We start from the raw sequence: 72,089 nt of genomic DNA, 5'->3' as shown, positions 1-72,089 counted from the left end.
TTTTTTTCTGAACAACTTAAGAGAAAATGGCAGAAATCCTATGTCTTTTCCCTTAAGTACTTGTATTTCATAACCATATTAAATTAAAGAAAAGTAATATTGGCACAATATTATTCTATATTTATAAAAACTTATACAAGTTTTGCTCATTGATCTCATACTATCCTTTAAAGCAAATACAAAAGAGAAATGCTTTAGGATTACACATGGCATTTACATTCATGTTACTTTAATCTCCTAAATCAGTCTGTCTGTTTCTTTCTTTCTTTCCTTACAATTGATTTGGGGTTATGTCCTCATGTCAGGAATACTACTGAAATGACATTCCATTGTCTTTTAGATTACATGTTTTTTAATGAGAAATCTGCTGTGACTCTTTTGCCTAAGTTCATAATGTTGCTGTTTATGCTATACTAAATTTAATGAATTTAATTGCCAGTTCTTTAGTGTGGTTCTTATATTTCAGATATATATATATATATATATATATATATATATATATATATATATATATATCCTAAATCACTTGATATTTTTTCAGGTTACTACTAAGTCTTCATTCATGTTTTCAATCTTTTCTCCATGTTCAATTTTACACACTTCTATAGCTACAAATCTTTACTTCTGCATGTGTCTTCTGCTGTAGATCCTACCCAGTGAATTTTTTTTAATTTCAGATTTTTCATAGCTAGATGATACTTTTGATGATTTTTACACATCCCACTTCTCTTAATTCATAATAATGTTCATATTTTCTCTAAATCTTTGAGCATCTATTTAAAAGCCCTTTCCTGCTAATTTATCTCATTTCATGTCTGTTTCTACTAAATTATTTTTTCTCCTTATGAGATATGTTTTCTTGATTTTTTTAAAATGTGATGTTGAAACTTGGGATTTGTACACTTTTTAATCTCTGTTGCACACATTTTAATCTTTGTTAGGCCTTGCTCTGTAAAGAGTTAATATATTCATTTTAAGCTTACAGAGAGACTAGAATGGACTAGAATAGACTTTCCTCTTTCTCCTTACTTCTTAATGTGATCCCTTTAGGATTTGGATTGATTGTTCAGTAAATCAATGAAATTTCTAAATTCCAGATGGTTAGAGAATGAACATTTCCCCACCTCCTATGTACTCTAGCTAATACTTCCACTGAAGTTGTTCTCTGTTCAGTCTCATGTAATTTTATCATATACATGTAGAGCTTAATAATAAATAAAGGCTTAAGATTACCCATATGTAGATTTGTGTGTATGCATAATAGTAGTAGTTTCCTCCTTTCTGGATATGTACCCTAAAGAGTCTGCCTCAAAGACCTCTGATCTTATTTACCTCAATTAATTGAGATTGCTGTTCAGCTTGGGATTCTCTTCCCCACACTGTCATCTAGAATGTGCCTCCAGGTAGAAATTCAGGCTAATCTTGGGTCTCACTTGGTTTATTTCTCTACTCTCAAGGAACATACCAAAGAAAGACAGCCAACAATTTCAACAAACAGAACAAATTCTCATGTGCAAATAATTAACACAAAGGCTGTTTAGGATTCTCAAAGTAATAAATGGATGAATAATTCACATTAAAATTTATAAGACAGCCTCAGCAACTTTGTGAGGCCCTAAGCAACTTAGTGAGACTCTGTTTCAAAATAAAATATAAAAAACCAGCTGGGGATATGGCTTAGTGGTTAAGTGCCTCTGGGTTCAATCCTGGATGCAAAACATGCATAAATAAATAAAATAAAATTTATAAGAAACATGAGATAAAAATAAGAAAAATGTAGACAAAATTTAAAGAAAAACCTATTTGAAATTTTAGAGATAAAAATATACTTACCAAAATTTATACTAGACTCTGATGAAACCTACTAGCCAAAGACTATCAGTAGTAAATCAATATACACCTATAATCAAATAATCAGCAATTCACACAAACTAAATTAGGCTTATTTAATTTGCTACAACAAAGGAAAGTATACCCTGAGAGCTCCTGGGAAAAATCTCAGTAAAGGGAGTTGAGGACTAGGCTGGGCTATTCCAAATTAGAGATTAGGGAAGTGGGGGAAGACTTTAAAATGGTACACTGTTAAAAGGAGGAGAGGCTAGAATTCAGTGCTTGAGTATGTTAATATTAATCTTTTTGTGAGAAAAAGCAAAATAATAGTAGCTTAGAAGAAATGATTGTCACACATTTTTACAACTTAGTATGACTTTGGAGGAAGAGGTGTTTGCCATGTCATAATGGAACTACAGGCTGTGTACCAGCATTGCTCATTTTCACTGTCTCTCGAATTTAATGAGTCAGAATATACTTTAAAAGAATACTCTGATAATTTAGCTCTATATATATATATATATATATATATATATATATATATATATATATATATATATATAATGTTTATATGTATATGATGTTTCAAATGAAACATCTATACAACATTATGTATGTATGTATGTATGTGTATATGTATGTGTGTGTGTGTGTGCGCGCCCATGGGTGTATGTGTGACACAAGGCAGAGATAGAGAGTTTGACAAAGAATCTCCAAAGAAATGACTGGGAAGTCATATTTGAAGAGATCTGAGCCTTTTCTAGAGAATATTCCAGAGTTGAGTAAAATATTATTTCTTATATCAAAGTATTTAGTATAGTAGTAAAAATCAAAAACAAAATAAAACTGTAGACATTAAAAATAAGATAAAAATGTATGTTCCATGTAACATTAAAGAGTAAAATGTTCCTTGTCATGACTTAGTGTAGAATAGAATCATAAACAATAAGACTGAGTTAAGATGGTAGAAATATTCTCAAATATATTGATAATTATGATACATGTTGATTTATAGGTCAGAAGTCAGAGCATTCACATGGATGTTTAACAAATATGGCTCAAGAATTTTATTTTCTTTTAAACCAAACAAGTAAAAACCATGTAAATATTAAGTTACATCAAGAAAGTACTAGTTAAAACAAAACCATAATAATAGGAGAAAAAATTATAATTTGAGGAAAAATCAGTAATAATTATAGAGGAAAAAAGGCACCTAGAAGTCTTAATTATCACAAATTTAGATATACTAATCACTTTAAAATAAAAATATATACAGCAAAATTAACGTAATTACAAAGAAATTAGCCAACACAATTGACAGGGGAATCAACACTTCTCTCAGAAACTAGTATGTGAAGATGAGAAAAATAGATTAATATAACTGATATTTTAATAGAATTTTGTGATACACAAACACACAGAGAATATTTATGAAAATTATCCAGATGTAGAGTCTCACAAACTCCACAAAAAATTACAGATTGTACTCTCTAAACACTATTAAGTTCAATTAGCAATAAAACTAGTGCATTACTAAAAACAAGGAAATTAAAAAGTTTGAAAACTTTAAAATGTACTTCAAAGCCTACATAATTCAAGATAAACTACAAACTAAACTCAAATTGCTCCCTACTCATCCACTTCACTTCTAATAGTGTGTAATTAATAAACCTGACAATCCTGAGATCAGGAATGCTGCTGTTTTATATTATAACATTAGCTGCAGAAATCAAAGGGCCCTGATGAAACATTGAGAAATAGTGTATTTGTTAATTTTCAGAATCAAAGAATTTTTGAAAGAAATAATATTACTTTTGAGAAATATGGTAAGAATAAAAATGTCCTTTGTATATTAATAAAAATGCAATACAAAAGTTTTTTTAAACAGTTGCAACATTTTGGTGAATGAGGGCTTTAAATTATGTACTATGGTATCTTTTGATATTAAGTAAATACTTCAATAATAGCTTATGATTGTGAGGTTCATGGATTTTTGTTTTCATCTCCTTCTACTTAAACAACTACACTTACTCAGTTGTAGCTTCAGCCCTCAAAATACTATAATTTTACAAACTCTTGGTAAATTGAACATATAGGAATAATCAATCATGGTTTTTATTGATAACATCTATGATCATTGTCTTGGCTGTGTTGCTAAAAGTTCTATTTATGAAAATCACTTTCTTCATTTTCTACATAGGAATTTTAGGAGATTTTGTTGTTGCTGCTGTTCCCTGAATTTAGAAAAAAAGTTATTGTTAAGTGCATGAATCAGAGGCCAAAACATCTCCTTTGATATTAATAAAGTTATTGGAGAATGTGGCTTGAATGTGAATAAATGAGGCTTCGTGACATGGCATCCAGAATCACCCAGACTTTCCCAGTCAGTACCACGAGGAGCCACTCATCTGAAAAAGGACAAGGCACAGCTTGGGCATTAGGGCAAGCGGCTAGGGAGATTAGGGACTGGTAAAACACTTTCTTCATTCTTCTGAACTTACTGATCAGACAAGAGACTTCTCTAAGGGCAGCAGTGAGGAAAATATGAAGACTCAGAAATGGTGCCCAAGGAAGGTGAGAATCCACATTAAAAAACTGAACATGCATGAAGAGACATCACAGCTTTCCATTTCCTTTGTTAATCAGGAAGTATAAGTTTATGAGCGAGCCCTATTCCCAAAGTGTTTTGTTGTTTTTATCTCAAATACAAGGTAATAAAGTGTTCAAATTCCCTCCTAAGAACCAGGTGCTAGGGAACTGGGCTTGCCTGGAGTTTCAGGAAGCAAAGCTGGCCGTGATATGAGGAGAAGTTAGATGGAACCAACTACAAGCAAGATCCCAAGTAAGGGACTGAAGCAATTGAAAACCCAAAGGTCAGCAAGAGAGTCAGAGCAAAATATAAAGACAAAATTCTACGGCACACACGGTAGAGAGTCCCTGCAACCTGCTTACATAAAAAGATGAGCTCTTGGGGCAATCTCACATAAAACTGGGAATGTTTGAGGTGAAAAGTCAGTTGGAACAACCTGGAAGACAAAATTGGCTAACATGTTAAGAGTCTGGAATTGTGGTTATAGTCAGTTGAGAAGCTTTGGGAAGTTATTCTCTTCTCAAGATAATTTCTCAGAGAAATTATTTCCTCATTTTTCTCACTTATACACTAAGGAATTTATCTTTGATTGACTTCCAGTTGTGGAATTTCCATGAACTTGTCCATTTTACAGACCATACTGGAATACACAGAGAAGTCTGAATACCTTTGACCAGAAAGATTATTGAAGCATATTTGTAGAAAGGATTCTATTGAAAAAAGATTATTTTGAGTATGGTATATATGTATTCCTAGGACCAGCAATTTACATGGAAACATTAAGTATTTGTTTTTTGGGGGTGGTCTGGAAAAGTTTTTTAGGAAGATATAAATGTGCTAATACAGATTGCTGAATTTTAACCAGAAGGAACAGGTCTTCTTGAAAAGAACTCCAGAATTTCCAAGAGGCCTTTATAATTTGAAAACTCACTTTCAATATTATAATTTTCATATTGTAACTTAATTTTGAATTTTGAAAATAGAAATAAACTCTAAAGTTTTCGTAATATAAAATATTATATTAGTTGAGCCCAATCAAAATCTTGACTAGTAGAATAGATTGAACAAACATTTGCTCTTAAATAGGAGGGCTTATCTATGGGGTAGGAGCACAAGAGATTTGGAAAGCAGCAGACTGAGGTTTAAAATAAAGAGAAAAGATTAAAAAAAAGTATATGAGCTTATGTTAGATTTTTCTGAAGGTAGAACCTGAGGGAATGAGTAGTAATTAATGTAATAATAAACCAAATATGCAAAACAGAGGGAGTGGGAAGAGTGATAAAAGAAAAAGTGGGAAGCCAATATTAGGATGCTTTTTGCAATTGGGATTCAATTCTTTTGGGACCTCTTGATTAGCTTATGAAATCCCTTCTGAAATATGGGAGGCTGGAACAGTTATCCATGCAGCCTTGCCCTCATTGGTCAAGGATTGTTCCCTGTGCAATAATTCTGCTTACTTTTGCTATGGGTTCTTGTGATTTTGCAAAAGGCCCTCAGAGATTAAACAGAAAGGCACATGATGTCCTTAAGGTAGGTTACTGTGAGCATGAGGTAAAGTTGAGCTCATGTGGAACTGACCATCTCCATTGCAGCACCAGGACCTTTTACTATAATTGGTATTCCTGATCAATATTTAGAACTTTTTCATGTTAAGTAAAATGATTTATTGGAAAGTCTTGTTAGTTAGGTAAATATCTTGATTCCATCCAGGGACAAAGATTCAGTATGATTTTTTTTTTTCACCACAACTAAGCTTTAGTTTACTTTCCCAATTGACTTACCCTAATCCAAGCCTATGTCTATACTATTATCAAAAATCCAAAAATACTTATTTTCATATTTCTAAGATATTGTTTACACATTTTATATATAAATCATCCCATGAAATTTACTTTTCTCCCGTTATATGCTAGGAGATATAAGGTTTTATTCCAGGCACAGTGCTAAGAATTACATATATATATATATATATATATATATATATATATATATAGAGAGAGAGAGAGAGAGAGAGAGAGAGAGAGAGAGAGAGAGAGAGAGAAACCTATATGTTTGAAGAATTTGTGTTGGTGGAATTTATTTTCTTATGTCTTACCATGTTTTCACATCTCTCTCTATAGAGAGAGAGATGAAAGGGTATTTAATAAATAAATCAGCTCATGTGGTTATGGAAGCAAAAGATTCAGAAGATTCCTACAATAGGCCTGGAATGTTGGTAGAATGATTCAGACCAAGTGCAGAAATCTCAGAACCAGGGAAGTTGATAGTATAATTCTCAGTATGAAACCAAAGGCCTAAGAACCCAAGGGTCCACTGGTGTTAAGTATCAGATTCCCAAGGCCAAGACCCCAGAATTCTGGTGTCAGGGGAGGAGAAGAAAGATGCCCCCATTCCAGGGAGAAAGAATGAATTTGACTTTTCTCCACCTCTTTATTCTATCTAGGCCCTCATCCCACTAGATGGTGCTGCCCACATGGACTGCAGATCTCCATTCAGTCCACTGACTCACATGCCAATCTCCCTTGGAAACACCCTCACAGACATAGGCAGAAGCAATGCTTTACCAGTTCTCTAGGTAATCCTTTATCCAATCAAGTTAGCACTGCCTCTGATGGGGGCCCATATTTTGGAATTAGTAGATAAGGACTTCAAAGGAGCTAATTCCAAAATGTATCAAAAGAGAAAAAAAATTCTGTTTAAAGAATTAAAAGAAAGTACAAGTACAATAAGTCAATAAATAGTGTATAATGAGAAATTGATACAAGTATTTAACATAGAAATTTAGAGGATGGAAAATAAAACAATAGAAACTTAACATTCACTGGAGGAAATAAATAGTCAATTTGAGATGAAAGAAGAGTCAGTGAATTTGAAGATATATGAATAGAAATTATTGAATCTGAAGATCATACAGAAAAATCAAATGAAAAAAAAAAAAAACGAAGAGGCTCAGATACCTGTGAAAAAACATCAAGCATATATGTACGATGGAAACCTTAAGAAAAAACAGGAAAAAAAGAAAAATAGTCTGAATGAAAAATGAAAAATCTTCCAAAACTTGATCAAAAACTTAACTGATACAGATGATCAAAATTTCCCAAATTGGCTAACTCTAAAACTTTACATCTGAATACACCATAGAAAAGTTGTTGAAAACTATAGAAAAGGAAAATCTTAATGGTATATATAATTCTTTCAGTCTGTCAACAAAGTACTCTTAGTTCTTTATTTGAACTCTTTAGATTATGATTGGCCCTGAAATAAATCTATTAAGAAGGTAGAAAAAGGCAGAACAAGACAGATGAGAAGACTTGCTTCTCTGTAACTTCCAGGACTAGAATAGTTTGACCTTAGACCTACAGACTCTAGCACCACTTGCCCACAAGGTATCCCAGCTGCCTTCATGGTAGGTTGGTAATATGATTTGGTACATCCTAGAGCCAGTATTGAGGGTTTTCTTGGACTCTTCAAGTCTGAGCAGACTTTGAGGTTGGCAATAGTGGTGCCACTTGGACTGAGGCTAGAATAACCCATTGTTTCCATTCTCTGAGTAGAAAAAAAAACCCATCATATACAGGAGACAAAAATACAATTATGTGAATTATGAATTTTCATCAGATGTGATGGATTTGAGAAGGCAGTAAAATAACATATTCAAATTACTGAAGAAAAAATAACCAAGAATTCTGTTGAGCAACATTTAACAATCAACAAAGATTGGTCATGAAAGTTAATTATATGTGTCAATTTGACTGGTTTAAAAGATGCCTGGTAACTGGTAAAATGTTATTTTGGCTTTGTCTGTGAGGGTGTTTCTAGAAGAGATTAGCACTTTAGTCAATAGACTTAGGAAAGAAGTTTCACTCTCACTAATGTGTTGGGCATCTTTCAAACCAATGAAGGCTGAAATAGAACAAAATGCAGAGGGAGGGCAAATTTTTTCTCTCTATGGGAGCTGGAACATCCATCTTCTTCTGCCCTCAGGCATTGAAGCTTCTGATTCTTGGATTTTTAGGCTCTGGGTCTTATACCGCAAGGTCTCAGTCCTTTGACTTTGGACTGGGAGTTACACCAGCAGTCACTCTGGTTTTCAGGCCTTACACATGGGACTGAATTATGCCATTGATTTTCCCAGTTCTTTACCTTAAAGACAATGTATTGTATGACATCTCAACTTTCATAACTGTGTGTGCCAATTCCCATAATGAATATTCTCACATATGTCCCCAATCATTTTTTTTTTCAATTTGGAGAATCCTAATTAATACATTGTTGGAAAATATCAACAAAATTGACAAATGTTGAGATAGACTGACCAAGAAGGCATATATAAAGAAAATGAAATGGGAGACATCACTACTAACCCTACAGATATTAATATGATTAAAAAAGAAGACTATGAACAAATAATACCAATAAATTAAACTTAGCCAAAATGGAAAAATTCCTAAAAAGATACAAATAAGCACACTGAATTAATAATAGAAAATCTGAATTAGCATGTCATAATAAATAAATAAAAAGAAACTGAAATTGTAATTAAAAATCTTCCCACAAAGGGAAACTCAGGACCAGATGGCTTCACTGATGACTTCCGGCAAGTGTTTCTGGAGGAAATAATATCAATCATTTACAAATTCTGAAAATGAAGGTACAATTTTCGGTTCATTCTATGAGGCCATTATTGCTTTAAGATCAGTGCCTGACAAATTCCACAAAAAGAAAAGTAAAGACTAATAATCCTCTTTAAAAGAGGTGTAAAATCCTTTTTAATTTAACAAATTGAATCTAAAAATCTATTAAAAATATTACCTGCCATGCCTAGCGGAGATGTGTCTTTGTACTAAAGATTGGTTTAACTTTCAAAAACCAATTAATAATAATAGAATTAAAAAAGGAAATTATCTCAATAGATGCACAAAAACATCTGACAAAATTCACCTACTATTCATGATAAAGATTCTCAATAAACTAGTAATAGAAATGTCCTCAACTTGATAAAGGGGCTAGGAGTGGCAACAGGAAGTGATAGCACACAGACAAGGGAAAACATATTTGGGTGAAGAAATGTTCTAAAACTATATTATGGTTATGGCTGCACAATTATAAATTTACAGAAAACTCCTGGAATTTTATACTTAAAAACCATGCATTATTGTTATGTAAATTGCACCTCAATGAGGCAGTAAAAATCTAATAACCAGTAAGGGATAGGTAATGGGGAGGTGTTGATAGAACAAAGTTTAGTGACACACTGATACTTGTTAAAGCTGGATATGAATAACTGTATGCATGGAAAAATAACAGAAAGCAAACTATCAGGGGAAAATAATGAAACAACCAAGGACTTGGAGAGGGATCGACTGTAATGGGAGAATGGCCCTTGAGTTATTTTAACATTCCTTCTTTCTCTCCTTTGAGAAGCATCTCCTTAAATTTCTAGAATTTTTGCATAGTTTTTCCTTTGGTTAGACATTTGATCCCAATGTTTGGAGAGAGGAAGATTGACGTTATCTCTGTTATACAGAGTAAGAAAGCACAATCCAAGGTGACAACAGTAGGAAGAGATAAAGCTAAGGACAAATTCTGAGTTTCCAGTGCTCTGTAACTACACATGCTAAATTGAGCAGCAGGTGAAAGCCGTCTGTACTACCCTGGCAATCCCCCAGCCCCAAGGGAAATCTTTATCTCCTCATTTGGCCTCACTGATGTTTTAGCCTAGCCTTTCACCACTCCCCTCCAAACACACACACACACACACACATTTTCCTTCAATACTCCCTGAAAGACTTTTTCCACCACTTAGCACTCTATGGTCCACTTCTTTCATCACACTTTCCCTACTCCACCTGCAACTTCTCTCTCAAATGTTGGTAGAAAATACACTATTTCTCCAAAGGATTACTAGATTAATGCTCTCCTTACCAGAAGTATTTGCATTTTAATAAAAGCAATAAAACCCCAAAGAACTACAGAGCCTATTGTAAAACAACAATGTTCTCTAAAATGTTAACAGAAAAATTTGGAGTGAGGGAGAAACTTCTTGAACCTTTTAGATCACCTTCCACCCAATACATTAGGCTAACCCTGACCCAAGACATCATCAGTAAATATTGAGGATAAGTATCAGTACAATAAACCAAACTTATGTTTATTCACTGGGAAAAGTTATCTTTCATTGTTTAAAGAAGATAAAAACATTGTGGAGATTGAGCCATAAATGGAGTTGGTGTGAACTTAAAGGGGGTAAGAACAGTGCCTGGTGTTTGAGAATGTGTCTAGTCTAGTGCATCCGCCTCTCTTTCACACGGAAGCGTAAGATCACTCTCACATTCAAATGTGTCTCTGTAAGTCAGATTATTGGATATTTGTTTTAAAGTTGTTGTTTTTCTCAGAAATCCCTCCACAATTCTTTCCGGTAAAGATTCTGTTGCTTTACCCACACTCCTGAATGCTATTCACTAACATCATCATGTGGCATTTAATATATGTGCATTCCTTTATTCTTTCATCCTATATTTTTGAGTACTTCCGATGAAATTTCCTTCATTTAGGTACTGTCTGGATACACGAGAGATTAGCATTAAACACAGAGACACTGCCTTGGGGAAGAAGGCAAAGATGAAGTAAATTGAAAGAGTTCCGAATATGTATGTGTATGGCAGGTTTTTTTTTTTTTTTCCATAAACTGGTGTTTGCTTTTTTGCTCTTTTCTCAGTCAGTGGTATCTTTTGATAAGCAGAAGTTTTAAATTTTAATACTAGAAAAAGTAAATTATACAGGATGCTAGGAAAGATATGTACTGCAAATGGCCTAAGATTGATGCACACGTGGGATATTTGAGGACCAGTAAAGAGGCCAGTTGGCTGGAGATGAGGGAATGGAATAGGGCAATAGGAGACATGGTCCACAAGTCAGACCTTGGGGACCTGGTGGGCTTCTGCAAGGACCTATGTCCTCCCTGAGTACTATGAGGAGCCACTGTAAATTTTGAGCAAAAGATTGGCATGAACTTGCTTACATTTTAAAGCAATTACTCTGGGTGCTATGTTAAGAATAGGAGATAGTCATGTATGTAAGAAATAAATAAATAAATAAACAGAAATTAATTATAATATGATTCAAAGTAGTTGTAATTGATATGGAGAGAAGTCGTATTACTCTGGGTATAGTGAATTCCTATACCCAGAGAACTTCCTTCACCAGGGAAGAAGTCTAACTGCTTCACAAAACCAGGAGTTTAGCAATGTATCCAATGAATGTGTGATTAACAAGTTAAGGAATGAAAGAATGAACAAAGGAAAGAAGGAAGGATGGGCTGTTGTAAACAGCCTGGAATGGAAAGCTACTTCATGGATATGGATACAATAAACATGATCTGCTGGCCACAAGATTTTAACTGTTGTAAAGAATAACTGTAATCATCTCTGGGTACAGAGGCTACTCATAATTTTCATTTGAAACTAGCTGAAATAGATGTTTCTATAATAGGATCAGAGGATTTTCTGCCTGAAAGTTGTCCTCAATAAATACATGAAATGAACTTTTCTGCATCCAGAAGCTGTTATTAAGAAAATGTGTGCAAACAATATACAGTTGGGAACTAACTTCCTAAAGTACGAGGAGTGGTTGGCAGGCCAAAATAGCCTTCTAACTCTTCTACTTCCTGTCTCCTTGCTTACATTGACCTGCTGTGCCCCTCTCAGGGCATCTTCCCTAAATCATGTATCTACTTAAAATCTTTCAGCACTTTTTTCATTGTCTTCTATGTTAAGAATCTTCTCAGTCTTGATATTCAAGGTATTTCAAATTTTCTAGCTTTATATTTCCAACCATTACCTAATCTCCAGATGAGTATAGTTACTACTGAAAGAAGCTTATTAAGGGGACAGGTAAAATGATAAGCTGAAGATAAACTGATTGGGTTCAAATGCCAGCTGAGCACAAGAATTAACCTGTCTACTCTTGGTGTCAACCTTAGAAGACTGGGATAGTAACAGTTCCCATCTGATGCCTGGTGAGGGTTATTAGAGAAAATAAATGTAAATTCTGCAAAACTATAAAATCCATGAGGGCAGGGACCAAATTCAAGTTATTCGACCTGGAACTCTCTAGAGTCATGTATTTAGTAGATGCTGAAATAGATAACGTGTGTGTGTGTGTGTGTGTGTGTGTGTGAGAGAGAGAGAGAGAGAGAGAGATTATATGAAATTATATGTTGAGTGTCTACTAATTGAGGATTTCACAGTCTTTCTTCTGATGAAGTTCTCACCTTTTAGTCCAGGAGGATAAATGACAAGAAAAACACGAATAAATACATATTTGAATTTTACATATGGATAAATGTTAATTTTAAACATTAAAACAATATATGAGAGTGTATGATTTTTTTGTGGTCATGGAAGAACTCTGAAGAAGTCACAAATTAATTCAAGTCTAAATACTAGAAATCAAGAGCCATGCAAAACCAGGGGGGAAGTAGGAATGTCACAGGAAAAGAAACCTAAGGTGAGTGAGCCCTGAGGCAGGTGTGTTCAATGAACAGAGAGCCGACAAAGCTAGGTTGCCATGGGAATAATCCAAGCTGAGGTCAGATCAGTAACCATGGACCTTTGTTTAAGATAAGACGAAATTTTATTTTTAGCATAACAGGAAATCATTGTTGTTTTTTTTTTTTTTTCAACAGAGAAGTAATCACAGTTCACAAGGAAATGGTGAAACAAATGGATTACAAGGTCAAGAGTGAAGATAGGGAAACTAAGAGCTCATATTGTGCAGTGGCTTGTCTTTGTCTGATGCAATGGGAATAGAAAGGAATAGATTTGGAATACAGCTTAAAGGCAGAAACAAAGGCAGGAGAGGAGTCAAGATGGTTCCACTTGGGCCTCATAACGACTTTGGTTCCCCTGTGTACTTTTGCCTTCATGGCTCCTTCCACCCTGAAAACAATGTTAAAAGCTGTATTTTATGACTTAATTCCTACAAAAACCCTAGATTATGTTATTTTTCCTTTTGTTTTTAAAATAAATTAAAACATGTTTATGGGCCCCAAAAAGATTTATGGGCCCTAAACACTGTACCCAATGGATTAGTTGAAACTGTTTCCATTTTTAACATAAAAAATGGAACTTTTAGTAGAATCAATTTGAAAATGTTAAGAGCTCAATGCATACCATCTATTGCATTATTATTATTATTATTATTATTATTATTACTGCTCCTACTGCTGCTGCTGCTGCTACTGCAACATCCTAGAAAAGTTCTCTGCCTTTTATTCTCTGTGAATTTGCTCATGTTTCTTTTTAAACTGCACCTTACTTGTCAAAACCCATCCATGCTTCAATGCCCAGACTAAAGTCGAGCTCTTGCCCTTAAATCTTTCGTGATTCCTCAACTAGACTTGATCTTTCTTCTCTCTGTCCTCACAAGTTCATACTGATACCTGTCTCACAACTCTAATTAGATTTGATTTTTGCTAATGTATATACTTCTGTCCTTTGCAATCGTTTGCATTCCTTCTAATGCTTAGATCTATCTCTTAACTGTGCCCGGACAAGTGTCTTACAAAGAGTGAAACCTCAACAAATATTTATCAACTTGAATATCCAAGAAAATAGTCAGGGAGCCAATTATTCTCACCAAAGCCTGTTGAGGCAAGATTGGTCCTCAGTATCACTGCCCAGACTGTGGCACATGATTACTTTGAGACCATCTATTGAGCAAGAAAATGCTAAGAATGCCAACTGCAACTCCCCACTTCACAAAGGATGCTGCCAACCCTCCAAATAAAAACCGCATGGACCATCCATCCAAAACACCATCTGGAGTGCAGACAGAGACTTGTACCTTGTTGACTCCCAGAACCATAAATCTACAGCCTTGGCTAATCTCCATGTTAGTTCATTATGACTGTGATCTATAGCTGTTGAAAGATAAGGATTATGATTTTACATGAAAGAAAATTAGATCCTGGGTAAATTGAAGCATTTTTCATTTAAATCACATTTGTACTAATACCTATATTGTAGAAGACACTATGCTTGACGCTATAGAGAATACAAATAATTGTAAGATCCAGTCCTTGCTCTTAATGGGACATTTCTATAGTAGGGGGTAGAACTGAAGGAAAAAAAAAGAGTGATAAAATGACAGAAAGGAAGATGACTGTACCTTCAGTTAGAAGAAGGTATTATTTAGCTCCAGCAAGGATACTGTTCTGTAATGTTGGATGAATCAACCCTGAACTTCAGTTTCTCACTGGAGGAAAAAAAAAAAACTATTTGTCTATCTACCATGGATGGTTTCACTTCTTAGGAAGCACAATATTTTCTAGGCTTTTTAATAATCCCTTATTGCTCGGGTTTCAGCTAAATGATTAATTGCAGTTTAGTTTGCCAGCTACTATTTTGGAGAGAAAAACTAATATCTCAATAAATTAATAAATAACCATAATTGAAATCATTAACTTCTGTATATACCAAAATTATTTATTGAACATCAAGAGCAATTAATTTTAATTAGTGCAAACTGGTAGTTCTCAACTGGTGGCTATTCTGTCCTTAGGGAACATTTATCAGTGTGTGCAGATATTCTTGTTTATCTATCATATGTCCTGGGATTTCTGGCAAACAGGCACTTTCTTATGCAATTCCCTTCTCATAGAAGTTCTCTCCTAGCATCTTTCTAAGCTTTTCATTTTCCTATTCAAATAATCAGTTCTCAAGTAATTTTCAACTGGAGGAGCTGAAGAAAGGAACCATGAGAAGTTAGATCAGATGATTCTTTGTTATGAAGGGTGTCCTGTGCACAGAAGGAATTTGAAACATCCCAGACCCTACCAATACCAGCAGCACCGCCCTAGGTGTGAATATCAAGATTTCTCAAAAATCCCCTGGATGAGGGCCGAGGGGTAAGCTTGGCAATGGAGGCAGAAAGAAGCATGGGTAGTGGGACCACTGTTATAGGGAACTAGAAGGAGGATATACATAAGAGATGCTTATAGCTTTGTAGATACAAACCCTTGTATATCCTAACATGCAGAGTGAAGCCATTTTGCTTTTTTCATCATTGAGCCTTAAAAAAATGTGCATAACCTGTGAGCTTATTCCACTTTTAGCCAATCTATCATAAGGAAATAATTCTAAAAGGATATTTTAAAAGTCTCTCAATGTATAACATTTCCCTAAGGAAAAGTAAATTTTAGAATAACTGTATTATGAAATGTTATACAAACATTAAAAGATACATGTAAGAAGAGATTTTTCTAATGTTAAATAAAAGGAAAAAAACAACTTGGTAAGACACAACTATATAAATAATAATAAAATAGCAATGACAGCTAGAAATAATATACCAAAATTTTAATAGTATTATTTTAGATGCAGGACAAAGTAAATATTAAATTTTTTCCTATTTTAATTTCCATAAAGTATAGATAGAGTTGACATTTTTCTCCTGTTTTAAAAATTCAAATCAAAATGCTAAAGGGGCACCTTTGGAATATTTCTCTGTAAAGATAGATTGAACTTTATGATGCAGTTTTCCAAGCCTCTTAGGACATTATTTTGAAAAAAGGATATTGGTTCTATTGTTGGCATTCTGTTTATTGGTAGAAAAGAGCGAATGATCAGTAGTCGGTTCTCCTTTTGCACCAAAATTTGGCATCCAAGTCAAACTACTGATGAAATGCATTTGCATTTGAATTATATCCACCCCAGAGCCAATCCCAGGTCTCTTCCAAAAGCTTTTTATGTGTGATGTGAGTTCTTGTTCAGCTTGTTCCAATAGTGGGCCTCGCTTCAGATAAATGACTTCCAGTTTAACTGAGTGAGGGTAAGGCCTGCCAAGAGAAAGCCATCATTTTATGAATATGAAACTTTCATAAAAGAGAAAGCCTCAGTAAGTCATTCCTCAAAGGAGATGTCAATAGTGTGAGAGTCCAGAAATTAGAGTGCAAAGGTGTATCTTCTAATGACTATGGGAAAATTGTTTTATAAAACATGTTGACTATATTTATTTGTTGTCATCAGATATTCTGGTTTCTAGATGCTCATTTATAAAGAACTTGGAATCAAGCAGAATGATTTTAAAAATATTAATGTGTAGGAGTTGTTTCTATAATCCATTGAACTTTTCTCAATATTAGATTAAGTGGTAGGAAAAACACTTGTAAAACAAACACACACATGTGCATGCACACTCACATGCACTAGATGTAACCTGTTCCAACAAGTTTTACTGGAAAACACAATTTATTACTTTTTTCAGATTCATACCACATTTAGTCAGTGCAGTAGTACTTTGAAAACTGATCTTTTCCTTGGCTATGCTAAATTTTCATATAACTGGAAACATCAAAATATCTGTTTTGCTTACATGTCAAGGGAGAATGACAACATCCTCTCTTTGTGGTTTTGGGTACTGTCTACAATATCTTTCCCAAACACTACCAGACAATGTTGTTGTTTTTCTTCGGTAGGAAGCAATGATATGCTTCCCATACGGTATGCTCCACTGAGAACACTGCACCCAAAAATCAGAAAGCTCACTGTGAAAGTGGAATAAGTCATTTTCAATATAAAATTGCAGACAGTGCCTGAATTGATCACCCCTATCAACACAGTGTGCAAGCTAGCCATTTTCAGGGAAAACCCATTCATGATGATTCGACCTTTTTCATGCATTGTGGGGTTCTGTTACCTGTGCAACTAGCTGAACAGTAAGAAGGAACGATAAGAAGTTGCATAAATATCCAACTTTTGCACATAAATGATTTTAATGCAAAGTTCAATCCTACTTTCCATCTCACATTCCAAATTGATGACTGCCTCTTCTTTTTTACATGTACTTCAAATCCTGCTCTTCTATGCAAAGACATTTGAAAGGAGGTGTGTGGCAGGGAACTTGGTGGAGGAATGAAAGTCATAGACTATTCTAGACTGGTCACTGTGAGCATTATAAACCCACCTTTCAAGAAGTTCTTGCAGTTAGAATGATAATTGTACTGTTAGTCTAATGTTTTATCCTATTTAATCCTTAAAACAATCTTATAAAATTGATTTTATTATCCTCATTTTACCAGTTTAGAAACTGAGGCACAGAAAGATGCAAGCTCTCATAGCTGGGATGAGTGGAACTTAAGTAGAGTTTGTCTGGAAAACTATTCAGCCTTGTGTAGCTTCTTGTACCCTCCCCAAGAACCATTCTCCTAGGTCCACTGAGCAAGTCTGCGACTGCTCCTAGTTTGATAACCAAAGTCCGTTAGGGTTTCTGGAAGACTAACAATAAGCCTCCTCAGGAGTGATACATATACTATAAGCTATGCATATTTCAGAAGCAGAGGGGCCAGAGCTATGGCTGGGGTTACACTAAAAATAGACCCACGTTAACAGATGAAAATATGCAAGTTTGAAACAATAGCTGAAATCTCAGGCATTTTAGATTACCATGAGGGTGTCTTTGACTCTGAGGTGTGGTTCCTAACTTTTACTCATAGAATAAGTTCTGGCAAAATATAAAGAAGTAGGACTGGGGTTGTGGCTCAGTGGTAGAGCACTTGCCTAGCATGTGTGAGGCCCTGGGTTCGATTCTCAGGACCGCATAGAAATAAATAAAATAAAAGTCTATTGACAACTAAAAAAAAATTAAAATTAAACAAAAATACATTCCGTTATCATTTATTTTTTAAAAATCAATTAAAAATTTTGAAAATAAATAAATAAAATGCTAGTTCAAAGCAAAAATAAAATAAAATTCGTATTAAAATTTTTAAAAAGTATAATTGTATCCACCTGCTTTTATCTCCTCTATCCCTCACTAATACTTTTTTTCCTTCCAAATTATTTTCACCAAGCCATGAGAGATTTCAGTGGTGTATCACTTATAGAATATTTGCATTTAAAATGAGCCATGTGATAAGGCAATTTGGATAAAGGAACAGATCTCTAGCAGGAAGACTTCAGACATCATGCTAACATGTTGGAAACAAGGACCCTACTCACCCAGGGTCCTACAAATTACTCCATACTTAAACAATGTAGTAGGATAGCGATAACTAGATTTTCTATTTTCTTTTCCTCCACAACCTCTCCTAGAAAGTAATCAGTCACCATACCTTCATCTCCCGCCTTCACACTTCCCTGAGCTGTCCACATATATGTTCATTGTCCCACTACACATCTTCACCTCAATACTAAATAAACACCTCAAATCCACGCACAAAGCTGAATGGATTGTCTGTCCCCTTCTGGTTCCTTCCCCTCTCAGCATGCTACACAAGCCTTCAACAATTCTCATGCCCTTGGAAAATTTGAGCTATGTTTATCATCTCTACTCCTGAAAAATATCTGACATTCAATCCTCATTGCCAAGGCTCTGGTTTAAGTCTTCTTCATCCCTTGCTTGGCTTTCTAAAAAAAATCACATACATGATGTGTTGTCAAAATCACTCTTTCTCAATGCATGCTCCATATTGTACACAAGAATATTTATAAAACAGAGCAAATCACATTACTCTTCTCCTTGAAATTTTTTTTCAAAGTTCAAACTCCTTTCTGTGATCCAAAGCTTTAAAATTTGACCTTACCTACTTTTTCTATCTCTAATAGGTATATTCCTTATTGTTGCAATAGCCCAGAAAAAGTCAGGTGAACAGAATTCTAAGTTTTCTCTTTTGCTTTTCCCAAATAAAACTTATCTTTGAGCCACAGGTTTCATTTTGGTACTAACTCTTGAAATCTCAAAGTAAACACAGTCACTTATGGATTTGTTCCCGGTTGAGATCCATAGTTTGAGTTCTGTTTTAAGTTCACTCATTTCTAAGTCACTCTCAATTTAAAACAATATGATTTGGCATTCTCTCCTTTGTTAAAATATTCCCTCTTTCCCCCTCAATTTAGTTCAGATTCTAAACTTCTGAATGGTTCAAAATTTGCTTTATGTTTTTGTCCAGTAAATGGCACATTTTTTGACCTTGGTGGCCCTGCTGGCATCTCTAGCTAAAGTCCATATCCTGTCTGATTCTCCATTTGATTAAAGGATGCTCAGTGCTTGTTTGGCAGATGGAAAGTGGTCTATTATCATTCCTCCATGACTCTTAGATATATTTCTAGCATTGAAAGCCCAAACAAGATACACTTACATCATTTCCTACTTTGTGCCAGTGATCCATACTTCTACTCTGCACTGTGGTCTTCTGATTGACATCTTGGCTTTCAAACTCTAGAATTGACTCATTGCCTCAGAATACATAAATATCTTCTTAAATTCACTTAGAGGCCCATTATAAATTGTGAGGGAGATCACCTACATAGAAACCCATGCCACCATGTCTTCTATTCATCACACATCGGGCTCATCAGGAGAGCTTCTCTACTCTTAAACTTCCAGACAGGAAGTGTCTTCCAAATGTGCCCAAATCTTGAATCTCAATCTTATTGGCAAGTTTATTCCACAGAAGAAGCTAGAGCAATAAGGCTTCTCCTTGGTTTTATCATCTCTCCAAACTCTCTCCTCTTCAGATTGAAATGCTTTCAATAGTTGGACAAGAACACAAGTAGAAAAAAAAATGTCTACTTTTATCTTCTTACCAATCTATCAGTTGTGCACCACAATGAGAAGGTTAAAGTAAAAAAAAAACAAACTAACATATTGTAAGAACTCTACATTAAAAATTAAAAAAAATATATATTATCGAGAGAAATAAAAGAAGACGTAATAGAAGGATATACCATATACTTGTATTGGAAGATATCTATTAGTATAAATTCTTTTAACTATGTTCTTCAAAACTGTTTTTCTATTATTGGCTGTTTAACCTGTATACAATTACAATTACTGATTAACCCCCTCTCCCCCCCAAAAGAATCCTGCTGCTAGTGTGACTGGAATTTTCATGGTATGTCTATTCCTCAACTCTCCAGAAACCAGCAGGATGTTCTGCAATGAAAGTCAATGCTGACACTGTCTACTTGCAGTTATCATCAGATTCATGGCTCAGTCCCAGAAGACTGTCCTCGCTATAGATGTTAGGCACAAGTACCAGTTTATTACCCATACTTCTAACTGACCAGATATCAATTAAGAGATTCCCTCAGGTCCCTCCTAAAGTTTTATAATTTTCTAGAACAACTCGGAGAACTCGGGTAAATGCTTTACCTAGCATTATCAGTTTCATATAAAAAATAAAACTCAGGAATCGTCAAATAAAAGAAATGCATAATGCAGGAATGCGGGAAGAATGCTAAGTTTCCATGTTCTCTCCAAGTGTGTGCAACTGTCCAATGTCCTCCAATCACCAAACCAGAGTTCCCCCAATTCCATCATTTAGGGGTTTGTGGGGGTTTCCTTAGGTAGGCATGAGTAATTTATTGGTCATTAATGATTAACTCAATCTATAGCATCTCTCTCTTTCCTGGAGTTGGAGGGTGGGAATAAAATTTCCAACTCTCTAATCATGTCTTGGTCTTTCTGATGACCAGTAATCACCTGAAATTATCTATAAATCTCCAACCACTAGTTATCTCATTAGCATGCAAAAGATACTCATATCATTCTGGAACTTGCAAGGTTTATAAGAGTCATGTGCCAGGAACTAAGGGCAAATATTTAATATTTATTTATTTTTATTATATCATGAAATTACATTAATGAATACAACAATTTAGGGGAAAATGGTCCATGCAGAATATTGAGTCTTCCATAACGTTGAATAAAAGAAGACAGAAACGAGAGTACATAAAATAGGATAAATTTACATAAAGTTTTCTGCACAAAAACATACTCGTTTATTCACTATTTTCTGAAACTTATCAAGCACTTTCATGATGCAAACCTTATGCCTACTGTCTAACTCCTCCTCACAGCAATCTATTCATTTTTCAACAACCACTAAAAATGTCACTCCCTTTGTAAAGCAAAGAACTACATAACTATAAAAATGTCAGTTTCTCATCCCTTCCTAGATCCTCATACTTTTCCATGTAATCTTGCAGTGTACTTGCATTCTGCTTCTGGGTCTGGCCATGAGATCTTCTTTAGCCCATGAGATATTCTCAGGATCAGACACAAAGAGCAACTCAAAAACAATTGTATAATTGTACTTCTTCCCCCTTTAACCTCTACCATTTCCACAAGTCAAGATCAGGCTAATCTGCTAAAAATTGAAGGATTTGTGGATCAGAACCAGGTATCTCATTTTCCCAGATGAAGCCTTCTTAGATTTCCATGTACCAGCCGACTTCCAGACATTTAGCGGGCTCAGCCAAGATGAGCAGAGACACTAGAAAACGTGCAGGTGACTACAGATGCATGAGCCAAGCCAATTATCAACTTGCTCTAAATCAGCAATCCGTTTATCAGTTTATTATTATGTCCTAGTGACATTTGATGGCAGTAGATCCATTCATATAACCCAAAACTCTTTCTGTCTGTGCAATTGTGAAATTCCATAATTAAAATTTAGTTTCTTGGATGCTCATGCATTGTCCCTTTAAAGTACAGATGGCACCATTGGCTGTATTATATAGGGATGTATCATATGGGAAAAAAAGTCACAAAAATAGGTTAATTCCATGAGGCTGTAGGAAAGAGATTATTTATAAAGGGCTATACAGATTACAAAAATATACAAAAGAGATAATGCACTATTCTAAGAAGACTACTACACCGAGGCCCACAGGATTTAGGAGAGCTGTTATCAAAACATAGAAGGCAAAATATATATGAAAAGTGCCACTTTGGGAGGAGTTGTGACTTAAATTGAAAGGAAGAAGCAATCTGGGCAAGATGGCACATGTCTGTCATCCCAGCTCTTCAGAAGGCTGAGGCAAGAGCATCACAAATAGGAGGCAAGAGTGGATAACTTAGTGAGATCCTGTCTCAAAATAAATTAAAAGGGCTTGAGGATGCAGCGCAGTGGTAGAGCATTTGATTAGCATGTACAAGGCCCTAGGTTCAACCTCCAGCACCATAAAAGAAAAGAAGGAAGAAAAAAAAAAGAAAATAGAAAAAAAGGGAAAGGGAAGGAAGGAAGAGGAAGGGAGGGAGGGGCCTTGGGTACACTTCAGGGAGAAAGCAGGGGGAATAAATACCTTGGCTTCATTCTTCTTCCTGTCTCTGATCTCCTGCCAGGGGTCTTCCTTAGCCAAGCCAAACCAAGAGCCTTCCAGCAAGAGACATCTTTCCTATAATTCACATAGGACATTGTTTGGGGCAGAGTAAATTATAAAGATATAAGAGAGCATCTGAAGGAACAAGCAGAATATATCCAGCAACCATTGTCTTGGGTTTACATGGGTACAAGCTTGTCAGATCCCTTCCTGGAAGCATATTTCCATATAAGAAGAATACAGCCATTATTAGACATCTCAAGTTAGGGGAAATAGAGTGTGCAGAAAGCAGAGGGATATGGGAATATAATTGAACACCTATCTTACCATTTGAGAATGGTCCTGCCAAGGATATGCTAACACCCAGAGCAGCCAATCAGTAATTGCTTATTAGCTTATCTGAGCTAACAAGAAATCTAATATAAGATTGTATTATTGGGCTCCTGGTGCCAATTTTATATGGAATCCTCACAGAGAGGTCTATTTAATTTTATCAGTGAAATGATGCAATGTTATTAGCCTCTTATTGTGACCTGCCTATTTACTCACCAATAAAGGAAAGGGAGCTAGGAATGAAGCTCAGTGAGTGGTAACACACTTGCCTCACACGTGTGAGGCCCTGGGTTTGATCCCTAGTACCACAAAAAGGGGAAGGGGTAGAATTAGAAGGATATTCATATGCATTTCTTGATGCATGGTTGTGCTTATTAAAGATGCTGCTTGAGTGGCAGGGCTGTGATCTGTAAGAAGCAATAAGCAAGTAAGGAGAATAAGCCTTCATTAGCAGACCTTCTGGAAGGCAATCACTGCACTGAGATTGAGCTCAGAAAGATTAATAGATGAACACTGAATCTTTTTCTGAACTATATCCAGTTTTGCTTTCAGTCCTCAACTAAATTTGAAAGGACCATTGAGAAAGTTAATTTGGTAAAAGATTATACAAGTAGAGATGGTTCTGATCTTAGGAAAAGACCTGGGTTCAAATCCTGAATATATTGTGTTACTTGAGGCTAGTGCCAATAAAATCCTATAATACTGCTCTGTTGTGAGGTTCAGGTGAGTCTCATTCAAGTAGAGGCTTTTTATATTCCTCTACCATCTAACCAAAATAGGCTGCAGGAACAAGTTCCATAGAAGAAACAAAAAGAATATACTTGAGCCAGGTAAATACCATCAGATTGAACACATTCTATGAATTGGCTGCCTTGGCCTGACTTGGATGCTGGCCAGGACTAAATCAAGCACCACTTGGTATCTTTTATTCACATTTGGCCAAGGGTTAGAGCTATGGCTTTGGGCACCCCTGAGATAAGCAGAGCATTTGCAACAGACCAGTTGAGATTAATTCAATATCTGCACAGTTCATTTCTCCAAGTCTCAGTGCCAAACTTCCTTAATTATAAGTCTCTCGTCATCAGTCTTCTTTCTGCATCCTTCTTGATGTTTACGTACAAAAATGGAAACTTGTAATGATTGAATAAATGCCATTTGAATGTTGTTGAGTAGCAAGTTTAATGAGAAATTTAGTGGTGTTTTGGTTTGTTTCTACCTACGATCTGCTTTGGGTCCATTATTGGTTTGCTGTCCCTTCTTTCAGAGTTGTCATTTATTTGACAGTGATAGGACAGATAATGAAAGATTGGTGGCATTTAAAATCTTGCCCATAAATTTGTATCCACATTTGAGATGAGTATGAATCATTGTGAGAAACGTAATAGGTGGCAGCCAGCCTGTTGCCTCCTACATGCAAAGGTCTACAATTCTGTTGCTGAACTCCAAAGTGAAATTTTAGGCACACAGAGCCATTTGGGGAAGAAGTCTGGCATAACTAAAAAGTTCTTCCTTTGAAATGACTCTGTCAGATCAATTAAAGTTTTTAACAATGGTGTGTGTGTGTATGTGTGTGTATATGTGTGTTTTTCATCTCTGTATGTGTTAAATATTTGTGTGTGTGTGTGTGTTTTGACCCTTCTCCAAAAAAAAAAAATACTATCAGCTTCATCTTTCTCACATATATCTATAGATCCATTTGAATATGAGAAATGATTCCAGAAATTAATTTAAAACAAATGTTTCATCCAAGAAAAGATAGATATACAAATCTATGGCACTTCTTAGCCATTCTACCATTAAGAGACAATGCAGTGGTTAAGAAGGTTGCCCACTTAAATGTTTCTCTGTAAGTTATCAGGGCTTTTTATATAATGCCAGATCTATATTAATTATAATTAATCATCAATTGGAAAGTACATAATTGGTAAAATTAAGAGGTATTTTGGAGAAGGCAGATGACCCCATCTATTTTTGTTAATGAGAATTTTAACGTATTTAGGAAATACAGAAATGAGGAGAAATATGGGTTCCAAATTTATGGTGATATATTATTCTTCAGCAGTAGAATGCATAGTTCCCGAGAACAAACTTGTGAGGACCTTGCTGTCCTGGGCATTTTATAATAAATACTCATCTCAAATATTCCAGAAGATGAGTCAGTGGTGATAAATAATGGTTTATGCTCTTTATAAAGTATAAGAAGAGACTGAGGATTCAGTAACTGTTTCTCATTCCTGAGAATGCCCAAATACAAAAATCATGAGTCAATGTCATCGAATGTTTTTTTCTATTAGGTAATGAAGAAGCTCAGCCCTGGTAGCTTTTGTGGAATTACAGCTTGGCAGAAATCAAGAAGCCTCAATAAGGCTTGGAGCAACTACTTCACTTTTGGAAAGGGTGCCTCATGGAATGCACATATTTTATCCTGAATGTGATAAATACTAGAAGCACTCGTGCAATTGCCTAAGAAAACAACAATGGCTGTTTCCAAGCTATTTCCTTGAACCCTACTTTGCATGCTCTGGATACCTGAAATGTTAAACAGTGAGTTTTTCTACAAATTTTTGATGTCAATGTCAGAGCATAACTACAGTGTCACATCTGAAGACATAGGAATCAGACTTTTCATAAGTCATGGAGAACTTCAGTCATTGGACATTCTTAACTAAAACTGCTTAAATCTCTGTTAACCACTAATGGATAACAATGCTCTGGTTATCTGTAACAGTATCCACAGTGGTAATCAGGCATTGTTGACTTGGATAAAATCAAATTCTGGTAAAATTTTCTACCCATCAGGGATAATAAGGAATTTGAAGGGGTGAGTGTGGAGTGCAGGTCCTAACCATGGTGCATGTATTAACAAGTCTGGTGGCTGCCATAACAAAGCACCATGACTGGGTGGTTTAGACAATAGATACTATTTAGTTCTGGAGGCTGTGAGTTAGAGATCAGGGTGAAACACTGTTGGGTCCTGGTGAGAACATTCTCCCTGGCATGTAGATGGCTGCCTTCTCCTTGTGTCCTCACATGTTAGAGAAAGAACTCTGGTCTCTTCCTCTTTGTATAAGGAGGTGAATCCCATCATAAGGACTTTACCTTACTGACCTCATTTAACCTAATTACCTACTAAAGGCTCTCCTCCAAATACCATCACATTAATGAATAGGACTTCAGTATGCAGATTCTGGGGAAGTACAAATACCTAGTCCATAAGAGCATCCTATCTAAGGTAAACCCTAAATGAACTTTAAAGGATGGGCAAGTAAAGTACAGAGGAAAAAAAGAATGTTCTAGGCAAGAGAATCAAGTGAGAAATAGTATGATTTGAGCAAGTACATTTGTGGCTGAATAAAGATAAGAGAAGGGATATGTATCAAAAGTTACCATGGTGGATATTCAATCACAGACTCCACCTGTCCCTCTGGTTTGACTCTTTAGTCAGGAGAATAGATGAAATATGTATGTTTGAAATAGCTCTCTAAGGGACATTTTTTGTGTTTTTCCTCTCAAACATTTAGTCTCTCTACTTGTGCTAACAGCATCCTGACTTTCCTTTGAGAAATCATTATTATTGCACTCTATATTTAAGTCACTAGATCTGTCCCCACCCCCCCCCCCCCACCTTTATGGTATACCTGTGAACCAGGCCTGTCCTATCAGACACTGCATTTCCTGGCATATGACCAATGAAAAAATCAACGTCAAGAGTTTAGGGTAAACTCTGGAAAGCAGTATGGAGATTTCTCAGAAAACTTAGAATGGAACCACCACTTAGTTTATACCCAGAGGACTTAAAATTAGTATACTATAGTGATGCAGCCACATCAATGTATATAGCAACTCAATTCATAATAGCTAAACTATGGAACCAATCTAGGTACCCTTCAACAGATGAAAGATAAAGAATATGTGTTACATATACACAATGGTATATTAGCCATAAAGAAATGAAATTATGGCATTTGCTGGCAAATGGATGAACTGGAGGCTATAATGCTAAGTGAAATAATCTAATCCCAAAAAACCAAAGGCCAAATGCTCTCTCCATATTCGGGTGTTAACACACAATAAGGGGCAGAGAATAGAAATTCAATGGATTAGACAAAGAGGAATGAAGGGAAGTGAAGAGGATGGGAATAGGAAAGAAAGTAGAATGGATTGGACATCACTTTCCTGTGTTCATATGTGAATACACTAAGAGTAATTTCACATCATGTACAACCTCAAGAATGGGAAGTTATACTCCATGTGTGTATAATATGTCAAAATACATTCTACTGTCATGTATAACTAAAAGAACAAATTAAAAATTTTTATAAAAAAGAATTCAATAAAAAGGATTTTTGAGTTGAAGCTATTGGCTCTTTGCTTTCGCTGATATTGCTTATCTACATTACATGGCTGAGAACTGCAACGGTGCATCTTCATATAATCTGAGAACTTGCCTAAGGATTGAACAAACACAGAAGAAAAGAATGCCCAGAGATTTGAGATAAATATATTCCAGGCAAGATATTGAAGAATTTAGATTTATCTATCCCAACCAATACTCCCAGAATCTTTAGTTATATGAACAAATGAATCTCTCCTATCCTTTAAAGGAAGTTGAGCAATGTTTTCTATTATTTGAGACACAGAGATTGCTGTTTTCTATAATTCCCTGGGGATTTGGATACTTTTCCACTTAAAAATTTTCTCCTAAGGTTGTGTTGGGAGGCATTCTTAGTGACCAAGAAACCTGAACTCTGCTACTCCCCATGTGCAAAATAGTTGGCAACTTAACTTCTAGATACATCAATATTCTCATCTAAAAATGAGGCTAATAAAATATTAGTGTCTATCTTCAAATGTTATAAATTGATACATGAGCAGGATCTCATATGAGAAAACATGTAAAAGATTGTAAGCTTGTAACAAGGAAAAGTCATTGTCATTGCTGTTATAGAAAACACTGAGGTGCATGAAGATCCTCCAAGTGGTCAAGGGACGTTGATGATCAGAACATGACAATCTGTATTTTTTTTTCCTGGACTGGATTAATGATTTACTTGTGATAACCTTCCTTGGGGTCATAGAACCCCCAAAAGTTCTACGCTTCCCATGAATTCTGGCCAAGTTTGATTTTGTTTAACCCAATTTTTAGGATCAAAGAACAGAAGAGAGTTAGCAAAACGTCCACCACCCCTGCTTCATGCTTCTCTCCCTTATCAACTGTCACTCCCACTCTGGTTCCCGTCTGTCTGTTCATATCATTGATCTCTGTACTCAAACATCTCTGGGTGCTCAGTCATGCTAATTCCCTGGGGCACAAGATTGATTTCCTTATTTAGAAGCTACTTGAGGAAGTGATAGATGAAATAAGCTTTTCTGTATATTTCTCTGGATATTTTATGGATTTGTTATGAAGATGTTCCCATATTTCAGCAGTGTCTGTCATCTCTGGTATCTTAGGCTATCATTATATGGCCTTAACATATAGAGGGAAAGGGAGAAGGAATTCTCTCAAAGGAGAAAAATCCTTCCCTGGACAAGAAAATACAGAAAACATTAAATAATACAACAGCCAAATTGTCCTAAGCCTACAACTGTTCAAAGTTTTCATGAAGGCTGTGGAAGCTCTTCTCTGAGACTCTTCCCTCTTTTATGTACATAATATTGAGTTTTGAGAGGCTCAAGTTTCTTGTATTAAGTCAGGAGTGGGTCAAATTTAGCTCCCAGAATACTAGAATAAACTTTTTTCTTCTACTAAATTCCATAGATCTTCTCCTCCCAAATAGTTTGAAAGAAGTGACTTTTCACCTATATTCCACATATCCCAAAGAGTAATTATTTTCCTTCTTTCTTTATTAGCTGACACCCACTGCTGTATGAGAACCAAGAATCTTGGGAAAACCGTTAGGAACTCCAATGATTGTGATGAAGGCAGTGAAAATGTGACCAGGCCTGGAACCATGCAGGCAGCAGGTCACCACTGCTTATAAGATGGGAACACAAAATCCCCAGGGAACATTTGGTGAATACAAAAATCAGTCCCCAGGTTTCTTGGTGCCATTGCAGCATTCTCTTCAAATTCTTCCTATTTTAGGCTGAACCTCATCCCAGTGACCTGAAAAGATCTACTTATGTCTTATCCAAAGAAGGAGGAGTAGATTTTACTATTCAAAGTCTGTGCAGAAGTCTTATTCTAGGTTCAGGAAGATGCCATCCACAGTGGAAATCAGTATGGAGGTTCTTCCAAAGACGAGGAATGGATCCACCACATGAACCAGCTTTACCACTCCTTGGTATTTATCCTAAAGAATCAAAGTCATTGTAGTCTAGCTATATATGCACACCCGTGTTTATATCAGCAAAATTCACAATAGCCAAACTATAGAACCAATCAATGGATGAATGGATAAAGAAAATGTGGTATATAAATATACATACACAAAGGAGTTTTACTGAGCCATAAAAAATATATCATTTGCAGGAAAATGTATAGAGTTTGAGAACATTATGTTAAGCAAAATGAACCAGAACTCAGAAGGCCAAGGGTCATGTGTTTTCTCTCATATGTGGAAGCTAGAGAGAAAACGGGGAGGGGAAGGTGGAGGGAATCTCATTAACATCAAAGGGAGATCAGTAGAGTTAAAGAAGGGGATCAGGGAAGAAAGGAGGAGAGGGAAAGGAGAAATAATACAGAATGATATTGCCCAATTTATATTGCCATATTGTGTGCATGTACAAATATGTAATGACAAATCCCATCATTATGTACAACTATAATGCAGTAATAAAAAAAAAATGAAACAAAAGACGATGCCATCCTCTTAGTGTGTTAGTCTGAACGTCCCAGGTACACACACCATAAGAGTGATGCTACACAGTCCCTGAGCCACTTATCTTGGAAATTAAATTTGCACTTGTGAAAACAGGGGGAACCAGCAATGAGTGCTTTCCCCACGTCACAGCTCCTTTTCCTCCTGATTCATTAATACTTGGAACCCTTGTGAACTGTGGACAGGTGTCTCCATCACAGTCCTGCCTCAGCACCTACCAACGTGACAGGCTCATTTGATCTCTCTGGAATTTCAGCAGTGTCTGAAACATTGGAGGGTTTTTGTTTTGTTTTGCTTTTTTTTTTTTTTTTTTAATCTTAATCTCCCCCACAACTCTAGTAGAACAAAACAACTTAGGAAATGAGTCCCCTTGGGATCCATCCTTGACTTAATGTCCCTTCCTAAATCAGGATAATAAAATGTGAAGTTCCAGACAAACAAAAACTTAAGGGAAAGGTCAAGTTTGCTCCGTGGCTTATTGACAGAATAATTCTAAACCAGCTGACCTGCTGAAAAAGTAAGCATCAATGTTAATCAGACTGAAGAGTTTATCCCAGGAGGACAAACTCCAGCAGGTCATTTGGAAAATGAAATGACCATTTACCCACCTGAGAAATAAGGTTTGAGGTGTTGAAATTACATACACTGTCTGCGATACCATATAGCGGCCAAAATAAAAAGTAGCAACCATCTGATAAACCCACTTTTTGTGTGAATTTAGAAACATTTTATGCTACTTTTTATTTTGCTTTAATAGCTTTTAAGAATTTGTTCTCTAAAAATGTTGATCACTCTTCCTGGTAAAAGCTCATAAACCTAAATTAGCAAGGAAAATTAAAAAAAAAAAATGGGAAAAAGTGAAAAAAAAAAAAAAAAAAAACAGTCCTAAAGTTTTCTAAGAAGAAAAGAGTCCCAGACTCTAGCACGTGAAAAGCTCTGGGGAGCATTGGACTGACTGTGGTCCTGTTCCCTCTGCAGGTGGTAGGAGGCCTTTAGCTTTCACTTTGCCTGTGGCTTGGGACATAGAATTATTCTCAAGATAGGAGGTGGGCACTGTCCTTCCAGGAGGCCCTGGAGGGGACTGAACCTTCCATAGAAAACTGCTCAGGCAGCTGCGGCACTGGAAGAGGCTGGGACCCCACAGGGGGATTTGGTCACACAATCCAAATGACTAACCAGAAGAACTGTGTGAAGACTCCCACATTCTTGGTCTGGAGCACAGGCTGAGAAACCTAGTGAACTCCACCCAGGCTCTCAAGGCTCAAATGTGTGAATGTATACACCGGACAGAATTTGGGATCTAGGACATCCCCTAGGAAGCCTGTCCTGCTATTTCTTTAGCCATCCCCCAGCTTTGCAACAGAGGGAGAATAAAAGGTGTCTGGCTATTGGGAGAGTCTTTGACAATAGTTAATGAATCTATTCACATTTAGGTTTCCTCTCTCATTCAAGTGAAGATAGAATTATATGGGAATTGAGGACAGTATCTGCAGAGCACGGTAGAGATTGTATATTTATATTTGTGTTTGTGTGTGTGTGTGTTTAAATTATGGCCAACAGGAGAAAGCTGCATGGTTCTGTGAGAGAACAGTGCCCTTGTCACAGAATGGACAGGCAGCAGCTGCTAGGATCAGAGCTTATGTAAGGCGCTGCTCTCAGCCCTGGGGCCCCAGTGCCCAGTTTCCAGCCAGAATCCAAGGGGTCAGCGTGCCAGGTGAATGAAATCCTGCTTTTGTTTGACTGCCCCAGAGTCTCTCTTGCTCCGGGACGTTCCGTGCAACAGAAACCCAGACACACTTATTATACAGAAACTCAGGAGGGGAAGAGGAAGGAGGCTTTATAGGTGCCAAAGGCAGTGGCAAAAACTGAATAGGGGAGAACTTGAGCCTGGCCAAGTCAGCAGAGTGTCCCAAAGTCTCAGAGATTCCACAGTCTATGGGGATGGGAGAAAGTGTCCTATAAAAGCAATCCAACGACTACAATACAGCACCCACATCAAAAATAGTGCTGCTTTGAAACACAAAGTTATGTAGAGAGGAATTTTGAGAAGGGTTTCAAAAACACATTTTAATGGAGGTTTTTAATTGTATGTGTGGGAAAACTGTTGGGTCCCTACTTGACAGACACAGACTGTGTCACAATAATGACATCATTGGCCCATCAAATTAATAAAAAAACATAATTAAACTATTAGGTGATGTAATATAAGTCACATAATCATTTTATTATAAAAGAACTAGAAAACAGAAAATAAAGGAAAATATTACTTCAAATGTCACTAATCTAGTCCAATCACCATTATATACCAAATAATTTTAAAAGTTTTGATAGAAGTTAAGCTTCTCCTAGTTGAATTGTTTGTTTTCAGTCTTGGCTCCCAAGAAGATGACAAAGAATAAAAGATTCTTTATTGTATATTTGCAAATACTCAACAAATATGAGAAAGGGCACAGTGAAATTTTAAACCTAGCAAACACGACTGCGTCCTGTATTTGTGGAAACCTAACTGTGTATCTGACACAGTATTACTATTTCACTTTGAATAATCTGTGATTCCTACCCTCAAGTAAGCAATGTGATAAATTCATATTTATAAGATTTCCCCATTCTATTTGTTTCTTTAGTGGAATGCCTGAGGTTGTACATCTTTACATCAAGGTTATAGTATCCCAGGATGCTGGTTGAGCTTTAATGTGAAATGTGAAAGAACAGTGAGCCTCAAAAGCCAGGCAGGCAGTCAATATTATCTATCAAATACCAGCCCCATGCACAGGAGGGGGCCCGTGAGCAAGCTGGTTAACAAGCAGTTGCTGACCATCTACTCAGTGTGCAATAGACCAAGTGCTGTGAGAAATAAAAGAGAAGAACCTTGCAAAGTCCATCTCAAAGAGCTTTCTTCTAAACACAAAATCCACACGTTGAAGTTGACTTGGGGGCACTTGAAAAGAAACATGGGAAATTAGCAAACTTCAAACTGACTTTAGAAAAGATACAAAGAATTCATAGCAAGGGGAGCCTGCATGGTTGAATGGGCTTTGTCACAAACCTTTTCCCAGAGAGAAAGGAGAGGTTTGGGGGCTTGCTCACTTCATTTGGAATTCACGTGCTTCATTTTTCACTTTATTTCTGCATTTCAACGGCTTATTATTTTTTTTAATCTACAAGGTTAAAAATCTAACCTCTGAGAACACTGCTCTCTGACACACTGTTGGAGGCTAGGCTGTGCATAAACACCTGGAGAAATATTTTAGGCGAGTTAGTGCTACTGTCAAGGGAACGCAACTACTCCTACACAGTCCCAGAGTGACTGCTTAGGGGCCTATCTAACCATGAGTGATGGTACCGAAAAGGAATGATGGGATTTGAAAGTGTTAACCGCACCCACCCCCCATAGCTGCAATTTTAAAGTAAATTATAAATTTGCCAGTGGTTTAGATCTTAATTTTATCCTACAGATAGACAATAGATACATACATACATGCATACATACATACATACATAAGTACATATATATATATATATACACATACATACATAACATACCGTGGTCTCAGGAGGAGATGGTCTATTGGTCTGTGATCCATTCCAGCTCTGTGAGGTTAAAAAAAAAAAAAAAAAAAAATCTCTGATTGGCAATACTGAGCAGAGCAGGGAATCCATGCTACCTAGAATCTTCCAGAAGCAGTGTGCAGAGGAGATCTCCTTTTCCTTACAAAGCAAGAGATAGAGCTATTCCCAGAATATGAAGGGAGGTACCAGACAGGGTCAGGTACCAGACAGATTCAGGCTGTGGGGAATTTCTGGAGGTCAAGGGAAAGAAGACTGACTCTAGCAAGCACCAGGGAGGAGTCTTGGGGACACTCTGGCTTATGAAGACCTTGTAGCCTGCCTAGTGGTAAGGCAATAATACTAGTGATGTGACTCTAGCTCTGGAGTTTATAACCAAATTTTAGACTCTTTAGATGTTTTGAACAGATTTTTATTGGGTTTATTTCTTAAAAAGACACACACTAAAATAAAATACTTCCATAAGTATTTTCATAGTAGGCATATTCCAGCTACAACCCCACTTTTTTCTCTCTCATTCCTAAAAGCAATTCCAGAAAATAAGTGAGGATGATTTTATTATATGAATATCCTTGATCCTGCACTAATTTTAAAAGTTCATTTAGTTAACATTTTAATTGAAATTAGTTTCCAGAGACATAAAACAAACTGCATTATTACACATGAAACTTTGTAATAATCATGCTTATAGCATATAAAATAAGATACAGTTCCTAAAATATATTGCATTTTAGAGTAGGTATCCAATTATATAGAAAAGGCTAAAAAAATCTTACTTTCATATACTAAAATTTAGTTTTATCAAAAATAAACTTGACAAAAACATTTTAAGCATTTAGTAATATTTATTAAAGTATAAAGAATATTATCTCTATCACATAAGTATATTTTTAAACACCAAGAGCCTGTAATTACTGAAAACAAAGAACATTTGAAATACTATATAGTTTTCATCTTTCCAAACCTCTGAAACATCACATGCACTATTGTTTCCATCTCAGTTTGCGTAATTTCAGAATTCTGATTTCCTTCCCTACTTTGAAATAATTGCAATGCGGATTATATGAGTGGACTTCAAGTTCTGTCTCTTCTCTCTGATAAGAAATACAATTCTCTTTTTTTGTACCTAATTCCACATTCTCTTTTAGACATCTCTCATTTATTTTTTAAAAAGTGGCTTATTTACAATCTTTCTTTCTTTATCCATTAGTAATTACAGTTTGCTAATACCTCATAAATAACAGCAGTACACTGAGAACCACTGTTTAGAGGACTGGGCTCCTCAGTCCTGTCCCAAAGGGCAGAAAGCCAAAGAAAAGGGGAAGCCATGAGAAGCAACGCTAAAGAGAGCTTGGGTCAGCTTGCTCTAGGAACTCAGGAATATAGATGAGCCCAATGCCGGGAGAAACTGATAGGCACATCATGAATTTTCCCATTAGAAAAACCATCCTTTTAGCAAAGAAATATAATGTCTGGATGTGTTTGCGCACTGAGAAGAATGTGGGGGAACAGAGAAATAATCATGATTAAAAAAGAAAGCTGTATATGAAGCTGAACATAAATTAGTCTTATCTAGGTACTCTTATATGATTGAAGATAATTCCAACAGAAGAAGACCAAAACTACAGGAAGAACACAGTATAAAGGTAGCCAGATGGACATAAGATCTGTTCCTGGAGAGTTCAACAGTTTACTGGTGAAAAGGAATTGGTGATTAATTAAAACCACATTCCTGTTGCTCTGATTACAATTAATGACATAGGAGATTTTTATCAAATACATATTTTTTGAATCCAGCATAACAGAGGTTTTAACTCATCTAAATTATTTATTTCCAATGTCCTAATATTCAAAGGATTATAGAAATGGACCCTCTTGAACTTAGGTGAATCCAGCTAACCAAAGGTCATGATTTGGGTGTTCAGATAAACCTATCTTGATTGTTTCCATTATAGGCGTAAACACTTATTTATTCACTCATTCCATAAGTATTTGGGAGTCAATTACCACATCCAAGGCACTATCTCTAGAGTCCAGGGATATGGCAATAAACATGACAGGTAAATTGTGCTCTTACCTGAGACCAAATAGAAACATGCCTCTACATGGTTATGCCAAGCTGGTTGCCCATGCTTCTTCACTTGCAACACCCTGAAGTCTCCTTGAGTTACCACTTAACCAAAGACCCTTCCTCACAAGTTAAACCGATGCAGGCCTCAAGCCAGGGTAAAGTGACTTTTCATCTTAAGTTAGGGTTGAGCAGAGAATTTCACTGGAGGATGAACAAAAACTTTCAACCCTTTGTGAACAGCATTACCCAACACCCAAGAAATAATTAGGCTGATTAGTTCCTTCTGCTCAGGCTAATTTTATTGTGACCTCAGAATTAAAACCAAGAAGCCAGAAGAAGAAAATGAAGAATGCTTCTAAGACATTCCCAAGCCAATCTTCTGAATGTTCTTGTTTAATGGTGTTTTGTTTTTATTATTTTAAAATAAAATCAGCAAAGGCAAACACGCAACCAAGAAATGTCAAGGAGACAAATTTTGGCGGAGAAAAAGACACCAGATTTTTATAATAAAATAGTTTTCTGCTTATTAACACTTTCATCTACAATTTCCTTATGTAAAATATTCCCATCATCGCATGATAGTCCAAATTCTGCTTTAAATTGTGGACAAGTGTCATATTATAGGATAAGGCTGAGTTACACATAATTTGGGCAACATTTGACTCAACACACAATTAGAAAGGAAACTGTCTTCCGGTTTCCGTTTTCTCTGGCAACTGGATTTCTCTATCTTTATAAGCCTCAAAATTAGGACAACATATAAGGTAACTGTTTTCACAGTTTTTTTGTGTATAACATACATGATTTGAGTATGACTCAATGAAGGCAAATCTCCAGAAATGAAAGTTCTGGGTACCAAAATGTATCTTTTAGAATTGTTGCTGAGGAGTCAAAAGTAATGTCCCATAGACATTGTATAAGAAATTTCATGACACATGTAACCTAAAAATAAATAAGTAAATGGAAAATGGAATGCTTCTTTGTAGTACCATCAACAATTTGAATTTTTCTCATCTTTGTACTATTTATCAGCAATGTATATTAAAGTGTCCTTAGACTAAAATCCAACCCTCTGAAAGCAGAAGCAGATTCCTCTACTTCTTAACAAACTAGGGGCCAGAAAATTCATGGTTGGCTTGTCCCCACTTTCTCACACCACACCCCTTTCAGAAAGAAATAATTCTGTGATTGATTAGAGCCCTGTAAGAGACAAGGCTTTGAAAGCACTCTGGACACAACCCTTCAGGCAGTCATGACCCTCCCTCCCTTGGAGAGGCCTTGGAGACAAATCCTTTGGTTATCAAACAACAAACCTGAGATGATGAGCTTAATGAATGAGGTTAGCAAATATTTCTGCCAGGAACATCCAGCTAACTCTAAAGTTCAAATAGTTATTTACCAAACAAACACTTAGAATATTTTTTACCACTTTTCTAGGAAAGCAGAAAGTTTTTAAGGAATGTATGTCACCACTGTAAGCAAGAATATTTCAGCCTAAATGAGGCGGGTACATGAACACACCAAAGTTAAAAATGGGGTTATCCATTGCCAAGCTATGGAGAGGCACTGAAGAAATTTAAAACAGACCCAAATCAGTGAGTTCTGGTATGAGGAGTAAAATTTTCATGTGGATGAAATTTGAAATGGAACTGGAGCTGAGTAAGTTTTAACTAGAAAAAAGGAAGTCAGAAGAGCCTTCCAAGCAAAGGGGAAAAAATTCTAGTAAAAAGCAAGGACGTGGGTGTAGGTATGGAATAGTCATCAGAAAACAACACATCTAGGACCATTAGGAAGAAAGAAACATGGCAATAAAACTCAAACAGTAAGTGGGAAATAAAGTAGAAGGCCTAAAAACTCAGGGCCAGAAACCCAGACAGGGATAGTTAGAGCTGACACAGGAAGCAAGGAGCCCCTGGTACATTTCAAAGTCGATTCAGTAAGTTTTTATGTAAACTGGAATCCTGGCTCTCTATTCATTAGCTGAAACATTAACCTCTGTACCTCGAGATTTTTTTTTTTTATCTGTAAAACAAGCATCGTCTCAGTGCCACAGCAAGAGATGAGGAATAAGTGCAAGCTTCTTACAGAAATGCTGGACATAGTGGAAGCACTACGAACAGAAAGCGCAGCCTTATTTACAGGAACAAGAATAGAATGGAGATGCCCTGGTGGAACCTCTCCTAGGTGCCATCATTTTTTATCAGATTTTTTTTTTTTTTTAATTCCAGGAAACTGTCCTCTGGCTGAAAGTGAATGGTGACTGGGTGTGAGGACATCTGTCTGGTGGCCTCAAGTAGTTGGGAGGACTGAAGAATGGAGCACATCCTTCTGCTTGCTTCAGAGAACACTTCATTTATGTTCCTAAAGGTGAAGAGGGAGTATAAGCAAGTAGCCAAAATAGGTTTGTATTTTACCCAATGTGGAAATGAACTTTCACATATGCTTGCTCCCTCTCACTCTTTACAAGAAACCACCACGCCAGCCACAGAGGCTCAGAGAGGTCAGAAACTCCTTGTTTTTAGAAAGTTTACAGTTCAGGAAGCTTACAGTAGAGAAAGCAGGCTTGCATAAATTGGCTTCCAGGATAATCCTTGCACCCCAGAAAGGTGAAGTGAATGGAAAGGATTCTCTTATCTCATTTTAGAGATGGAAGAACTGAAACTCAAGGGACAGGTAAGGGGTCAGTTCTGCCAGTTCCTATTCCCAGATTCCTATTCTTAGGCTTTCCAGCCTTAAACTTTGTGCTTCCCAAAGTCTTCAGTATATGTTTGTCATGGTTTGGATGTGAGGTGTCCTGAAAAAGTTCACGTGTAGGACAATGCAAGAAGGTTCAAAGGAGAAATGATTGGGTTATAAGAATCTTAACCCAGTGAGTGAATTAATCCCCTGATAGGGATTAACTGGGTAGTTACTGAAGAGGTAGGGTGTAGCTGGAGGAGGTGGGCATTGAGGGCATGGCTTTGGGGTATATATTTGTATCTGGAGAGTGGAGATCTCTTTCTCTCTCTCTCTCTCTCTCTCTCTCTCTCTCTCTCTCTCTCTCTCTCTGCTTTGTAATTACCATGTGAGCTGCTTTCCTCTTCCACATTCTTCCACCATGATATTCAGCCTCACCTCAAGCCCTGTGGAATGGAGTTGGCCTTCTATGGACTAAGACCTCTGAAACCATGAGCCCCTCTAATAAACTGAATCTTCCCTAAAAAATGTTCTGATCAGTTCTTTTAGTCACAGCAGTGAAAAAGCTGACTAAAACAGCTCTCCTGAGAAAAAGTTCTTAGGAACATCACTGGAACACCCTACTTTTTAGTCTTCAACCTGATGGAGAAGCTTGCAATTGACAGTTCTACCTTCAGAACATCTAAATGAAATGGAGTGGTCATATCAAGTGGGTGAGCTTTCTGACTGGCTGTCATAAACTCATCTGGGTCAGAGGAGGACCCACCTGGGGAAGCTGAAGATGAAGATATATAGTGGCAAAAACATGAACCTTGGCTTCAGATGGATGTGCCTTTGCATTCAGTCTGCAACCTTAATATTCAGTTCTTTATTGCTGTATGAACTTTATTGCTGTCACTTTACCTCTCTGAGATTTCGTCTCCAGCAACACCCACCTTAGGTGGTTATAGGAAGGAATACACAGGACAAATAGAGATATATAGCTACAGGCACATGATGTGCACTAAATAAATGACTACAGTTATTTTTACAACTTTAAAGCTCATTATTTGTTCGAGTGCAAAGAAAGGTGGGAGGTTCTTATCATTAGGAGATCCCTGAGTAAATCCTTTCCAACCTCCCTTCTTATGGCTCCGTCACTGGATATGTGAGGTCAGAGTGACATCATGGTCAAAATTCAAGTTCCCTCTGTCCTATATTGTACTAGAAAGTATTACAGGATAAGATATTCTGAGTCTGACCCTCCTTTATCTAATTTTGGGATACCACCCTTGTATTCTTCCAAAGCTTTAAAATAAAGACAGAAAGTGAACGAGTGGAAAAGGGGTATAGGGATGGTGGAGAGTGTATATCACAAAGGCCCAACCTTCCTCAGAGTTTCTTGGATGAAGTGGGATCCTAGGTATGAAACTGCAAAGTGAACTTCAAGGGGCTATATAAGTGCCGGGGACCGTCACATGCAGTTTTGAACACGTCTACCATACTTTCTTTGTTGTAGGCACTATTTACAAGGTTGTTTTCTGCTCCTTGAAAGGGTTAGCAAAGATTTGATCAAAGAAGCTCTCAGACACATCTTCCAGGGACTTCCCTTTTAGCACATGCTCAATTTCCAGCCCACCAGTGCTTACCTGCCATCTGTGAAAGTGGCAGAGTGACCCGCCTAAGGACCCAATGCCCTTTGCTCAGCCAATCAACTGATCTAAAGAAAATTCTTCTCCTCCTTTCAGTCTTACTGACCATGAAAGGAAAACTGCAAGCAACATCAAAGAAAAATCCAATCTCTATATTCACCTCCAGCTGTAGAAGTCTGGGGCAAAGCAACCAGCGGGAAACAGAGAACTCCGTGTCCACTGGAACCCTGGCAACTGGCTTAACCACAGAGGAGCTGATACAGGGGAAACAGACTCTCTCTGTGCAGATCTGATGAGATCAGTTCAACTCAGAGAGGCAAATTAAAGTCTTACCAAAAAGAAATAGTTCTTTTTAGTGGTGAAACCACTTTGAGAATACCAAATTTGACATTTATTGAACATTTCATATGCATAAAGCACTATGAATTCTGCAAAGATGACATTTCTATTTTTAAGTAGGTTACAACCAAATATGGTTACGAGGAACACACATCATTGAATAGAATGGAGTTTTTTTTCCTGGAATGTAGGACTTCTTTTTAAAAAAATAATAGGGAATAAGTTTATAAGGTCATACCATAGAAATCTCAGGATATAGATCATTTTTGTTTCTGAGTACCTGTTACTTATTATCTAGTGTCTCATTTAGTCCTCCTGAAAGTTCTATCAAATAGCTATTAACAGCTCTATAACATAACTAAAGAAAATTTCAGAGATATGAAACAATTTCTCACATTACGTAGTTAGAAATAAGTTGAGCTAGGATTTGAACCCAGGACTCTCTGATGCCAATGCTCAAGGAGTTCCAATATATTTCATTCCCTTTTTGAATGCCTACAGAAGAAATTTCTATTAAAGTCTAGGCAATTAGGAGCCACTGAAAATTATTGAGCAGGGAGTAAAAGAAAACATTTGGATTTTGAAAGATCAATTAATTAGTAAAATGGATTAGAAGAGGAAAGATAGTAAGAAAGACAGCTAAAGAGCTATTTTAGTAGTCTGACCAAAGGACAAAAGGATCTGATGCAAAGGATGGGGCAGAGACCAGAGACATTATAAAGTTGGCCCAGGTGTGGTAAGTTGTCTAGCTGTGGAGGAAACCAAATTCAGCTGAAGTTCGGCTTTCAAAACTCTTAGTAATACTTCCAAGTATTTTTTTAAATACTTAACTTTCATTTTTAGAAACAGAACAAAGTGGGAAAGGAGTCAAGAAGAGGGGCTAAGTTTCAAAAGATGCCATTTTCTATAACAATGTGCAATTGGAAAGCTTTCTATGTGGCAAGTCATTTTAGGTAGCATTTATCTCTTTTTACATTAATGAAGCTTGCTAGCTCCAAGAATCTCTCTGGCCACCTAGGATTTATTCCACATGTTGTTAGCAAGTGGCAATGTATAAAAGACGAGATCTAATATTCAAAATGCTTGTAATAGCAAAGTCCTTCCTGCCAATTTTAATAGCATAAAAATGATTACGCACGTCTAATAAATCTGCTGGCTTTCAACAACTGGAGTCAGACCAGATTCACCTTCTGTCTGCTGCATGAAGCCAGAACTATGAAGACCAGGGGGAAAAAAATAGTACTGGTATTAACTCTGACTTCCTGATCTCCTATTACCCGCAATAGACTCAACTCATGAAACCCGACTTCCCTATCATTTGGAAAAGGGCAGCTGTACAGCGGAACACATGGGAACAGTACCCAGAGTCTTCATCACAGAGATGAAATTGCCAAGAGATGTAAATGAGGCAGATGACCCTATTCTTTCTTATGTACATGGAAAATAAATCCGGCTTCTTCAAAAATAGGGAAAAGTTTCCAGAGTGCTGAGATGGAAACATCAATGACCTAGAATGTATTAGAGTTCAGTGGACACAGAAGAGAAAGGGATAGAATGGTGGTAGGCATCCAAAGGAGAAGAAGAGAACTAGATCAAAAAGAAAGACAGTCACAAGTAAGGGCTGGGTCATATCACAGTGGCCTCCTAGTTACCCTTCCATGCTAAGGATGAGGAAATCAGGAAGTGCAAAGATCTCATTTGAAATACAGCAAACTGCCTGGTAGGTGTCTGGGTTCTCATTTTGATGAGTCTAGTAATGAACTAGATTTATCATTTAAATTCTCCAGTCCTCAGGTTCTCAATTATGAAGACGGTTCTCTTCCAACTCTTTTTCTTAATGCAGTAAGATTTAACGTCTGTGAGTCTCATCTATAACTTCTAGAAGTTGGCAAATGAGTAGAGCCTCTGAAATCATTGAAGCTAATTACTATTTCCAGGACATAATAAGGACAAAAAAAGGAAAATGGAATTTTGTGATCATAAGATTTCTGTTATTTTACACAGTGCCTAGAATATTTTCATAAATGTTAATTAATCTAAAAACGAAATTTACCAACATGTGTACTTATCTTTAAATTTCTTTGACCATATCTTAAAATATCAATAAAAAATATACATTGTATTCAGCTTTAGAAAAAAATTAATATGGAAAAATTCAAACTTATATTGCCAATAAGCTAAAAGTCAATCCTTTCATGAAGGAATTTACCTTAGAAATCTTTTCTGTGGAAATTTTCTTTCCCTGAAGCATTTAAAATATTTAAAAATTGAATTTTTGTAAATCAAAAACAAATTCCAATAGAAAAATTTTGAATAAAGCTTAATGCCTACCATAAAATATATTCAGAAAACCTTTCTAGAGTTTAAAATGCTTTGTATCAGGATCAAGTTCTGAAATTACAAACCATAGCTGTAGTGCTCTTGATCTCCCTCCCCCCTCTGCATTTATTACAAATATAAATATTTTACTAAAGATCTAATCTCAGTCAGAGTAAAAGTCAAATTCCGTACAATGACCCAAGACCCTGCAAAATCCCTTCCTCTTTCTCAACCACACATCTTCCTGTACCCACCTCCATGCCCGACAATGGTTTACTTCTCTCCAGCCACACCTTGCTCCCCATTGCTCCTATAACAAATCAGGCATGCGGCCACTGCAGGGCCTTGCACCTGCTGTTCCCTCTGATCAGAATGTTCTTCTCCCTCAGACACTGAATTGCTTTTGCTTCTTTTTGAAACAGTCCCCCCACCCCTCCCAGAAGCTATTTAAAATTGCACAACGCTTCTACACTTTCTATTTTCATTCCTTAGCACACATCACTACCTAAAGTACTAGAAATTTTGTTTATGTTTATTGCTTGCTTTCTTCCTTATTTACTTGATTTACTTATTTTGGTGCTGGGTATTGAACCCAGGGCCTTGGGCACACTAAGCTGGCCCTCTACTACTGATCCACACCCCTGGTCAGTGTATTGCATATTGTAAATTCCAGGAGTTTGACATGTCTTTCTGTACCCTCGATACGTTAGCATTCCTTTGCATAGAAAATGTAGGTGCTTGATAAACATTTGTTGAATACAAAAATAAATAAAATTTGGTATCATGTTCCTTATTTTTGTTCTTTAAAAAATATGATCTCACTTCATTTTATACGTTCTTAACAATGAGATAGGGGCTCATTGAGGGGCTTATGTGCATCACATGATTAGAAACCTGTATTTGTGGGGGCCCCAAATTCTTCATGGGTTATGTGCCTTTAGTTTTAATTCAAGAGAGTTCAGAACAGATATTATTTATTTTATCTGGACAAAATGATATGGTTATAACCTATTTTCAACTATGGATAAAATTTTATTGCTCAGTATGAATACTATTATTTGATCCATTGAATTATTCTCAAGAATTCTGGGGATTGTTTCAAATGGAGAAACATCTCAATTGGAGCCAGAAATTTTAAGAGTCCTGGGCTTCATATTTGGTCCTGTAAAATTCCAGGATATTGTGGCTTATAAAAGCATTTCCTCTTAAAAGTTAGCTACCCGAATACAGCATATTGCTTAGTGATTGATGTTCATCTAGAGGTTTGTCCCCTTCAAAGGCAGTTACAAAAACATAAAGACCAACTCAAAGTTTATGAATCTCTTCTGAAGGTGTGGCTTTATCTTCACCCAAAAGCGGTGATTCTATTGCACTTGTTACCCTTAAACAGTAAAAAAGAAAGTCAATGGAAAAGAAGACATCGATTCCTGTGACCCAGTTTGAAAACAGATGCAGGTACATACTTGAGTAAAGCTCTAGTGCTCTTGATCTCCCTCCCCCATCTGTTTTAAGTGTTTGTGTTCAGTTGCCTTCAATGTCAATCAGAATGGGTCCACTAGAGAGCAATTTTAAAGGGTTCTTTTTTAAAAAATGTAGATGATAGGCTCAGTTACATAACGAAAGTATTTGTCAAGCTGATTCTTCATATAAACTCGATGTTTACATTTTATTTTGGCATCTTCGAAGTAACCTGATGGTTGTTAAGGGTGTGGACGTCAGGAATACGCACAATCCTGATCTCACACTTCATCATATTTCATAATTAAATTACCTTGCAAAATGATGCGCATCCTTCTGAAAAAATGATGGAAAGAGAGCCAGTAAATCATAGTTGTAACTTTCCTTTATCTTTTTTCCTTGATAAATGGACTCAACTTTTCCATGCTTAGGCTAAACATCTCAAATTCCTTACTAGTAGGGGGTTAGGCCACACTGGTTTGTGTATACCAGCTAGTTAGATAAAATCTTTTTTGCTGAATTCTCAAGCATGAAGCAGCACCCTGGGGAAAGGTAAGTTGAATTGAACCTGTGGGTTGATTTTTGGAACAAGCACAGGGCTGAGTCACACAACCTGAGTTCTTATCGTGTATTTCCAGTTACTAATTCTGGGTGTATGGGCAAATTATTTAACCTCATGGAGCTTCAATTTTCTCTTCTATGTAGAAGAGTAAAAACACTGTGTTTTCTTGTTTCACCCTCTGGGGGATATCTGAGGATTAAATAAAACAATATTGTTTAAATGGAACCAAAGCATACTATATAAATGTGATAAGTTATTACGATTTTTTCGACTAGTTTTCAGTTTCCTTCTGGTCCATATCTCATTTCTGCCTGGGTTATGTGCTCCTCTTTTATCACTTGGCCAATCCGCAAGCTGCACAAATGATTTAGCTGCACTGGACGTTTGTGAAATTGCTTTAAAAATAGCTTCGAGAATGTTTTTTGCCCTGAGATATCCTCGTGATTTTTCTTCCAGTTAGATCAACTCTGAGCAAAATTATGCAAGAGTATTTTCAGCAGCTCCATTATTCTCTGGCAACACCAATCTCAGTCTTTACAATGCCCTTCTTTTTCCCAGGGAGTCTCTAATGCTTCATCAGACTTTGGTAATGGAAGAAAATCTCAGTCCAGTAACTGTGGGGCTCCATCATGGATTGCCCACAGAGGTAGCACCCCACCAGTCTCCCATTCTCTAATATACATTTTCAAATGTATCTGGCTGGAGCTCTATTCTTACCAAACAGAACCAATCCAATTAACTAATTATCCCTGAATTAAAAAATGGAAAACAATAACTTAATATATTTCCCACAACCCAAGTTTAAAATTTGCACTTTTCTGTGTTTCCGGTACCCTAGTTTAAAGGTCACAGGATTTTCTAGGGTTCTTTCTTTATTCACTAAAGGAGAGCAAGCAGTCTTTTGTGTTTTAACATATAGAGTACTTCTAAGTTATTTCTTATAGCATCATGTGGGGTTTTTCTTCTGTTTAGTACAGTTGAAGATTCACATTTATTTGCATGATTTTTTTTTACATTTCTCTTAATTCTACTCTAAGCTCCAAGAAGGTATAAGACTATCACATAGTCTCTATGCCTCCGAGGGTAGAAAATATCAGGTATATACTCAATAAATATTAAATAAAATGGCAGGCCTAACTGAAAACTTCATGTTTTTATCAGGAATATTTTTAGCTTGGAATCATCTATTGAAGGTTATTTCTATGGCTTGGATCAGGAGTGTCCATCAAAACCTCCTGTGTTTGGTTTCTAGCGGGTGGTGCTATGAGGAGGTGCTAGAATCTTTAGCAGGTGGGGCCTACTGAGAGGAAGTTAGGTCATTGGAAGCATGCCCTCAAAGGGGATATTGGGATCCTGGCCCCTTCCTTGTTCTATATGCTTCCCAGCTGCCATGAGATGAACAGCTGCATTCTACCAAGCGCTCCTTAACATGATGCTCTGCCTCACCACAGGCTCAAACTGTGGGGCCATGTGATCGTGAACTAAATCCTCTGAAACTTTCAGGCAAAATCAATAGTTCCTCCTTTTAAGTTGCTTAACTCAGGTTTTTGTCACAGTGATTGAAAGCTAACAGAGTGATCAAGGAAGGTCAGTGGGAGTTCTTATCTGCAAGTACAATTTGATTCCCATTTTAGCAATTTTCAGTCACAGCAGATTTACTTGAAGGATTTTGGGGGTACGTGGTAGGAGGCACTCACTAAACAAATCAAAGGGATGTTGGAAGATCAGACTCAAAAACAGTAGAAAATAAGAAATTCAGTTGTTTGAAACCAGAAAAGAAGAAACACAACCATCTCATGGGCAAGAAAAACTGGTCCAGAGGCCTATTCAGCCATTTGTACTCGTCTGCCACTATCTCTATTGCTCCATCCCTCTATCAAAATGAATTGGTATCCAAATGCCACCATCTTCCGGTGTCACTGACTTAACTAATCACAGTCCTGTTTGGCTGAGTTAGGGTATGTGCTATATGTGACTGGAAGGAAGAGTCCTGGTGGGAAGAGACCACAATTGTCAGGTAACAGGGATCACAATCCAACCCAGACAACTTCCACCTCACAGAAGGGATCCACAAGAAGTCAAGAGATTGGTGTTGCACATTAAAACCTGAGCATTCAATATAATTCTAGCTCTATTTATCCTAAAGAGAAGAAATAAGAATGACATAAAAGGTAAGAAAAGACCATTTCACATCATCTTCCAAGTCCAAGAAGAACCAGAGATGGTAAAATTCCTGCAGACTCACAGATTCAGCCTAATGTAGACACTGCTAGTCTTTCTACATTCAAAAGAACTTCTTAGGAATTATAATTCCAGTGAAGTTCTCTGTCCCTTAGTTGCTGTAATCATCTATCATAATCCAAGAAGGAACATTATCTTTCTCAAATAAACTTATCCCAAAAGCTAAAGTTTGAAAGTTAGGGCAACAAACAAACCCCTTAATTAGTTCTCATTTTATTCCTTCTAATGCAGAGTCTAGCAAGTTACTGAAATGCAATAAATAGATGTTACATCCATATGCTCAGCACATTGCCCAAGAGAACAGAACGCTTACTATTAGAGGCTGTCGGAAATTTCCATAACTCCCTGATCCTTCCATTTAACTGCTTTTAAAAAATTTTTTAAATTTTTTGACACCAGGGATTGAACCCAGGAGCACTTAAACACTGAGCCACATCCCCAGCCTTTTTTATTTTTAATTTTTTTATTTTGGGATAGCATAGGGCTTTGCTTAGGGCTTTGCTAAATTGCTGAGACTGGCTTTGAACTTGGCACCACTCCTGCCTCAGCCTCCAGAGCTGCCTGCATCCACATTATGTGTACTGATTTCTGATTTCATGAATATCTTTACCTTATTTTTCTAATTTGTTGTCTATCTTTATTTTTAAGTTTTTAATTAACATTATAATTGTACATATGTATGGAGTACTGTCTGATATTTCAGTACATGGATGTAATGTGGAATGATAAAATCAGGGTAATTGGTGTATCTATCAGTTCAAACGTTTATCATTTCTTTATACTGGGAACATGAAAAACTCTATTGCTATTGTGAAATATTCCATTAATTTCTGAAAATTTGTTGGTAGTCTGCCATTTCTTTTGATCTACAATGCCTTTCCTATTCATTAGTTATTTGAAAGTTGAAGTCAGTCAAACAGCTATACTAAATATTAAAGAGGAACCCTTCTTTCTACTTCTGATGATCCCTCTCCATGGAGGGATCCAAATTAGGGTAACAATCAGCTCTGCTTCTTGACTTAGTGGCCCTGGAAGTAAAGACTCATTGGAAGAATAAACCTACTCAAACCCACAGTTCTTCTGGAAAGTGTACTTTTCTACCCCTTACCACATGCCCTCCATTATTCCTCTAAGGCAGGATATTTCCATCCTACTCTACAGTGTTTTAGGGCTTGGAGCTTAAACCTGCCATAATCTGAGAATTCGAGCTCTCATATTAGGAGATATCTTAGGAGATGATATGTTGTTCTCCATTTGCTGCACATATTTTTTTGTCTTTTCTAATTGCTCAAAACATACATGGAAAATAAATTGCTGTGTGAGGGCCCTTAAGAAACAAAAATATTAATTATTTTTCACCTAATTTTAACTCAGTGGTATTCTTATTTGCCTCCATCTATTAATTGAGTAGAAACTGAGGAGGAGAAATGAAGTACCCAGAGTTCCTATACAGGGTCTGTCCTGATGGAATCATAAGAGACATTTTCAAATAAGAACATCTGGCTGGTAGAGTCTACAGAGGTTAAAGAACTGGTACTGTCCCAAATTTGCCATCACAGATGTTATTAGGAATGTTTATTATCTTGTATTCTCTAGCATGCATTGCAAACAGGCACCAGGTGCACCAGACTCCTCTGTTGCACAATTAGTAGCAAACCATGCATGGAGTACAATTGCTTGGCCCTTGAGTAATTTGGCTTTCCAGACTGAAGAGGCTGAAAGCAAGCTGGTGCTTCCCCCACCAGTCAAATCACAGCTGGCTACTCTCTTCACAGGACTCCATCCCACAATGTGTGTCTAGCTTGTCTGGGCTCATACAAGCTTGGAGAGACACAGAAAGAAAACTTTGGATTGTTTTTAGGCACAATTCATCACATTGACTGACTATAAAGGGTAGTGAAAATGGGTCCTAGATGTTTTACTTTCAGAGGACTTTTGAACCAATAATGTCAATTGTTTGAAATAAAGCTACAAAGGAAAGCTCATTTATTTTGAAATTTTAATGACAAAAACTAAACCAGAAAAAATGCTGATATTAAAAGAATGGATCAGACCCTTAGGTTCAGAGTGACTTTGACAATTTATCTACATTATCTTTTAAAATATGAATGGGATTATGTTGTTCACCTGCTTAATATCTTCAGTGGCTTCTCCTCATACTTAGAATAAAGCCAAACTCTTCATATGCCATGTTCCTTTCATCTCAGGACCACTCCAGTGGCTCTTCTCTTTGCCTTGGATATTTTCTTTCTCTATCCTTAATACCTTGATTGACTCTATTATGTGGAATTTAGCCCAAACGTGGCCTCCTCAGACATATACTTTTTCTGATTATTTTATTTAAAGATGAACACTTACCCTAGCCATTCTTTAGCTTGTTTTTCATTTATATTGCCTGGCCCCCTCATTACAGTATAAACTGCATATAAATGGGGGCCTTGATTGTCATCTTCACTGTGGTAGCCTCATTTTCTAGAATAGTGTCTGCTGCAAAATGTCAGGTATTCCAGTAGATTTGTGGAAATATAGCTACTACACTTTCAATGGCAATTTACAATGTGTGTGTATACATGTATGAGATATATATATATTAATATACATATATAACTGTAGTTTTGTAGTTAACTATAGTTATGTACTTGTGTACACAGTTATACACATGACTGTAGATATATATATATATATATATATATATATATATATATATATATATATATATATCTACAGTCATGTGTGTGTGTGTGTGTGTGTGTGTGTGTGTGTGTGTAACTGTAGCTATGTTTATCCATATAGCAAAAGAACATTTTTATATATGCCAACTAGGTCAGTTACTATAATTTGATGTAGTAGACTAGTACACTTAAGACTAATCACACAAAAAATAGAGATAATGCCTTGCATTCTCTCAGATCATAATGGAATGAAAGTAGAAATCAATGATAAAAAGAAAATGGAAGCTACTCTAACACCTAAATAATATACTATTGAATGATGAATGGATAGCAGAAGAAACAGGTATGAAATTTTTAAAGTACTTAGAAGTAAATGAGAAGAGCAACACAACATCAAAATCTCTGGGACACTATGAAGACAGTTCTAAGAGGAAAGTTCATTGCATTGAGTTCATTCATTAAAAGAATAGAAAATTACCAAATAAATAACCTAACATTACATCTCAAAGCCCTAAAAAAGAAGAACAAACCAACATCAAAAGCAGTAGAAGATAGGGAATAATTAAAATCCATGTTGAAACCAATGAAATTGAAACTGAGGAAACAATGCAAAAATTGACAAAATGAAAAGTTGGTTCTTTAAAAAAACAAATAAAGTTAATAAACCCTTAGCCACATTAAGAAAGAGAAGGAAAAAACTCAAATTACTAAAATTCATGATGAAAAAGGAAATAGCACAACTGGACAGAAACTATTCAGAAAATTTATATTCCAATAAAATAGAAAATTTTGAAGACATTGATGGATTTTTAGAGACATATGACCTACCCAAACTGAATCAGGAGAACATACACAATTTAACAATTTAACAGATCAATTTTAAGCAATGAAATAGAAGACAGAATCAAAAGCCTACCAATCAAGATAAGTCCAGGACCAGTGGATTCTCAGCCCAGTTCTACAAGATCTTCAAAGAAAAATTAACACCAATACTCCTCAAATTATTCCATGAAATAGAAAATGAGGGAACTCTTCCAAACTCACTGCATGAAGCTAGTATTACCCTAATACCAAAACCAGACAAAGACACACCAAGGAAATAAAACTTCAGATCAGTATTCCCAATGAACGTAGATGTAAGAATTCTCAATAAATTTTTGATGACTCACAAACATACTAAAAATATACTGTACCATAATTCAGTGGAATTCATTCCAGGGATGCAAGGTTGGTTCAACACATGGAAATCAATAAACATAATTCATCACATTAACAGACTTAAAGATGAGAATCATGAGATTATCCCAGTAGATGAAGAAAAAGCATTTGATAAAATATAGCAGCCCTTCATGTTAAAAACACCAGAAAATCTAGGGATAGTAGGAACATACCTCAATATTGTAAAAGTTATGTATGTTAAACCCAAGGCCAACGTCATTCTAAATGGGTAAAAATTGAAAGAATTTCCTCTAAAAACTGGAACAAGACAGGATGTCCTCTCTCACCACTTTTATGCAACATCATCCTTGAAATTCTAGCCAGAACAATTAGAAGAAAGAAATCAAGGGGATACAAATAGGAAAAGAAGAACTCAAACTATCACTATTTGCCAATAACATGATTCTACATTTAAAGGATACAAAAATTGCACCAGAAAACTTCTAGAACAATAAATGAATTCAACAAAGTAGCAGAATATAAAATTAACACCCATAAATCAATGTGTTCCTAAACATCAGTGATGAATCTACAGAAAGAGAAATTAGGAAAAATACCCATTCACAATAGCCTCAAAAATATGTATATATCTAGGAATCAATCTAACAAAAGAGGTGCATGACCTCTACAATGAAAACTACAAAACATTAAAGAAAGAAACTAAAGAAGACCTTAGAAGATGAAAAGCTCTCCCATGCTTCTGGATAGGCAGAATTAACATTGTCAAAATGGCCATATTATTAAAAGTGCTATACAGATTTAATGTAATTCCTATTAAGGTTCCAATGATGCTCTACATAGAAATAGAAAGCACAATCATAAAGTTTATTTGGAAAAATAAGAGAACCAGAATATCCAAAGCAATCCTCAGCAAGAAAAGTGAAACAGGAGGCATCACAATATCAGATCTTAAATTATACTACAGAGCTATAGTAATAAAAATGGCATGGTTTTTGAACCAAAACAGACATGAAGACCAATGGTAGAGAATAGAAGACACTGAGACAAACCCATATAAATTCAATTATCTTATACTAGACAAAAGGCCCCCAAAATCATTCACTGGGGGGGGGGGTAGGCTCTTCAACAAACGGTGCTGGGAAAACTGGAAATCCATATGTAACAAAATGAAATTAAACCCCTTTATCTCACCCTGCACAAAACTGAACTCAAAGTGGATTAAGGACTTAGGCATTAGACCAGAGATCCTGCTCAAAACCCAAGTAAAACAACCAAAGTTCATACCTGAAGAAATATATTGGCATGTACATCCAGGAAGTAAATAAACACACTTCAAGGAATCAGAGAAAATGCTTTGTGAACAATAGCCTCAGGCTCTGGACTTGGAAACTGGATCACCAGTGCTCTCAGGTCATTCTTGCCATCTCATCTCTACCTGGCTCTGCTTCTCTCTGTATGGCTGTTACATTAATTTCTACTGCAGAGAAGCGAATTCCATACAGCAGTGCATGTAGCTCCCACCAGCTTACACTTAGCATAGGAAAGAGGCCTTTTCACTTTCCCAATATCCTTATGTCAATCCAAGGAAAGATTCTGCTTTCTTCTGTCTTCATTAAATGCCAACTGATGTGATTTTAACCTTGGTTAAAAGAGACCATTAGCAAGAAAGGAACTTCTACTGGCCAAGAAAAAAAGCAACATAATTTACATCCAGTTCAAAAGCTAAAACGTGGGCTGGGGATGTGGCACAAGTGGTAACGTGCTCGCCTGGCATATGCCGGGGCACTGGGTTCGATCCTCAGCACCACATAAAAATAAAATAAAGATGTTATGCCCACCAAAAACTGCAAAATAAATATTAAAAATTCTCTCTCTCTCTTAAAAAATAAATAAAAATAAAAAAACTAAAACGCAAAGTATCTTTCCTATCATCATTTAGTGAATACCTCCTTTGTACTAGGCATTGGACTATGCATTGTCAATTTAGATAAAATATACAGACTCTAAAACATTGCTTTATTATATATGTTAACTAGTTATTTTTCTCCCTCAATGAACATAATACAGTTTGAAAGTCATGCCACAGACATTAAGTCATATAAGATTGTTTTCTTCATATCAAAGAGATATGCAGCCAGTTAATGATAGAATTTTTCAAGAAGGTCAACCCTGATTTAAACTAAAATAAACTGGTATCTTTTCATGGAAGAGGGAAGACTTCAATAATGGCAAAATTAATTTAAAAGCATGATTTTTTCCCCACAGTCATTCTTCCCATGATATTTCAATATGTCAGCCATGCATGAGATCTATGAGGGAACCAAAATGCTAAGTCCCTTGGCCAGTGTTTCCCTCTATAAGATCAGGGTGGGCACTGAACTCCAATTCAATCACTTACTTCTATGGCTTCAGGATTCTGGCTAGTAAGAGATGTGCTTAAAGAACAAATAGTCAAAATAAGGATTCTAATATCAGTTTTATAATGAGCCAAGAAAGGTCCTTTTCATGACTACCAGGAAGCAAGATAGATTTTGTTGCTGTTGTTTACCTTAAACTTACATATATGAGTTTCCTAGGACAATCATAACAAATTACCACAAACTTGGTGGCTTAAGAAACAACACAAACTCTCATTCTCATGGTTTTGAATACAAGAAGTCCAAATTCAAGGTGTTGAAAGAGCCACACTTTTCTTTAAAATTTCTAGTTAAGAATCTCACTTTACTTTTGTAGAAACTCCTACTTAGTAATCCCCACCTCTAATTCCCCAATTGTGGGTCACAATGGCCTTTCTAGGATGAAAGAAAATTAGGAATTGCTACTTAAATTTCACTGAGATGCTTCTTCAGACTCCAAATTGAGTGAAGTCAAAAAAAAAAAAGAAAAAAGAAAAACAAAGGAAGAAAAGAAAGAAAAAGAAATTATTGGCCTTTGCATGTAAAACCTGGCTTTAGTCCATAGCTGGATCTGGGGATTAAAACAGCAACATTCAGTCTCTCATCTTTCATTTCTCAATGGTTCTCCTTAGTAATGGTATCACCCTTGGTTAGGTCTTCTCCAAAGTAGGGCTCTCTAATTTAACTAAATGGTTAGAACTTCCTAGCTCTATGATTAAGAAGAACAGTGCAGTGTTTCTTTCAACAGTTGTAACAAAAATCCTCTCATTAGTAAAAATTTGATTCTATGTCCAAGTTCTGAACTTCACAGCATGATAAAAAAAAAAAAATAGAATCTCCTCATAAAGTAAGGTCTGAATAAGATACTCATCCGTGAAGTAGGGCTCAGATTCACTTCATATCACATAGACTAAAAGTGAGTGGCAAAGGATATTCTATGTGTTATTATTCTAAGTCTCAGAAGTAAAGGGTATGGTTCCTGGATTAGCAAAAGCAAAAGATATCTACCAAACATCCTCATTCTCCCCCCTCCCCATCAAACATAGATCTGCATGATAAATGTTATTAATAATCTCAGGTTATGGACAAAATTCCTAGACCTTAAGAGAGAACCATTAGAAATACTTGGGCTTTTTCCTGGGCAAATTTGACTTCTCAACTCAATGAGGCTGTGGCATTATTTACTGTATGGTAGCCAGGTGGACTGCATTCTAGGACAGAGAATGTTGCCAGATGGTTATTTCGTGCCTCATCCCAATTAAAGTCTTAAATAAAAGGGTCAGAGCCTTTAGAGAAGCCAGATTTGAATCAAGGATAAATGAGACCAAGAGAAAATGGGATAAAAATACAAATCCATGGGGCTTTTTTTTTTTCCATTAGAGAAATTTTGCATTCCATGGAGAGCAAGAGTCTATGAAAATCCCATCCCCTTAGAGTGTAACGCAGTCCCTGAAAGGATCTGTGGCAAATACACAAATTATATTGGCCAAATCAATGTATAAAAAACAAGGAGTCAGAACTCTGATGAGGCAAGGAAGGAAGGAGCCCCTTTTGGCCGAAGAGGCCACCGGTATATCCAAAAACAGTCGTGAATACAGTAATCTGAGGGTTGATGCTATCAACAGAGTGGTAGGATGGTAGTTCCTACTAATCTTGGTAGGATATAAGTTTGCAAATGATGAAGAAATATGGGATATGTCATGTGAAAAGAAAGAGTTTTCCGAGAACGATGATCTTTTTTTGACTCATAGATTGCATTATGCTTAAGGTCAGATCCCTGAACTTTTACCTTTTAAGGAGTAAAAGTTTTCACATTTTTGCCTCTACCTGTTTTAGATAAATTTCAAGTACAGCAACCCAGAGATTCATAACTCATGCAGTTTCTACATGAGTTGTCCCTATCTTCAGTCAAGGTATCCCAGAGCATGGGATTAAATTGAATATTTTCCATGAAGAAATATCTGGTTAACAGGATCCTCTGCTTGAACCCAGATATATCTTAATCAGTAAAATCTATATAGATATTTAGTCCCTTAGTTGGACATTCAATGTGTACTTGTCAAGATAAAAGAAAAATGAACAATAGGATCATTATAAAAGGATCAGTAATTGTGATTAGAATTTGACCAGAACCTTTCAGCAGGAAATTGAAGCTCTACTGCTGTTAGTTTAGTTAATATTCAACAGAACCCACCTACCACTTATCATAGACCCACCTCCTACTTCCACTACCTCTTTGTTACCTTTCACATACAGAGAGGGGAAGGAGAGTGTTCTAATTTGTGGCCAGATAATTCAAGAAGAGTTTAACTGGGGGAAGCCTCTACTTTAAAGACATTTGGGTAGAGAAAGTGTAACATAGTCTGTTTCCCCTCTCCCATACATTCTCTAAACAGCTATGTGGTAGAGAGGAAGGTAACACAACTAATAAAATCATATTATGAGATGGTGTGAACCATAGGTAGGAAGAATCTCTGCTTAGGCATCCCTAAGAAAGGAAATATTTTAACCAGTTCTGTAGAGACCTATCACCATTCTGGAACTCTGAGATTACCTCTTGCTGCCTAAAATATTACTATCCAAAACACAGTAGCTTAACCAATGCACCCCTTTTATTTTGTATAGTCAGTGAGTCAGGAATTCTAGCAGGCACATTAGGAGTGGCTCATCTCTGCTCCCCAGTATCTGGAGACCTCAACAACAGGTCTCAAATGACTAAGGACTAGCTGGGATGGTTGAACAGGGGACATGTGTTTGGAACCTCAGTTTCAGCTATTACTCATCCTGGATCCTCAGTTCACCTTCAAGTTGCCTCTCCCTACCCCCATCTTGGGCTTTCACACAGAATGGTAGCCTCTAGCTAATAAGATGTTTTTATAATAGCTGGTTTACAAAGGAAAAAAAATTTTCAATAGAAGAAAATCCAATGTACAAGTGCTTTCTGAGCCTCTACTTGAATCATCTTCACTAACACCGTTTGACCAAAGTAATTCATATAGCCATGCTCAGAGTCAATATTAAAGGGGATAAATCAAGATTATTAATTCCAGGAAATTGTGAGGAAGACCAGACCCAATTGTGATATTGAGACACTAATGTATCAAATCTACTATAGACTTGGACATTGAATTGCTCACAAGGATGATAAGCTTTCCCCAAGGCACCTTTTAGAGACTCTATGTAAATAGTAATTAAAGGACCAGAAAAGAGAAAACATGGTAGCCACCATAACAATGCTATCACTAATAGATGGCCTTGTAGATATGAGGGAAATATCCACCTGGGTAATTGAGAAATTACTAGAGGATATCATGAGGGTTTGCTAATTTCCTCTTGAGCTTGGTATCATAATTTTGGCATATATGGAAATGTGACTTCCTTCTCTAGTTAAAACCTGGTAAGACCTGGAAACAGGAATTACAGAATATGATAGTAACAATAAATATGTGTGATAGTTTAAAGACCAGAATATTTTCTTAGCTTTTACCCAATTTCTCCACATGACATTTGAGTCACATACTGCCAGTGGATCCCATATTTTATTGTAAACTAACCAAATTGAGTATATGTTCCTCCAAGGGGAAACATACAATTAATTTAACCTGTGATTTTAAAAAAATCATAATATCAATCTCCTCCACAGTGACTTGGCTATACTACAACTTAACTAAGTAAGTATCTTTTTTTTTTCCATTGGTTTAAGGTTGGTCAATGCTACTACATCTACATTTCTAAGAGGAAATACTGATAAATGGCATTGATTTGGAAATGTAACATCTTCCCCTGCCCTTAACTATTGCCAATAAAAGGAAACTCAACATTGATCTTCTGTGCCAGTTGCTGGTGATAATGGCAGACATCTTTGAGAAGAAAGCAAACTTATTAATGAATCTCTCAGATGGGGAGGTAACCTGCACCTCATATCATTTGTGGACATCACCACATTCCAAGACATTCTTCAGGGAAAAGCAGTCTACTTGGTATGTAGAGTTTCCCACTAGGGGGAAATGTCAAGAAGAAAGTATGCCCATCTCCACATGAAAGAAGGGAAGACTGACCATTTCTATAGAAGGTAAAATAATTCTTATACTAGCTTGGACATCTTATTCTTTGCATCTGAAAAACTTCCTTCTATAACTCAGCCAAATTGAATGTCAACCAACTGACCTAACTCAAGCCACAGTAAAGATACACCTGACCATTCCAAGGAAAATGAATATCAAAACTTCTTCTAGTAAAAGTTTTGGCATTCAGAAATACATTTTGACTTTAGATAATCAACCAACACATTTCTATTGCCTGTCTAATACATACTAGGTACTGGTCTAAGTGCTAGGGTTACAAGTGTGAATGGGACAAATACCTTGCTTGGGGACTTACACTGATTTGTACAGAAGGGGCAAGGAGAGAGAAGAAAGACAGTGAACACACAAGCAATTCATAAAATGTCATGTACTGATAATGCTGTGAAAAAGATAAAAAAAAAAATGTGATATGACAGCAAATGTCCAAGGAGAGGGAGACAAAATGGGAAAAAATGATAACAAGTGCTTGGGTGAAGAAGATAGGCAAAAAAATAAAAATTAAAAATATATTTTTTTAAAAAAAGAATGGGAGGCTGCTTCAGCCTCTCTGAGATCACAGAATTGGTGAACATCTAATCTCTGGTCACAGATGGGCATGCTGGGACTACATCTAGGTCTCCTGATTCTGTAAGACTTAAAGCAACTAAACCATCTACTGTCCCAGCTGGGACCCTTCTGAGAGGGCCAAAGGAATACCATGAATAATTACTTCAAAACAACAAGCATCAATGGGTCATCTTGGGTGGGTCAAGACATGTAGTCGCAATAAATTTATTGGAAAAAATGCCATTAACATTCTCTTTATAGAGACAATAACTGTGGCACTTTTTGTTTGGACTCGTTCAGGTTTTTACACAAAGGTTATTTAATTGATTTTCTTGAGAAGCAGAATTTCTTACACATAAGAGACCTGTTCCAAGCAAAAAGACAAAACAGCTCAAAAATATTTCAAGAAATACTCTTGTATTTTCCAAGTTCAGTACAAAAAAAATTTAGCAGCTCTATTTAAATAAAAATTTAAAAAATATTTCAAAGAAAATGCATTTGAACCTCAAATCAGCAAATATTTATTAGCACATAATAAACACTAGGCATAGTTCTCAGTTCTGGAAGACAAAGATCAATAACAGGCCATTGCCCTGAAGAAGCCCCATTCAACTGATTAACGAATAGTGCCCACAGCTAAAGTACACTTGCTATGAATCAAAAATAAGTAAATAAAGACCACAAGTGGTTTCTGGCTTTTTCTTCCTCTCTCATTAAATAATCCCCAATGTGGAAAGACTTTGGTTATAGTCACATATGCACTGTTGACTGGACATTTGTTCTGTAGTTCTCAATGGACACAGCACTGTTCTCACAACTGTGCCTACAAAAGGAATATGATAATAATGCCAGTGAACTTCATCCTCAAGGGGATACTCTGAGCAAAAAGCAGATATACAAACTAACACTATATTGAGAAGCTGTCTATGTGAATTGAGAACATTTTTGGATACCCTGAGCCTCTAGTTTTGTTCCCCTCCTGCCTATTATAACACAATAGAAAAATATATGTTTAGTCTTTGCTCCAAATTCCTGTGATGGAGCACCTAAAATCCTAAACATTGCTAGAAGGATCTTTTGTTCTGATACTTAGTATCTGATTCTTGTTCCTTACACACAGCTCCTGAATTCCTTGGAATTTTCTGGGTGATAGGGATGGGGTTTGTTTTCTGTTTTATTATTTTTGTTTTTCCCTCAATGAGGCAATTCTTGGGGGCTCCTAGATAGGATATACTCACCAGAAAGACCAAGTTGTGGTTTAAAATTTGGCACTTTTAGCCCTCACCCTCATCCTCTGACAGAAGAGAGAGGGGTAGAAATAGAGTTATTAACCATTCATGCCAGGCACGTTGGTACATGCCTGTAATCCCAGTGACTTTGGAGACTGAGGCAGGAGGATCACAAGTTCAAAGCCAGTCTCAGCAACTTTATGAGGTCCTAAGCAACTTAGCAAGATGCTGTCTCAAAATAAAAAAAGAAAATAGGGCTGGGATGTAGCTCAGTGATTAAGCACCCTGGGTTCAATTCTGGCTACCAAAAATAAATAAATAAATAAAATAACCATTCATGCCTCAGTGATGAAGCCTCCATAAAAATCTCTGAGGTGCGGAGTTTGGAGAGCTTCTGGGTTGCTGAATATGTAGAGGTGCTGGAGGGTGGCATTCTGGCAGAAGACTTGGGGTCCCTCTTTCCCTTCATCCACACTTGACCTTTGTGCCTCTTCCCACTGACTGTCCGCGAGTTGTATCCTTTTATTATAAACAGGTAAATGGAAGTAAATAGTTTCCCCAAGTTCTGTGAGTTATTTTACCAAAAGATGCCTCCCCCTGCCCCTTCAACGTATGGCCAGTCCTCAGAAGTATCAGAGGTCTTGATTTGTTCTTGGTATCTGAAGTGGAGGCCAGTTCTGTGAGACTAAACAGTTAACCTGATGGATCTGAACACTTAACTCCAGGGAGATAGTGTCAGAATTGAATTGAGTTGAATTGAACTGAATATTAGGGCACCCTGCTGGTGTTGAAGAACTAGCCAGTGTGGGAAAACGTCCACATTACATTTTACTTACCAGAAGTGTTGTGAGAATATAGTAGGAGTGCAGCTTTTGTCTCTATACCTGCCACAGAGAATAGCCAGTTCCTACTTCTGGATTTCCTGTCTATTAAAACTCTGGTCTCAGGGACAAATTTGTTAAAGATGTGCCTTCATCCGTTTGGGCTAATATAACGACCTAAGAGGCTCATAAACACCAGACTTTCTCTCTCACGGTTCTGGAGCTACAAAGGCCATCATCAAGGTGCCTGCAGTTTTGGTGACTAGTGATGACCTGATATATCATAGATGACCATCTTCACTGTACATACAAGTGGAGCAAGAGGCAAGGGAGATTTTCCTGGGTTTTGATAAGGGCATTAATCCTATTTTGAGGGTGGAGACCTCATGTTCTAATCATCCCTAAACACGCCACCGCCAAATACCCACACAAAAGGGACTGAGTTTCAACATGTAAATTTCAGTAGTCCACATTCAGACCTTAGCAAAATCCAACTGAATTAATTGGCTTGCTGTCCTTGGCGATTTGTGGTTCCAAACCTATTACTAATTGCTAAAGTAAGTCATTGTCCCCCTCAATGGAGGAATTTCAGGAATCTTGGAAGGAAGACTAGGAGGAATTTTGAGAAACAGGGCACCTATTCAGATGAATGTAAAGCCTAGCAGAAGGGACAATTGAATTCAAGATATTCCAGAGAAAATGGCATTCTCATATCCTTAAAGCCCTCAAGAGGTGGCTATGCCTTTTGGAAAAAGTGCATGGGAATGGTGGCAGAGAGAAGGTAAAGGAAAATCGCAACTGACATTTTGAATAATCCTGTTTTCTCCTGTTCGTGACCACTGTTCATGTGGCAGCTGGTTTTAAAAGTGTTCTAAGTCACACAGCAAGCTGGTTTGGCTAGTAAATGAGAAATTATGAAAAGCTGGTATTTATTTTCCAAGAAAGTGATAGGAACCCAAACTTAGGAGACATTTTACCCTATTCATTCCTTGCTGACAGGAGATAATGAACTGAGACCTCCAAGGCAGCTGGGGGAACAGCAGCCTGCCACAGCCTGTAAAGCTTCTCTTTCAAAAATGGTCTATGTCACTAGCCCGGCCTGACCTCCTGCAAGTTATGTAACTCGGTTCCTCGACCAGTAAGTTAGGGAAACAGTAGAAATTCAATCAGAGGGTGGTTGTGAAGGTTTTTGTCCTGCCAAGTGCAGCAGGGAACGTGCACTCCAAAAAGTCAATACACATTGGTCAGTTGGCTGGAAATGAAAGACAGTCGCAGTGGGAAGACTGTGGGGAGTTGTAACCTGCCCAGTCTTCCACTTCTGCAGAGCAACAGCCAGAACAGTGGGAGAGGATGGGCCAATAAATACCCTGATGATCACACCTCTTCCTTGCAAATCACTCAAATGAGACCTCCCAGGAGCATGTACATGGGAGCAACCCCAGTGCCAAAAGAAGGAAGCCAAGTTGAGGGATGGGAAAGAAGCTGAGCATGCAGCCAAAACAGTGTTATCCATGACTCCATGACACCTGCCTTTATTCATTCCCTCTTCTGTGTGTGCACTCATTAAAATAGCTCAGACACTTTCTGAGTTTGCACACTGGGCCAGGCATTGTGTTAGGCATGTGAACTCAAGACTCGGTGCTTGCCCTCAAGTGTATGTTGTAGTAGGGAAAACAGACGTTTCAATGAGGTTAGTGTCTTGACAAGGAGGCGGAGAGGGTGCCATAGGAGCTCAATAGCCAAAACCATGGGAGGTAAGGTGAAGTGAGGCTTAAAAAGGAAGTGATTTCACTTGGAGGTGAAGGAATGAAAATGAGTTACTCCAGCAAAAGTGTCAGCAAAAGGAAAGTAGGGGTAGTAGAAGAAGCTTGCAGGAGCAATGTACTATTCCTAGTTTAAAGAACCTTAAAACCTAACAAATAAGATGATTTTGATAATAGTTTATTAGACAAAGCAAAATTTCTATGCCCAAAACTTCTTAGGTCAGAACAGTGGGATTCCTCCCTGCCACTCCCCCACAATTTCCGCTCCTAACAAACTAGTTAGTTGTTAGAATTTGTGTTGGTTAAATAGCCATACAGCCCAGTTGTTTTTCTCTTCTTATTTTTATTATGTTATAAGAAGGGGAAGAATTAAGGTCATTCTGTCTTTTCACATTCACTCGAAACATGGTCGATTCCATCATTAAAAGAAATCATTATTGCATCTCCTGAGTCAATACTGATTTACTGTTTCGTCAGTTCAGTGATCTGAGCTCTTGTAACTATCACCACACTGACCTTTTTTATTCAATATTTATTTTCAGCTACCCTATACTGTAACATTGAGGGTGACGTGGTGACCTACACTGATCAGAACACACAAAAAGGTCTTTGTGGGGAGAGCCTCTGCCCTCTCTGTGTTCCCTGCCCAGTTTCTCATCAGAGACTTCCACAGCTCAGGAAACACTTGCTCACTAGACTTGGAACAGGAGAGTGCCTGGAATAGAGAAGAGCTCATATCTGAAAGCTGCCGACACCAAGAAAGAAGAGCAAACTCTTGGTCATGATTTAAGGATAGAAAAGTCGGAAGGTGGAATGGTCCCAGGGAGTTGGCTCCTAGGTGTCAGGTCACCTCTCAGTCTTGTGGGCTCTGGCTGTCCCCTCCATGATTGACGCTCTTTTGAACCCTCTAGATACCTGAAATCTCAGGGAACACTGTTGTCTCCCTCTGGCTCCTGGAAATGAAGTTGCTGACCTGGTTTTGTGTTTTCCACCCTCAGATTTCAGTGTGATTCCATTGGCCTGATGCTCTGGTGAAACGCAGTTCACCCTGAACTCTGGTGTCCGGCCTCATGGCCTGAGCTCTGGCTGCCAAGTCACCAGGGCAGCTCAGATTCCTGGCCTTCTGGCTCTTCCCTGTCAGAGTCTGGTGGTGTAATGAAGTGCAGCCCTCGCTTTCCTGGCAGTTCCCAGTGTCTGCTCCATTTTACTCGCATTTACTCCGCTGGCTTTTGACAGGTCGCTTTCTACATGAAACCGCAGTTGAAACTGGAATCTGATGAGGCTCCTGAGGGCTCTCTCTGGGAATGAGAAAGAAGCCAACAATAAACAAACAAAGCCTTGAGGCAGAGCAATTAGGGCACCGTTCCTGGCTGACATGTCCTCGCCCAGCCATCCCTTGGCTTATCTTGCCGTCTTCCCTGGTAGATGCCAACGGAGCAGTGAAGAGCCCAACAAGGAAGGACACACTGGAGAACCAGAGGAATACACAGCTTGCCTCCCCAGGCTCTGAGTTCATGGGAGGTAGCTTCATGGCTACATTTAAAAATTGGACTTGTCTTCTGTGACCCAAATTCTCTTTTGAAGTGATGTAGAAAGACTGTGGGTTTGCAGCCTCACCAATTAGTAGATGGAAAGTTACAATGTATCTGTGTTTGCCACCAGAATTTCTAGCCCTTTCTGCAAAATTAGAAATCCAGCATCATATTTCATATTTCAGGACCCTCTTCAACCAAGGATGTCACTCCCTGCCTAGTACCCTGACTTCCCATCTTAATTATTGTTCTAAACATGGCTCACTCTCTCTTACCACCCCAGCAGTTAAGAGCATTTGGGAAATCTCACATCCTTCCACACTGTTCAGATAAAAGATTCTACTATGAATCTCAGAAGCACACCATAAAGAAACTCTCCATGGTCATAGATTCGTTTTCCTAAGATTTAAATATATATATATATCCAAAATATAAATGGTGAATCTCTTGTGACCAAGTTGGAGGACAGTAGTTACATTTGGAATTAGTACTCTCCTTGGGGTTATTGTTTTTATCACTGGGGATGGCAGAGTTGCTAAGCTCTCCCAAGATTAGAAGTGTTTCCAAACTGTCTCAGTGTGCACATAGGTCAGAAAGTGTCCCCATGGGGCCGCTGGCTCTTAACTTCGACTCTTAATCAGGTTCCTTTGGGGCACTGCCATGTCACAGTTTCATGAACATCATTATCAAGACTGAATTTCGCCCTATGACTGCAACAATGGACTTTTGCCCTATTTTTGTTTTAACTTTCAGATTTAAGTTATTCTTTTTTTTTCCTTTTTCTTTTTTCCAGGTGAGATTTTTGGGAATGTGATATGGACCTCAGGGTTTTTTTTTTTTTTCCCCCAATTATTTTGGTAAAATACTACCTCAAACTTCACCTTTCCTGACCCCTTAGAAAACCTGGTCTCCTCATAGAGAAGTGAGCATCCAATTTCCTGACAGAGGAACTTTCAAGGTAAATATTAAGAGCACAGAGATTGATGCTTACAGATCCCATCCTGTTCTCTGATCACAAGGCTGTGCATATTCAAATCTTGGAAAAATAGCCCAATTATATGTGAAGCATGTTATATTATCAGGAGCTGTGTGTGGAGGAGTCTGGGAGGATCGTGGGAAAGGGGATGGAGTGTCTTGGACTACTCTTAATCTAAGAGCATTGGAGGATTCTAAAGCCTTATAGTCATCTCGGGCATCATGTTCCCGAAATAGAACCCTTGCTTTCTCCTGTGTCTCCGTTTTCCATACTAGTAAATAACACAATCAGCTATTTAAATTGTGAAAACCAATAATCCAAGTGTCAGCCCTCATTTATCTTTGCCCCCTCATCCTCCTAGACTTATGATGACTAACACTATCTTGCCACCATGCCTCCTGGGAAAAGGATCTCATCAGCTCATTGCCCGGCAAGGCAAATAATGCCTGGGAATAAAACCCAAACTGATTTTAGGAATATGTCTCTTAATTCATATACAAAAACAACTCCAGGACATTTCAAGGGGAAAAAATGAGGCTTGGTTGAGCAAACCACCAGGTGTGGCAGAGCATCTCCAACAGATATGGACATCCAGGTTCCCATGAAAAGAGCTCTCCTTCCCAGGAGAGGGCAGGGACAAAAGGGAATGTCACAGCAATGGAAGTGGGGGCTATCCATAACGGTGGCATTCCTTTTCCTAGGGAGCAGAGTCACCATGGGATGAACCCATATGTATATTTACTGTATCAGAGAATCTCTTCCTCTCTACCCTCCCTATTAAAAAATACACAAATATAAGCCATTTACACCTGTCTTTAAAATTAAAATCTCTGTCTGGTTACATTCCTATTTTCTCCTATCCTCTGCAAGAAAGCTGCGTGTGTTTGTATTCTTCTCCTTACTTCGAGTCCCGCTTTTGCTTTTCCCATTAGTTCATCAGGTCAGCCTGGCTTCAGGCCCATCATTTCCACCAAGACTGCTCTCGTCAAAGTCAGCAGTGACCTCTGTGTTGCCAAATACTAAGAATATTTTCTGTCTCCTTCTTGACACTTGTAATAGGATCCTCTTTCTGTATATTTTCCCTCCTATTACTGGTCACTCCTTCTCATTTCTTTTGCTTGCCTGTCCTCCATTACCTAAACTTATTGGTATTCCTCAGGAACATTCCTTGCCTTGGACTCTCTTCACCTTTCTTCATGCAACTCTTTCTAAGTGACTTAATTATTTTCATTAACTTAATTATCTGTGTGCTCTGCTTCTTCCTTTATATTTTTGGTCTATATATCTTCTCTAAGCTTCTTACCCAACTGCCTATTTGACAGCTTCACTTGGAAACATTATGGTCACCTCAGGCATCATGTTCCCGAAATAGAACCCTTGCTTTCTCCTGTGCCTCTGTTTTCCACACCAGTTTATAATACAATCAACTATTTAATCTTGAAGACTGAAAATCTAAGTGTCATCCCTTATTTATCTTTGTCCCCTCATCCTGCATGTCTGATCCATCTAAATCCCAATTATTTTATCTCTAAAATTAATCTCAGCTCTGTTCCTGATGCTGCATCTCCATTGCCACCATCCTAACTCAACCAGCATATTCTTCTTGATTTTATGGCCACACCCACCCTGCTTCCACTGCCATTCATCTCCTACCCATTTTCTTTTTTAAATTTTTTTATTGATTTAAAAAAATGATAGAGGAATGCATTACAATTCTTATTACACATATATACCATAATTTTTCATATCTCTGTTTGTATATAAAGTATGTTGACAATGAATTCATGCCTTCAAACATGTACTTTGGATAATAATGTCCATCACATTCCATCATCCTTGCTAATCCACTGCCCCCCTCTCTTTCCATTCCACTCCTCTTCCCTGTCTAGAGTTCATCTATTCCTTCCATGCTGCCCCTCCCTATCCCACTATGAGTGAGTCTCCTTATATCAGAGAAAACAGTTGGCATTTTTTTGGGGGGATTGGCTAACTTCACTTAGCATTATCTTCTCCAACATCATCCATTTATCTGCAAATGCCATGATTTTATTCTCTTTTATTGCTGAGTAATATTCCATTGTGTATATATGCCACATTTTTTTCATCCATTCATCTACTGAAGGGCATCAAGGTTGGCTCCACAGTTTAGTTATTGTGAATTGTGCTGCTATAAACATTGACGTGGCTGTATCCCTGTAGTATGCTGTTTTTAAGTTCTTTAGGTATAGTCCGAGGAGAGGGATAGCTGGGTCAAATGGTGGTTCCATTCCCAGATTTCCAAGGAATCTCCATACTGCTTTCCATACTGGCTGTACCAATTTGCAGTCCCACCACAATGCATGAGTGTACCTTTTCCCCCACATCCTCACCAACATTTATTGATTTTTGTATGCATAATATGTGCCATTCTGACTGGAGTGAGATGATATCTTAGAGTAGTTTTGATTTGCATTTCTCTAATTGCTAGAGATGCTGAGCATTTTTTATATATTTGTTGATTGAATGTATATCTTCTTCTGAGAAGTGTCTGTTCAGGTTCTTGGCCCATTTGTTGATTGGGTTATTTGTTTTTTCAGTGCTTGGCTTTTTGAGTTCTTTATATACCCTAGAGAAGTGCTCTATCTGATGTGTGAGGGGTAAAAATTTGCTCCCAGGATATAGACTCTCTGTTCACCTCACAGATTGTTCCTTTTGCTGAGAAGAAACTTTTTAGTTTAATTCCATCCCATTTATTGATTCTTGGTTTTAATTCTTGTGCTATGGCAGACTTATTAAGGAAGTTGGGGCCTAATACCACACGATGAAGATTAGGACCTAGTTTTTCTTCTAATGGACACAGAGTCTCTGGTCTAATTCCTAGGTCCTTGATCCATTTGGAGTTAAGTTTGTGCATGGTGAGAGATAGGGGTTTAATTTCATTTTGTTGCATATGGATTTCCAGTTTTCCCAGCACCATTTATTGAAGATGCTATCTTTTCTCCAGTGCATGTTTTTGGCACCTTTGTGTAATATAATTGTAATTTTGTGGGTTAGTCTCTGTGTCCTCTATTCTGTACCATTGGTCTACCAGTCTGTTTTGATGCCAATACCATGCTGTTTTGTTACTATTGCTCTGTAGTATAGTTTAAGGTCTGGTATAGTGATGCCACCTGCTTCGCTCTTCCTGCTAAGCATTGCTTTAGTTATTCTGGGTCTATTATTTTTCTAGACCTTTGTAAACATGTAAATCAAATTCCACTGCCTTTCTAATTCAGTTCTTTAGATGAGTTCTCAAAGCATTTAGAATAAAATCTAGACACCTTCAAGGCTTTCAATGCTCAGATCTTAGTCACTTTCTGGTTTAGTTTTTATTACTAGCTTCCATCCATCAATATTATCGTCCTTCATGGTTCCTTGGTTTTTTCCCTCTATATAGTGTGTGGTAGGCAGCAAAATGACCTTCAAAAGGTATCCAGGTCCTAATCTCTGAAACCTGTTGATGTCTCCTTATACAGGAAAAAAAAAAAAAACTTTGTGGATATGATTTGTTTAGGGATCTTGAGATGGATAAATTATCCTGCATTTTCCAGGAAGGCCCTAAATACAACCATCCTTATAAGAGGAAGACTAAGGGAAATTTCACTGCAGGAAAGGGAAAGACAGAAACAGAAGTGATGCAGACAGCAACCAAAGAATGCAAGCAGAAACTGAAGAGCAAGTTTGTATGCCCCTCTAGAGCCCCTTGAGCATATAGTTCTGCTGTCCTGTTCATTTCAATCCAGTGTTATTTATTCAAACTTACGGCCCACATAAAGAAGTTTGTAAAAAGAAGAAATGTTTATGGTCCAAGACACCATGTTTGTGCTAACTTATTACGGCAGCCACTGACACTGATCTGGGCTTCTCATAGTGTGTGATTAATTTATCAATTTATTTGGTTATGGTCTCCCATATAGTTTGCAAGCATTACAAGAGAAGAGAACACATCTGTCTCTAATATTCATGATTTTATGTTTAGTAGTCTCTTGTTAGCAGGATTTCAATGAATTAATCTCTTTGAATAAAATGTTGTTCTTTAAACAACTAGTCAGAGGGTTTCAATTTAGTCCTTTGTCCAAAAGCGAAGATCTTCCATATTAACCAACGAAGCAAGCAATTTTTCATCCTACCTCACATCCCCCTAATCCCATCGATTACCCTTTCTTTAATCTCAGTGTGTGCATCTTTCTCTAACAGCACCACTCCCCTATTTTCTCATGGTATTTTTAAGCCCTCAATATTCACTTTACTCTTTTCTACTACAAAGCTTTGGACCATACTTATTCTTTCTTTCTTTCTTTCTTTCTTTCTCTCTCTCTCTCTCTCTCTCTCTCTCTCTCTCTCTCTCCATTTTTGTTGTTGTTAGTCTCCTTCAGTAGACCATGTACTCTGAGAGGGTATGAGGTAGAAATTATAAGTTTAAAAATCATGACAATAACTGCAGAATTTACAGTGTTCCGTACAGTGACAGATTTCATCAAAAATTGTTAAATGATGACTCCAGTAAAAACGTAGTTTTTACTTTCAGAAGACACTTGATTTTTTATGTTGACTTCAAATGCTTTAAAGCAACTTTACCACAATTGCATTTAATACTCCTAGGGATATTGTGATAAAGACAGGATAGATAGCGTAATTCTTTCCACTTTACAAGATGAAACACTGGACTCTCAGAAAGTTTCAATGACTTAGCCTCAACCAGATGCATGGTAAATTTTAAAAGATGTAATGATATTATATGGAAACCTATGAGATAATTTGTACATTACATATAAATGAATCCATAATGTGTCCCAGGTATAGCATATCAAGCAATTGGTGCTAAATCTTGTAAGTGCATTAATTTATGTATTCTAGGAAAAAAACCTTACATTGGAAGTACTGTTGTGTTCCCATCTTAAGGATGAAGTAATTGATCTTTGACTGAGTAGCTGTCTCAAAACACACAGCTATTTATTATCTCGGAGAACCAAGAATTAAACTTAGGCCTGTGTTACTTCACAGCCCAAAATTCTTAACCACTCACCTGAGCCTTTTAAAAAAAGTGTAAAAATAGTTTAATAAAAATCCATTGTTTCATCATTCAACAAAAGTAATAAAACACTATAGATAAGTGATGTCTCCTAAGTCTCCTATCATACTCCCTTCTCTTACTAGTAGAGCTACTTACTAGAATTTATTTGATTATTTCTGTCCAAGTTTATATTTTTACTACATATGTATGTGTTACTAAATAATTTGAGTCATTGTTAACACATTATATAAATGCTATCCAACTATCTCATTCTATGACTTCCCTTATTTATTTGAATATGCATTCTTCCAGCTCTCTGTGGCTCTCCTTCACTTATGCTGAAAGTAATTTCTCTGCAAACTTAGATTTCCACCAAGGAAACCAACTAATCTTTTGTAGGGGAAGGATCCCTCTACTGTTCTAAACTATGAATGGGGAAAAGTGGACAAAGGAAGAATAGTTTTACACCTCTCCTCCTCTCCTTGCCATAATTATCCCATAATTATTTTTAACTTACTTTTCCTTACTTTGCAAGGGAAAAAAAAGTAATCTCACTCTTCTTGTCAAGTCAGAGACAATGAGAACCTAGCCAATAAGGAGGTACACTTAAAAGGAGACCTTTGGAAAATACCCAGTAACCTAGCTTAACAAGTTTCCTCTGACAGAGCCCTAAAACCCTCCTGAGAGCAGGGAACTATTTCTGCTGTATCTCCTTAATTCCACAGAGGGCTAATTTAAAATTTCAATAGGGTTTTAGATAAAGTATTTTTCAGAATACTTGGAAACCAAATCTTTGAGGGAATCAAGCTTCTTTGTCAATTAATTGGTTAGTGGAAAGAAACAAGTTAGATGAGAATTAACACTATATTTTTGACCAACTAATGGGATTTTTTTGATACAAAGAAGACCTGGTTGTAGAATTCATGGAATAGTCCTCCAACATTGCCCTGTTTAACTTGGAGAGAGCCTGCCTGCAGGAAAAGAAAATGGAACAGATGGTTGTTTTTCCATGACAAACGTATAAAATATTTCATCTTAAATTCTCCTTCGCCAGATGGTTATTTTGAACCTGAGCTCTGACTTGTATCATTCATTCAAAAGGCTTGTAATAGCATACAATGGTATGTCCATTAGCCATAATACTTTCCCTAATTGTGACTATTAGGTAATGCCATTTCCTTTATGGTTCTTCCATATTCTAGAAAAATGTCCTGGTCATATAAGCAAGGCAAAGGCCTATTTTATTGATGCTTATTGCATGTCACTCTGTCAGTTACTTAAGATTACGGAGTCACTCTATAATTTAGAATGGATCTCTATATAGTTGTATACTTGTAAAAACATAAAAAATAACTAAAACAAAAAAAATAGGAATACTTTCTCTATAAACCACAGCGAACTAAACATGTTTTGATCCTTCTTTGAGTAAATTACTCCTTTCCTTTGCATAATAACATTAAGTTAAAGTTGAAGATTGGCCCAAAGGGCAAACAAATAAAGAAGAATAAGGGAAATTTCGGTCCATTTTCAATAAATTGATGAAAGTAAAAGAAAAGTGCAATGCATATAGCCTTCTAAAAAAAAATGTGGGCTGGGGATATAGTTCAGTTGATACAGTGCTTGCCTTGCATGCATAAGGCGCTGGGTTCAATCCCCAGAAGCACAAAAAAAAGAAGAAAGAAAAAGAAAAGAAAGAAATTTGCAAAAACTGTTTTGCAGTCCATGTCTATGAAAAGATTTTTTAAGAAGTTCTGGACTGACTGGCTCTGGGAATGGACACAAGACAAGTCATCCTGGAAAAGTTAAATGGACTTTACTAAATATCCCCAAATCAAATATGAAAGTGCTTGGTTCCAGGCATCTGCAGGTGGAAATGTGTCCTGACATTGGGTACCAGTGTTTGCTCTTGTCCGGGATGTTTTCACATTTCACATTTAATTCCCTACCTCCTTCCTCCCTACCCCACCCTCTCCCACTTCTACTCTTTGCAGTCAAAAAAGATTCATAATGGAATGTTGACTTGGTGATCTCATTCCAAGGTCCTGTCTATTTAGACACAATAATTTGAAAAGGAAATAAAACTGGTCATAGTGGGAAAGGAAAACTAATAAAGAGTTTTCACTCTGTCACTTAAAAGGAATAAACTGAATTAAATCTCTGTTTCATTCCCAAGCTGGTTTATGCATGAAGGCCAAGGTTGGGTAGAACACAAATCCAAAGAATTGGAATTCTGTTTATAAGATACTCAACATGTAGCCAAAAGGCCCTAATATTGGGGTTCTACATTCATGGCTGATTTGCAGTCAGTTCTGGGGCAGAATGTAGCATCTGTCTCACAGCTGGCTAACATTAAAGACCAGCAATGACATTAGACAATGACAAATAACTTATTGAATTTCAACTGCCAAGCTAGTAAGGAAAAAAAAGGAAGGAAGGAAGGAAAGAAGGAAAGAAGGAAAAGGAAAGGAAAGGAAAAAAGCAGAATTAAATCCAAATTCCAGGTTGGAACATAGCTAAAATTTTGAATTCATTTTCCCAATATTAGTGAAAAGAAGTCAAAGAGACTGATGAGCTACACACACAAAAAAAGTTACAGATTATTTCATTAGGAAACTGGAGCTCTCTCTCCAACACATAAGGAATCAACAAACCAAAATTTGGGGAAAGATAACTTCTATAAAGAATATATATTTTAATGAAATTTAATTTTATAGTATTTCCTTGGAGTTAAAAAAAAAATGTTTTTTCAACATCCACCTCATGTCAGGCTTGGTTCTGGAAAATTTAGATGTTTCATCCCACTAAATTGTTACTCCAATGAGTTCCTGCAAAGAGAAGAAAAAGTCCATAGCAATACTCCCTTTTAGTAATGTGTGTTTGTGTATGTATTTTAAAAACCCCAGATGATAAAATGTAAAGCAATCAGATAGTTCTCCTATCTACCCTAGACAGAGAAGAACTTGACCTGAACGCTGACAACCAACCTAGTGACTGAGATATTGGACATCTTGGAGATACAAGGATCCTCCACAATAGTAGTAAGGTAGAGGTTCGTTCAGTGGAAAAATTTTATGAATTTAGCAGAAGGACAGTTTCTTAAATAGGATCCAAAGGGACTTGATTTGGAAGTGAACTAAGAACAATTACATAATTCTGCCTCTCAAAATATTTGCCCTTTGATCTCCAAATTTTGATAAAAGACCATTCTATTTGACTAAAATATATTTAATAACTCTTTACTCTATGAGGCAGGGAAATCTGTAATGACAACCAAAGTGTGGTAATTTCTCTCAAATAGTTAATTATCTAA

The sequence above is a fragment of the Marmota flaviventris genome, chromosome 2, assembly GCF_047511675.1.
Source record: "Marmota flaviventris isolate mMarFla1 chromosome 2, mMarFla1.hap1, whole genome shotgun sequence".
In the NCBI taxonomy this organism is placed as follows: domain Eukaryota; kingdom Metazoa; phylum Chordata; class Mammalia; order Rodentia; family Sciuridae; genus Marmota; species Marmota flaviventris.
This window is presented reverse-complemented; position numbering follows the sequence as displayed.